At 35.1% G+C, this 72,089-nt stretch overlaps 2 pseudogenes; both read right to left on the reverse strand.

Moving 5' to 3' along the window:
* Nucleotides 1-17,145: 17,145 nt before the first annotated feature.
* On the reverse strand, nt 17,146-17,244 carry LOC132297823 (small nucleolar RNA R71; annotated as a pseudogene).
* A 21,688-nt stretch (nt 17,245-38,932) lies between these two features.
* Nucleotides 38,933-39,031, reverse strand: LOC132297736 (small nucleolar RNA R71; annotated as a pseudogene).
* Nucleotides 39,032-72,089: the final 33,058 nt, after the last annotated feature.

Raw genomic sequence — 72,089 nt, forward strand, 5'->3', positions numbered from 1 at the left:
TAATCTAAGTTATATAATTAACTACACGTATACGTAATTTTCCCCACATATAAACAAAAATCAAACCATAGTTACTTGGAGATGGCTACATTAACTCCCCAGTGAGAAGCTTAGTTGTTCATAGACAAGGTAGAAGCCTCTATGGTTGAAGACAACACCTTCTCCAAACTTGGATCCATTTTTGGTCTTCAAGCCTTAACTCAATATTTCTCTCTAGAACTACTCTTCCCAAATTTAAAATAAGATACATATGATGAAAAATATAAGTATATATCCACTAACATGTCGTCAAGAGACTTCAAATTCGTCCACCAAGGCAAGAAAACCAGATCCACATTCGGAGGGGTCAAAGTTGCTTTTCAACAACCTTGCCAACTAGGCAATTAAAAGCTAGATGACCGGTCGCCCATGGGCGATAACCAGTCATCGTGTGGCAAGGAAGGTGTTGGCACGCATCATGGCTTCCTCTATAGCAATGGGCGACCGATCATCCTTGGGGATGTCTGGTCATCGAGAAAGTAAAGTTCTATTTTGGGGACAACTTTTGAGGCCAATGAAGACGACCGGTCACAGTTTCTATGCTGTGAAAAGGTGACTAGTCATAGGTTGAAGGATGACCCAATTGCTCTTGGACTTGAATTGCTTTGACCAATGATCTTCAATTAGGCCCAGAAATAACCATGGTCTTGGTCCAAGTAACTTGAAGTCTTCATCGGAACTTGCTTGGAGAGAATCATTGTTTGAAGGCCCGAGGTTCCCGATTCTACTTGATTTTGAGGATAACTACCTGAAAATAGGGAAAACATGAAAACGACAAAAAAATGTAAGTAAAATTAATCTAACTAGATGGCTAACATATGCAAATAGAAGGTCGGGCTAGAATGTGCAACGTTGGCGCTTATCAGTGTAGCACAACTTGTCTTCCCTTAGCAAAAAATATCAAAACACTTATTTATTGGAAAAAAAAAAAAAAAACTATCAAAACACTTGTTTTTATATTCAATAAAAACCATTGCATGATCATTACTTTTATAATCACAAAAAATATAAGTAATTTAATTTCAATTAAAACAAAATCAATTTTAAGACAAGATCATGATTCTATTAAAGATTATGATAATCATTAAATCCCTAATTGCTTAGTACAACTAAGTCAATTATTTAAACCATGCAATCAGTATATATAACCAAAAAATTCCCCCAAAACAAATATAATTAGACTACGTTACTTGGCTAGTGTTACGTCAATTCCCTAAGTAATAATTTACTTACTCATGGAGAAGATAGAAGACTTCATCATTAAGGAGTACACCATCTCCATGGACTGCAAATTTTGACAGAAATCACATTCTTCAACCTTCAAAACTCAGCAACAATGGAGAGAAGACTTTAAGTGCCAAAATTCTTTTTCTCATTCTAACCTTGTGTCATCTTTCAATCGTGAGTAATTCTACCCTAAATCAACTCTAAATGGACCCTAAATATGTGCCATAAGCTTTTAATGAAATCCGACCCATAAATAGTAAGAAGAGAGAAAAGTTTAGAATTTTTGCAACTCCGAGGGTTCTAATCTGATGCAATTGCGATCGAGCTTAGTAAGTATGTGATCAATCTTAGCTCCCGTTGCGATCAATCCTAAAGGTTTGCAGTCGATTCTAAAGGTCTGTGATCAATCCTAATCAAAACAGATTGTGTAGAAACTTTTGCAATGCTTAGTGTTTGTGATCGATCTTAATATTGTGTTCTTCAAAGCTTGATTTTTGTGCTAACTACGATCGATCCTAATAAATTAGGATCGATCTTAACTTCATGCAAATTTGGCTTCTCATCCTTCTTCTGCTACATATATGAATCAACCTCAGACACTGCGGTGCCTTCCTTAGACCCTAAAACAAATCCCAAATTAAGTAGAAGTGTAGGAGAGTAACTAAAAATAACCGAAACCAATAAAATGGAATAAGTACTACTATAAAAATATTACTAAGGCTTTAGCATATGCAACTTTATGGGCTCGAATATGCAACGTTAACATTTAGCGCTTATCACAACTCTGATATCAAGTGTGAGTTGTGTTACGTGGAATGGTTGTGGAATATAATATGATAAATAACCTAGAAGGGGATGACTAGGTTCAACTTTCTCTTTTATATGATTTTTGTTCAATATTAAATTTACCAAAATAAAAGTCAATTAATTAACCCACAAAGCAAAAATATAGTGCAAGTAAAATAAAAGTAGGGTTTAGAGTGACACTGAATTTTTAGCATGGAAACCTAATTGGAGAAAATCATCTAATTTCGAAAAAACCTCGGAGACTATCACACGGTCTTGAGCGAAATGATCCAGTATAGATGAAGTAAAGTATAATAGTCTTTGACTCAGTCTCACACTCTTTCACTCTACTAAGAATCAATCGCTGAATGTTTTTGACTTTGTGATTCCCTCGTCCAACAAAAATTGACTTCAATTTTACTCTATTGATTCCTATAAAAGGATTGTTGGTAGATCAACAAGCACCCCACGAACGCCTTGATTCCTTCCAAGTGTGTCCTCTTCCTCCTTTTCTTCAAATCTGGAATTTTGAAGTAGAAGGATAAAAACTGCTTTTGATGACCAATAAAAAAAAGTATTTCGATGCGAATGAACTCCGATTAACAAGAGAAATACATCCTAAATCACTCGTGTGTGTAGTATGTGTGTTCTTAAACTGAAAAATAATCAATCTTTGAAAAATCTCTTAAAGGCTCTTTTAGGGTTTGGAAACTTGAATATCAAAAGCCGTAATGATTTTGATATTATAAGATACATTTATAGGTAGAGATGCCTAGAAACCTTTGGAAAAGTTAGCAATTTCGTGAAAAAGCTTCTCTCTAAAACTTGATTTAAAAATTAAAAAAAAAGTAATTAAATCGGACTTTAAAAAGAATTTTCTTTTTTGGTTCGAGCAAACACCAATGATTTTGTTTCATAACGCAACTAGTTGTGTTTTTTACTGAGTTATTTTTCCACCTCAAGAAACACTACCAATTGTGTTTATAGTGCAACTCGTTCTGTTTTTCCTAAAAACAAAAATGAACAAGTTTGGACCTAAAAAGACCAAGCTCTAATTGTAAAAACATAACATAATCAAGTGTATCATCATTCATCACTTCACTTACCCGTCTAAATGTTCTTTTGATGATCACAGAGCAAGTCTGCACTTGTTCTACTTTCGACCACAGAATTCAAAAATAAAACATAGATTAAGGCCAATCAAACTTGTTTTGACACCGAAAAATGTGAATTACATTTTTATACTTCCACACATTTGCCCTTTTAATTTATGAAATTATTTGTCTTGAGTTGTAATATATGGAGTCTCACTCTGGTGTATATATTATAGTTTAGTCGGGGACCAGAAAAGCACCACACGAGTGCAAACCTTACTTGTGTACCTCTCTTTGTGGACCATCTTCCCTGATTGCTTACAGTGAATGGATAAGAAATTCGTAACACCTGGCAAAAATCTATAAGGTCTGTAAAAATAAATAAATAAATAAATTCTTAATATATACAAAAATATATATATATTATCTATATATATATATATATATATAAGTTTACATATATGTATGTGTGTGTGTGTCTATATATATATATATATACATGTATGGCTTGGTTTGCATGTAGTCAACGGGACAGCTTGATGAGCACGTGCCTTTCGTGCATGAACAGCCGGTGGAAGAAAGATGGGTGAAAACTGTCGTGGCATGGAACTCTGAAGTCTTTTTCTGGGAGCAATAAAAGGTCGAACATGTAGTTGTTAACATAGAGTAGTATCAATCAAAGTCATTGAATTCAAAATAGAATATGAACATGGTTGTATAAAATTGAAGTTTAGAAATTAAAATTAGTGAAATTTTAAAAAAATAATTAAATAAATTAAATTAAATTTTTTAAAAATTTCATAAATTTCAATTTCAAGACTTATGCAATTTCATACTAACACACTTGTGTGTATTCACATCATTCTTAACGTTCATATTATCAATTTTAAATAGATAGTTAACTTGAAATCATGTGTCAAGTTGAAGTAGGGTGATCCCCAAGGCATGCAGCTTGAAACCATTATACTGTATAAAAACAATTGATATATTGGATATGGAGAAATTATTAAATAGTTTTGAATCATATTTAATCAAAACTAATCAACTAAAAAAATGTAAACACGTAATAGTTTAATAAGATATTACAAAGAGACCTTAAGATGGAACGGTTTATGATAGAGAATCATCAAACTATTTTTATTTGAAATGAGTTTCAAAGGTATTTAGGACATGCTTGATTTGTTATTCAAAAAATGGTTTTTAAGAATTCTGAAAAGAAAAAATTATTTTTAGAGAATTTTAACTGTTTTCAAGTATTTGAAAACGGAATCTTTTATAACTAAGTTTTCATATAACAGATCGAACCGAATTATAACTATTTTCAAGTATTTGAAAATAAGTCTATTTATAACTTTGTTTTCAAAAAACTGAACCAAATAGAATTTTTGTACAACTTTTTAATTTTCTTTTATCTTTTATTTTCTGATTGACAAACCAATCAGACCCTTTCTTAAACTATGATCCCCAGAAGAATAAGTCACCAATTAGTGGAACGATACTTTTTTTATTGTTATTTTTTATTTTTTTATCCTGGCAAGAGAAACAGTCATACAGAATTTACAAACAAATCCATAAACACCGTACAAATGCCAACAAATCAAGAAGCAATAAACGAAAAAAATTGAAGAACATGCCTCCGATTTGTTAAGAAACAAGTCAAAACACACTAGTGGACCACCCAAGGAGAAGAGCAGCAATGGGAGTGACTCAAAAGTCAGCCCATCATCAAGGCAACAGCTCTAAGGCTGCATCCACAAGGCACCGCCGACTGGGAGAAAACCACCCAAACCCTGAACAAAAAGGCGGGGACACCAAAACCCGACATAGATTAGAGATCTAGCCGGAGACAAAACAACAGATCCACCCTGGCGAACCAGAAGCAAGCCAAACAGGAACAAATCTAACAAAACAACAACAAAATGGCGCGAAACCCACCACCGAGCGAACTTATTATACCACGCCGAGTTTATTAAGTGATGAGAGGCAAGGACCGGTATCTCCCCACTCCCAGAAGAGAGAAAATGAAAGAGAGGCAGCTGAGAGTTAGAGAGAGACGAGAGAAAAAAGTAGAGAGACCTCTCTCGTCATAAAAATAATAACAATAATTGTTTTTTTTTTTTTTTTCCCAATGTAAAATGGGCTTGATTTGAATGCTTAGGAAAAAAAAATATATCATCATATATATCATTTACAATAGACAATGCATTTTGGAGATTTGAAACTTTGGTATATAAGTATAGGCTGTATAGCTACATGAATAAATATGAATAACAAAATGTCACAAGTAAAAAACAAATAAAGAAAACAAGACAACAACACCCAATATTGAAATTTTTGGGGAAGTCGAACAACTTGTTTCATTCCACTTTCACCACATATTATGAGCACTAAAATGAAAACGAAAGCAATATCAAAGTTGGTAGAAAAGTAATAGATCCTGATTTTAAAAAAATGGAAGTTGTCAAAATGAAATGATTCCACATCTCTTTTTGTTTTTATGTGCTTGGTGACATAATATTCATCATTTAACATCATTTTAGTCAAACAAATTTAAAAATATAAACTGTATTTTATTTTGTATAAATTATTCGATTAGAATATTTTTTAATTTTTTTAGGTAAATACTTGTACATACACACAAATATCCATTATAAATTATGATTCTCACATAAAGTTGAATGTTAAGAAATAATATGGGAGGGGAAAAGGGGATGATTTTAATTTGCAACCCATTTTTAAGGAACGAGAAAAAAAATAAATAAATAAAAAGTTTTAAAAAAATGGACAATTGAAAAATAAATATTTTATTTTATGACCACATGGTGGAGCCCGCACCTTTCCCTTATTTGGGAGACCCGAGGCCGAACGAATTTGTTCTTCAATTTTATCCCGAAAGACCTCATATCATCACCACATATAAGTACTTCGCATTTTTCTTATCCAAGCAATGTGCATAGAATTATGCAATGTAATAGTCGGCTCAGTATATCTATTTACATCCCCACATAAGTTGTCACATATAACCTAAGGGGTTGGATCCAGTGATGAAGTCCAGGGACTTAATGCCTCGTGAGATATTAAGTCTTAGGTTTGAATCTTCTCGAATTCAATCAATTCTTTAGGAATCACGGTTCGAGTGAAGGGATCGCTTTACACAAGCACGTGAATTAATCGGAGTAAAAGTCCAGACACCCGATTATCAAAGTCACAATATATATATATATTTCATGGTACTTTCACGGAAGATTGGACAATGACGATGACCCAAAAAGAAGATACATATCTTTTCGTACGTTGGTTTGCTGATGATGATCATCTTCCACTTATATGCAGCCAGTTGGATTTATCAACTTGTGTTTCATGACGGCATTGTCTTCATCAATGTGAAAAAACAATGGCTTAAACGAAAAGGAGTATTTGAGTATATCAGATATCTCAGACACTTTCTAAAGGTGTTTATAATTTAAAAATATTTTTTATTATTTTAAACACTTAATTGACATTTTTGACACTTAATCAACACATCCTAAATAATTGATCAATACATTTTATATTTCTTTTCTTATATATATAAAACAGATGTGTATCCTATATTTCTCTTTTTCCATATACAAAACAAATGTGTGACTTTTTAAAAATAACATTAAAGTGTCTATAATTTAAAAATATTTTTTTATTATTTTAAACACTTAATTGACATTTATGGAACACTTAATCAACACATCCTAAATAATTGATAAATACATTTTATATTTCTTTTCTTATATATTAAAACAGATGTGTATCCTATATTTCTCTTTTTACATATACAAAACAAATGTGTGACTTTTTAAAAATAACATTATAAACATAGGTCAAAGTGTCTGAACCTTTATTTTTAAAAATGTGACATCAAACATTTGTCATAATATGTAATCAACAATAATATAACTATAATGACAAAAAGGTGAATAATTTCATACATGATATAATATATATTTTTTGATATTCGTATAATTTTTTAACTTATGTAACTTTGGTATAAAAATGATGAATTAATTAAAATTGTGTAATTATTTATTTCAATTAATTTTATATTAGCCGAATCAACGCCGTATTTGTGTTCTACTACATTTTAAAATTTTGACTTGTCCAGATGTATTCCTGTCTCAAATAACTAATATCTTGTTAATTTTAACTACGTTTATGATTAGGATTTGAATATTATTAAGACTTAATTTGCTTGATGATACAAAATTTGTTTTTGCTGACTTTGACAGTCCTAACTGCTGTGGACCTAATTTCTTGTTGTACGTTTATTTATGGTCACGATTTTAATATGATTAATGCTTAATTTGGTTGATGGTATAAAATTTGTTTTTATTAACTTCCAAGGTCTTGACTGCAGTGGAATACCCACGTAAAATTGTAAATACTCCAGGACCTTTCTGTCACTTTTCTTTTCTGTTTTTTCTTCTCTTAAAATAAATAAAAAATGAGGCAATATGGCACCTTAAGTTCCAACAGCAGTACTTTTTGTGCAAACAACTGTTGTTGATCTTGACCCCGGCCCTGAACCCTCTCTTCTCATCTAATGTCGTGTCAACAAATTAATATATATATATATATATATATATATATATATTACTCGGGTGTCCACGCGTAAGTAATCTAGAAAGTCGAAATACTTCTGTTGAGGTGTTGTTGCGGCATATATAAGATACTTGGATATTTGTCAGATACATGATACAATTCGAACACGTTTCTGATATGATTAGACATATTCGGTTAGAAGTATGTTGAATAATAGGTATTTTATTTTTTGGTTAGATATGATTGGGACGCGGCATTGAGGCGACAAGATACGTTTTAAACACTTTATGATATTACGTTTAATTTTGAAATTGTTTTAAAAAAAAAAAATTAATGCAATTTAAAATATATGAATTAATTAAAAAATAAAATAAAACTTAAGAAAACAAAAATAACAAACTTCTAACTCTAAAACCATGTTTTATTGTGATGGTAATTGAATTGGATTTTAAAAGAACTTTTCTTTTTTGTTTGAGGAAACAAAACCAATTTTATTGTAGAATGCCCGAAGAGTTGTTTTTCTACATGAGAAAAATACAATCCATTGTATTTAAAGTGCAACTAGTTTTGTTTTTCTTGAGATTAAAAATGAACAAGTTTTGACCTAAAAACATCCAGCTCTCATTATAAAAACATAACCTAATTAAGTATATCATCACTTCACTTACTTGTCTAAGTGTTCTCTTGATGATCACAGAACCAGTTAACACTTGTTGTACAAATTTCAACCTCAAAAGTAAAACAAACATTACAACTCGACGAGACTCGTTTTGACACCAAAAAAAAAAATATCAATTACAATTTTATACCTACATACACTTGTGTAAACTATAATTATTCGTGAAAATTATTCATCACAAATAAACATGAATCCCATAATCTTAGAACTTCATTATTCTTACATTCTTATAATGCATAAATTAATATAGTTATATATAAATACCTCAATCTGTAATTGCAAATATCACAGATATCAAGGCAAACATCGAGATCATTTCTATGGAACGAATAACGTGATAAAACTGCAATAGTCAAAGCGTGGAAACTGATTTTTCTCTCTTGACCTTTTGCACATATAAATATTATACGTGTTGTTTTCATTAGCGTACATAACTGATGGGAATATGCACTTTTATAAAGGTAGAGAGATGACCAGTTTTCCTTTTAGTAACTTTAATTCCACTTCCCATCAAAGTAAGAAATAAATATGAAAACACTTCTCCAATAATTAATTATCTAAAAGATAATTTATAAGTTGACAAAATAATACAATATTAATCTGATATCTATTTTATTTAACCACCAAATAATAGAAGTAAATCACTTGTCTAAATCATGTGGACCACAAATATAAGAAAATATCTTACAGTCTCCCACTTGGCCCATATGATAACTTCTGTAGTGATTTAGTAAAATAGTCATTAGTGTGCACCATAAATCAGATTGACTCATTAAGTTGGTCATCATATATACCATGGTAAATAAACTACAAATGCGAATCATGGCGGTTATATGTCCCTAAATGATACAGTCCCTTCCATGTACCACAACACTAGTAACCTATTCAACATAGTCTATAATTAAGAAGTATCAATAATAAACTAACAATAATGTCTTTTCCAAGACTATTCCTATTACCATTTATTAAAACAATACATACATGTACATTAATTAATAAAAAATATCATAAACACATTTAATCAGCGCAAAATGTCAAATATATACAAGAACTTTTAAGCAATCCACAATTAAATAATAATAATCATTGACTACATTTAAGACCCATTCTTTCAACATGTTCCATAAATGTCTTGAGTGGTAGTCCATTCATTAATGAATTGCAATCATAAGTTGTGTGCTTATATATTCAATAAACATTCGTTGTTTCTAAACATCTTGTTTAATGATAAAGTATTTCAACTTTAGAATACCTATCATTTTTCATACAAGAAGATCAACAATTGCAACATAAATTTTTAGCAATCTGAAAATGGAACCCATATGTAATACCCCTAACTTTCAAAATGATATAATTAAAATTTATTTATTTATTGCATGTACATTTTTATTTGATTATGTAGCTATGTGCTTATGTGGTAAATTGTTTATTTATTAATTATTTATTGTAAATATGTGATTTAATTGTGTGGTAATTGTTTGTTAAATTGTGTGGTTTAATTGTAATTAAATTGTTAGGATTAAATAATATGTTGCTTTATGTTTTATTTTAATTTCTTTTTTTTTAAAAAAAAAGGAGTTGGATTTGAATAGTAGTAATGGACCAACTCAAAGGGTGACATGGATTACTTGGATAGGAGGTTTGATGGGTACGGATATTTACCCATATATGGATGGTGGTATATACATAGATATATTAGAGTTTATATGTATATAAGGATGAAGTAATATTATTATTTTTAATGGAACTGATAATATTATTAGGATGACTAATATTTCTATATAATTATAAATTGTTTTATATAGATATAATAAATCACATACATAGACTATGCCTTGTATATATTTATTTATCACGGCATTTTAATTATATGTTATTATATTTTATTTATCTTTTCGTCCGACTTAGTTTTCAATTAGGATTAGGGTTGGACTTTGTTTAACCTATATATATACATAGGATGGTCTGCACTAGGGTTTGAAAACCCTAATAGCAGCAGAGAGAGGGACGGGAGAATACAGAGAGTTTTAGAGAGAAACTGAGATAAGGGGATTAGGGTTTTGGGCCAAAGAATTAGGGTTTTAGGCCAAAGAATTAGGCTGGACCAAGGAGGAAGGTTGAGGGCTGTTCGAGGGTCAGAACCAGAGTAAAGGAGTCTTTGACGGCAGTCACGATAGCTGGAAAATCTAAAAAGAAGACGGTTAAAGGTTTCAAACCGAAACCTTAAGAGGCAAGTTTTATTCTTACTCTCTCCTCTTTGACTTGTGTTCTGTGCATGCCTAGGTAGTCTCTAGGATTTAAACAGACATTAAAATTAATCTTTTAATTATGTTTGAAGTGAATGGAATTGAACTGAATTGAATCGGATTAAAAACTGTTTTACGGTTAATTTATGTTCTTGTTTAAATCTTGATTTTTCTTGAATATAACCTTATTTTTATTCATATTGGTGATGCATAATAAATTTATATAATATATGGGACATGAATTGAACCCTAGAAACTGTATAAGACATCACAGTAGGTTCGGTAAAATCGTCAGAGGTGAAGAAGACGAACCAGAACGGGTAACGGCTCTCTGTGAGAGAGAGAGTCGGCTCCATGGATTGAGGGAGCCGGCTCCCTAGACCACAGAGCCTGCTCCCAAGGTGTGGGAGCTGGCTTCCAATGGTTGAGAGCAGGCTCTCAACTTATGAGAGCATGCTCTCATGCCAAACTTGCTACAGAACGTGGTTTGAGGGTCTGTTTTGGGTTTTTGATATTCCTGGACTGTTTTGGGTGATTTGTAGGGACTCTGAACATTATATTATACTGTATTAAAACCCTCATTGCATAACTAAAGTCTTTATGCTAACGGATTTAATAATAAGGAAGTTTAAATAATCTTGCATGCTGTTAACGGATAGAAATGATTAAACTGCTTAATTTTTCCTGAACTGTTTTGGGTGATTAGTAAGGACTCTAAACATTATATTATGTTGTATTAGAACCCACATTACATAATTAATGTCTTTATGCTAATGGATTTAACAGTAGGGATGTTTAAATAATTTTGCATGATGTTAACGGGTAAAAAAGATTAAATTGTTTAATTTTATTTTAACAATTTAACGTACTGTAGCATGGTTATAAACCTTGTTTTGGATATATAATAGGTTCATTAATTTATCAGACTTGATCTATGCGTACTCTGGATTCTAATCGTTAAAATAATAAACTCTGTTTTGCAATTATATGGATTTATGTGTTGGACTTTAATTGCTGAATTATTATATTAAATTCTGTCAATTATATGGATGGATTCTAGATTTTTAATTGATGAACTATTAAATTGTGTCTCGTTAATTACATGGATGGATTTTGGATTTTGGGTTGATGAATCATTAAATTTTGTTTCTATCAACTATATGGATTATGTGGATTTTATTTAATGTACTGTTTGAGTGTTGCATCATTTATGAATCATATGCATTATATGCACCGGTATGGGACGGTGGCATATTGGGGATGGATTAGATCAAAATGCTAATTCCTACCTATTCATACATACGGATGGATTAACTAAAACAGTTAAATCCTACATGGATTCATGTCTTGTCAACAAAAACAGTTGAATGACATATTGGATGTTTGTTTTATATTCTGTATTAAGAAGGACTTTAAATATATGATTATGGTACCACGATATGAGCTTGAGTTTCAGAGTCAATGGTAAGGGTGCATATATGCAGGGGATGAGTAACTGGAACACAGGTTGGTGTTCCCTGGTAGGTTTAGGTGTACATGCCCACCGTAATGTGCGATTTACATGTTACCTCCTATTTAGGTTGAGTCAAACTTATGGACTATTTAGCTATTGTTGAGATATCTATGATGTATCTGCGTATCAGGTCTTTGCTTGGACTGTAGTAGAGTAGAACTTGCATGTGGGCCTAACCCACCATCATTTTTTAGGTATTCGTCAATAGTAGGGATTGTTCGTGGTGAGCAAAGATCGGCCACTTCACTCTTCCGGATTTGTTACTTAGAAGTTTTCCTTATGTTTCAATTTTCTGATGTAGACAGTTATGTTTGTCATTTGTTTAGTTTTGATTTTTCAGGGGTCCACAGAGTATGGATTCCCGAGTTGTACAAGTTGGAGGATTGTTATATCAGATGAATTTAGTTATAAGAATCTATTATGAGGTTTTCGTTAATGGTTTATCATTTTAGTTTCTTTCAGCAATTTTATGTATTCTTATTTAATTGTATTCTGTGCTCGATTATTGCCGATTTGTTTTGATATCCTCGGGTATTCGGGCGTGGGTCTGGCCAACCTGCATCCGGAAATCCGGGGGTATCACACCATAACTCCAAGTCTTGAAATAAATTCTGCAATCATAAATTGTAGCCTCAAAGCATGCTACAAATTAAAAATTTGTAATAGACAAAGTAATAATAAATTACTTTACACTTTTTCATAATATTGTTCCTCCAGCCAAAAGGAACAAATAACCAATTATGAATTAATAATTATCCACATATACATAAAAATGTCTTCCTAAGTGTGAGCATATAATCTTTTATCCCCTACCAACTTATATATATATCAAACTCCACAATATATGCATAAGGAATATTTTTCGTTTCTTTACCTTCTAACTAACTCATTCTTTGGGATTGCATTAGGCTGAATTTATCCCCTTTTATGTATGGAGCAATACTGTTTGAACAATGTTCCATATCAAATCTTTCTAGAACTCTTTCAATACATGTTTTTTGAGACAATCCTAAAAATTCACGTAATCTATCATAGAACATTTATATTCCTATCACGTAGGATGCCTCATTCATATATTTCATTTTAAAGTTCTTAGAGATAACTTTTAGTTTCATATAATAAACTAAGATCACTACTAGCAAACAAAAAATTATCAATATATGGATTCAGAAGTATAAACTTACTCTCACTAACCTTCTAGTATATACACTCATCAACAGTATTTTCCTTAAAATCAAAAGAAATAATGGTATCATTGAACTTAAAATACCATTGTCAGGAAGTTTGTTTAAGTCCATATATTGATATCTTAAGTTTATAGACCATATATTCTTTACCCTCTGATGTGAAGCTTTCAAGTTGTTCCATACGGATTTCCACTTCTAAACTCCCATTCATAAAAGTTGTATTCACATCCATTTGATGTAACTCTAAATCATAATAAACTACTTATATCATGATATTTTTAAGAGAATCCTTCTTAAATACTGTAGAAAAAGTTTCTTTATAATCTCTTCATTTATGGCACTAATCCATTTAGTAAAATAATTACTGTCAATGGCTTGTGAATATGTAACCGGATCCTTATATATCTTTAATATCAAAATTAGATTCTGACAGATATACCACATAGTCATCCTGAATAGCATGTCTCCTTTTTGAGATCGTCTTAATGTTATTCCTTATGGTTCTTTTACAATCTATTTATTGGTTAAAATCTCATCAAGGAGTTGTTGATCATTCAATTATTCTTCGATGCTATACGGTTCAACAACTAAAGGAATAATTATTTCCTTAAAAGTTATGGGTAAAGAAATTTGTACCCTAACTTCTTGAATAATCACATTCTTATTTTTATCACTCCCACTAATTTCACCATTCTCAATGAATCTGACGTTTCCGATTTTGATGAGCGCTTAAAAGTGTGCATTTAAACCCCTTAAGCTTATGTATTCTAGAACCTTTATCTATCTTATTTTTCCGCTTTAGATTGATTTTGTATTATTTTCATTTTCAGGTACTTATCCCCAAAATAAGCTAACTCGGCTAAATAAGAGCATAATTGAAGCAATCTTGAGATAAATCAAAGAAAGGAGCAAAAGGAAGCAAGTGGTATAAATTCAGCAAGTTCGATCGATCTCATAAAATATTCGATCATTCGAAAGTTCATCGATCTCAGCATTCTAAGATAGATCCAAGCTCTCTTGTCCTTATCCAAAGATCCCAAAAAGTTCGATCGATCCAACTTTCTTCCGATCGATCGAAAAGATTCCATCGTATCCACTTGTACCACCCTACCTACCACACTTGTCTCTTTCCCAAAAATATCTCCAAAATATCTCAGATTTGTTTTTATCCAAAAAGGCACCGCCATAGGGGATCGATCCAGCTTAAATTCGATAGATCTCAGCCATGTTCGATCGATCTCACCCTAAGTTCGATCGATCAAACTTCCCAAAGCCCTAGAAAATCCAATTTCCAGCTCATTAAAAGTTGTCTCATATCCAATCATTGGAAGGAATATTGGTGTACGAGCCCAACTCATTTGGGGTGATATTTAACCTACTTATATAAGGAATATGAGCCATTCTTAAGAGCATATACTTGAGAGTAGATAGAGACATAATTTCCATATTCTTAGTGAGGAAGAAAAGAAAGGAGGAGGCTAGAGACACAAGCTTGGAGTTCTTCTATCAACCAAGAAGAGGAGCAATCTCTACCGTGGAGTTAGCCCTTGAGGGTTGGAGGACACCATCCATGAGTGGCTAGACATCCTCTTGGGGCTAGAGTTAGCCCTAAGCATGCTTTCTACATCTTAATTTATATATTTTTTAGGGGATTTGTATTGTGATACATGTTTTGACACTTTTATATATATAGATCTTGTTTATTCAATGATTTGTGTGGTTTAATGCTTTCAATTAATCATTTCATTATATCCATATGTCTATGTATGCTAGAATAGATGTTCATGTGTTTATCTCTATTTCTTCTGTTATTGATGCATGTCTATGTGTATTAATACTATAGATCTAGAGATTGTCAAGACATAGGGCTTAATGGAATAATCTTGTAGTTTATTTGATGGTTTATACTCATTTCTTGATGAATTGTGCCTCTCCCTTAGTTTAATTAGATTAATTTCATGTCATTAGCTTAATTATAGTGTAGTTGTAGTTTAGATGTTAAATGGGAGGACAATCCATGCTTGTTGTTTGATGTTCCATACTTATGAAAGCAAGTACCATATATCTCTAACCTTGTGATGTGTTTGGATTGTGAGCTTAAAGAAAGGATTAATGGCTTAGTTTGATATATTGTGTTATCCACCATGTTGCTTAGACAATATGTGCTTAATTTGTCATCCGCGCTTGTTGAAACAACCACACAAACACACTATGTTGCAATACTTGTTTTCTCCCTCATTAATCATTCACTAAGGGTGTAGAAAATCTATGCTTAGTGGTGACCTCTAAACCCCAAGATCTCTCTTTTATTTTCTCTCCATTACATTTAATTGTCTATTTTAGTTTAAATTGCATCTTAGTATAATTCAACCACCAACCAATCTTTTGATCACTCGACCTACTAACCCTAACTCGATTCCACAACTTAATACGACCCACCAATCCCTTGGGACGATCCCTACTCGCCCTAACTATATTTTTAGTGAAAGGTAGTAGTGGTAATTTCTAAATGTAAAACTTGGCCACATTCATCATAGCCCTACACCACTATCTTTTGGTGTACAAACTTTGGATTGGGTTAACGAAACACCAAGTTTTTGGCACCATTTCCGGGGATTGATTGAAGGCAACATCGTATTTGTGGAATCAATTAGGAATTAGTACTCTTTTGATCGTGTATTAACTTGTTTTCATTTTGGTTACTTATTGTGTTGGTTCTTGTTTGACTAAGTGCATTGAAAAGAAGGTGAGCAAAGGAGCATTTTAAGCAAGGAGCTAAGCAAAAGAAAGGAAAAGGCTAAAATCTAAAAAATTTGCAAGGCTAAAATTGAAAATTGAATTGAAGTGACTCTTTGTGAGCCCTTTCTTAACTCAATCTCTAGTTAAATCGTCGGCCCGCGTGGAGGCTTGTATTTCAATTCTTAGATAAATCGTGAGCCCACGTGGAGACTATTTATTTTTCTTTGCATATTATTGATAGCATGGGAGTATGGGAACATTGTATGTGGAGGAAGTTTGTTGATTGTTGATTTGTTGTGAAGGTGAAGTGTTTGTTCATTGCTTGTTGCTTGTTGTGTTTTGTTGTGCATGCATGGTCGTAGATCATTGAAACCTACTCTTGTCCCTCTAAATTTTCATCTTGAATCCGTTGTTCGAAACCCTAGGGGAAGAGGAAGTTCTAGTAAATCCATTTCATCAATGGAAGGACATAATGAGGACCATGTGGAGGACCTTGGTTACATAGACCAACAAGGCATCCTCCACCCAAATGTGCATCATGATAACATGCAAGTACCATTAGGCATGCCGAGGCCATTCATTCACCCACCACAACAACAAGGTCAAGTTCCATTGGGAATGCCAAGGCCAATCTATGCTCTACCACCTCATATCACAATCAAGGTGCCCATGTTACACCTCCAATTACTAATCCTCCCCTTGCTTTAAAAGATCACTATGTGTCTAATGAATACAATGCACCCACTTGCAATCAATTGCCACCATTTAGGGCACACCACTATGAGATCAAACCACAAACCATTCAAATGCTTCCTAACTATCATGGACTTCCAAGTGAAGAACCTTACAAGCATTTGGATGAGTTTCTTGAAGTATGTTCCATCGTGAGATACACGGACATGCCGAAAGAGGTCTTAAGGCTTAAACTTTTTCCATTCACCTTTAAAGACAAGGCAAAATATTGGTTTAACAATCTTAGACCTTTTTCAATAACTTCTTGGGTAGAAATGCAACAAGAGTTATTGAAGAAGTACTATCCGATTTCTAAGACCAATGCCATGAGAACCTCAATTCGAGGGTTTTCACACGGGGATGGGGAAATGTTCCATGAGGCATGGGAAAGATTCAATGAATTGCTTAGGATGTGTCCACATCATGACATGCCCAAATGGCAATTAGTTCAATATTTCTTTGAGAGCTTATCGGATAATTATAAGGGCATGGTTGATACTTCCATGGGTGGCTCTTACATTGATTGGCATGAGGATGACGTATGGCGTCTTTATGAGATCATGAGTGAAAATTCTTTGCATCGAACTTTATCTTCTAAGAATAGTAGGAATTCAAGTGGAAGGAAGAGTGTTGGCTTACATCAAGTCGACCATTCCAATGAAATAGCCGCCGAGATGAAGTCCTTATCTCAAAGGTTCAATCAATTCTTGATCAACCAAAACTCGGCAAATCAAGTATCTTCCGTCCCTAACCATTCCCATCATGCATCCAATGAGACATGTATGACTTGTTCAAGTGTTTTACATTCTACTTCCAATTGTCCTCATGGACATGTGCAAAATGAGCATCATGAACAAGCCAATGCAACTTTTGTTAATCAAGGGAACAATCCTTATGGCAATCATTATAATCCTAGTAGGAGGAATCACCCAAATTTCTCTTGGAGAAACCAAGGGGAAGGCTCAAACCCTCCCCAAGGTGGTTTCCAAGGGAAGTATGTTCCACCTCCGATGCAAAGCCAAGGTTTTAGATCATCATTTCAATCACAAGGAAATCAATTTTCTAATTCTCATTTTCCTAATAAACCATCATATTCTCAAGGAAATTTTAGGAGTCCTGTTTTTGAAGAGAAAGTTTTGACTGCTCTAGGCACTCTAGAGGCGAACACTCAATTACTTCATTCTCATTCTCAATCCATTGCTAAGTTAGAAACCCAAGTAGGGCAAATAGCTCGTACTTTAAATGCTAGAGAGAAAGGGAAAATGCCTTTGAATGCCCCACAAAAGAAACAATGTGTTATGGAGACTCATTCCTCATCGGAAGGTCACACAATAGAGCATGTCAACGCGGTGACTACCTTGAGAAGTAGGAAGATTGTGGACAACCAAGTGGGTATGTCCAATGAAGAGAGTGAACCGATACAACCACAAGTTGACACCCGTCTCGTTTTACATCTTATTCCTCATTCATTGCATATGCATGATCTTTCAAATGAGAATATCTTGAAAAGTGATTTAAAAAGTGATTTTGAAAAGAAAAATTTGCCAAATGATTTCAAAACTTCTTGTGTTGAAGAGACTTCAAAGAAAATTTCTGAAAAGGTTTTTGAGCCAAGAGCTCCATTTCCGGATGTCTTAAAAGGATCCATTTCAATTGACAAGCAAAAGGCCAAAACAAATGAAATTATGGATGTGTTTAGGCAAGTGAAAGTCAATCTTCTACTTTTGGATGCAATCAAGCAAATTTCGGCTTATGCCAAGTTCTTGAAAGACTTATGCACCCAAAAAATGAAGAACAAAAGTCGAGCACCTAGGAAAGTGGTCTTAACCGAGCAAGTAAGCTTAATTTTGCAGCATAACACTCTTCTGAAGTTTAAGGACCCTGGTTCACCTACCACTTCATGCATCATTGGAGATCATATCATTAATCGGGCTCTTCTTGACTTAGGAGCAAGTGTTAATCTTCTTCTATACTCGGTATATGTCAAATTAGGCTTTAGAGACTTGAAACCGACGTCGGTGGTTTTGCAACTTGCCGACCGATCCATCAAAAAGCCTAGGGCTATCATTGAGGACGTATTGATTAAGATTGATAAATTTTCTTCCCCGTTGATTTTGTTGTCATTGACACGGAACCAGTCCTAAATCTTAAGAGCCAAATTCCCGTTATCCTTGGTCGTCCACTCTTGGCAACCGCGAATGCCAACATTAATTGTAGGACGGGGATAATGAAGATATCATTTGGCCACATGAAGGTGAAGTTGAATATCTTCAATCCGACCCCCAATTCATTTGACAAGCATGAAGAAGTGAATGTTGTAGAGAAATATCATAACCTTGAATGTGAAGGAATAGTATTTGTGTGAAACCAAAAATCCAAAATGTCCATCTTCAACCTTGAATTCTAAGAAAGTTGTTTCAAAACCTTGTTTTGAAAAGGTATTGAAGCCCAAGGATCATGGACCAAGAACCAAAAATTTCTTTTGAGCCCAATCTAACAAGTTCTCTAGGAAACCATTTATTGGGTGGAGTTCAAAACATTTATCGCCCCATCAAGTAGGGGATGCAGTATAAGATGTTTGACTCGGGCTAAAAGAGTCCAACGTCTTGCTAGAAACGTTAAAGACTAGTACATTTTGTAGGGTGTCACAACCCTATTCCTCCCTCATTTCTATTTTAAATTTCATTTCTTGCGAAGTCTAGATATTTGTTTTAGGTTCATTTACATTGCTAGGAACTGTGATTAGGATTGCATGCACTTTCATGTTGGAAATAAGCATTTTACATAAGTTTGATCGATCTCCAAGGAGGTTTGATCGATCAAACTCCATACCTGCATCCACCTGCATCCACCTGCATCCAATCACCTCTCTGTCCAATCGTTCGAAGAAAACCTGCATATTTCAGCTCTCTGTCGCATCGTTTGAACTTGTTCCTAGATCGATCTTTAGTTCTTCAATCGATCCAACTTCATCTTGGATCGATCTGCAGTCTCAACACTTAGAAATTTTTTGAACCTGCATCAAAAAGCTCTCTGTCCCATCGATCAAACATGTCTGCAGGTTTTTGCATGTTCGATCGATCGGAGTCATTCTTCGATCGATCTTGGAAAGATCGATCTCTGTTCTTTGAATTACTATTTTGTTTTAAGTTTGATTATTTTTGTTTTGAATTTTAAATTTAAAATAACAAATTATATATATATATATTTTATTTTGTATATATATATATATATATATTCAAAACTTCAAAAACAATTTGTCTTTTAGTGAGGAGAGATCGATCACTGTTCGATCGATCTGAGATTTCAGTTTGATCAATCGAACTGGTAACGGAATATTTTTAAAAATCAAATCTAGGGTTGTTAGATCGATACCACAAATCGATCTAACACCCTCTCCTTCGTCCCTCGCCGCTGTAACTTACCTCCCCACCTCTGGCGAACCCTCCGGCGACTCCATCTCACCTCGAATCTCTCCACTTCATCTCGGATCTCAAATCTCATCTTTATCTTATCTCATCTCTCGATTTGAGGTAAGATTTGAACCCCCCTCTTTTGATTTCAAGCTCTAATTTCATGAATCCATGGTTTAAATGTTAGATCTAAGGTGTTTTGAAGATGAATCTTGCCATTGATGAAGCTTGAAGCTATGTGTATATATGTATATATAGGTTTTGTATTTTTTTTTTAATTTTAATTTCGATTTTGGGGGTCACGGGCCATAGAAAGTGACCAATTATGTTGATTTGTTGTGTAGAGGGGCCCACAAGCTTATTTGTGAGGCCCCCGTGCCATCCACGTCACAGATCTATGACTTTCGAGTTTCACCTCACAGTTCAATCAATCAAACTTTTTCTCAGATCGATTTGTAACAAATCGATCTCACTTTTTCCCGATTGATCGAACTTGCATTGGTCTCACATTTTTGTGATCGATCGAACTTCACAGATATGCATCACACATTTCACACACCATCTCTTGTGTTTCATGCTATCTCATACATGCCCAATGCCTGTGTATTCCACATTGGATGCATTCCATACTTATACTGTCTAGCATGCTTCACATCATGTCACTCGTTCCTTGTCATTTGCATAGATTCATGTTCCTTATCTATTTTATCTATCTTATTTGATATACATGATTTTATCAACTGTGCTTTAATTCTTTATATCGGCACTGACTTCCTTTTTGCAAGTTTTCCTTTTATTTTGCAAGCCATGGCTAGGGTAAAGACTGTTACCCGTGGACATTATCACCGCAGGGACAGGCGGAGATTGGACGACGAGGCAGGTCCATCTCATGCCCAAGACCCCATTCATGAGTCCGAGCTAGAGCCCTCTTATTTTCAGGAGGAGCCAGCAGAGCCCACTCCACCTCAGTCTCCATTCGATAGTAGACTATAGTCTTTGGTTGAGGCATCTTCTTCACAAGCTGACGCTGAGGCTGAGCACATACCATCTCCATCACCACCACCAGCTCAGCCAGCCCAGGATTTAGACCGGCTATTGCCGAGATACTCACGCCTTCGAGTGGTGCATGAGTCAGTCTTTGACATAGACTACTTCTCCCGATCTGTTCTTACTAGAACAGCATATGACGATATAGACCGGAGGGGCATCTCAGCCATACTAGCCCCTGTCACATACCCATTGTACCTGAGGTTGGTCCGGATGTTCTTCCAGAACCTCCGACCTGCCCCAAGTAACCTGGCGGAGCTACGGACTACCATTGATGGCCACCCTATCAGTATCACGGTGGATACTCTTTCCAGATCTTGCTGTTGTCCATAAGTCTGCCCTCCCGATCTCCAGGATACCTATCCTACTCTATGGAGGCCCTCATATGCAGACATGGCCGTTGCACTCACAGGTCACTATGCCGGTGGCGAGACTTTCGCCACCCGAACTTATCTGCCAGACGACCTGTGGTTCTTCGATTCGGTGCTATACTGAAATGTTTTCATCGCTAGCCACAAGATACAGAGGTGCGACGACTTTCTGACAGCTTTATACGCCTTCTATACAGGGCACTGGATATCCATTCCTGTACTCACCTGGAGCGTTATGATGAAGCTGTATGTTAACCATATCAGCAAGGCCAAGCCCAAAAGGGCTAAGTATCTCCCATTCGGCCATCTCATCACACAGATTCTGAGAGACTAACGCTATCCCTTCTAGCCACGGGAGCGTACTGAGTCTGGAGCCTGCTCATTCAAGAAGAAGGATTGGGATAAGAGCTACAAGGGTCTTATCAAGAGTCTACAGGACGACGCTATAGAGGCAACTGAGGAGCTAGAGAGAGAGGAGTTGGAGCAGGCAGTGGCAACAGCAGCAGAGCAGGCGGTAGACGATATACCAGTCGATCCGGCTGCTATGCACTTGGATATTGACTTGGAGCAGCCCGTAGAGGACCCGGAGCATCACTCTCCGGCTGGGTTGCCCGTTCATGGTGAGGAGCAGGCTCAGGATGCACATCATTTTCCTGACCCAGCGGTACCTGAGGCTGTAGCAAAGACACCCAGCTTTGGAGAGCGCATCCAGGCTTTGGAGGATGCCGTAGTCTCTATCCGAGCAGACACTGTCTCTATCCGAGCTGACATTACTTCATTTCGTATAGATGTCATGGCTGCGTTACGAGACCTATCCAGAGACATACGCGGATCACGCCCTGCCCGTCCTTCCTTCTCCCCTTGATCTTTCTATTCTTCTTAGTCCTCTTATATATCTGTGATATCTGCATATTTTTGATACTGCTATATTATTTTTGCGGCCAGTATGTTGGCCTTGATATCTCACTGGATATATTGTACTACATTCTATTTTTCTATTTTATCCATGATCTTTTGGATATCATATTCTTTTATTGATATATCTGTCTGTGACTGACTCCATTAGTTGCATCCCAGTGACTTTAGTGAGAGAGTACTGCCCAAAATTTTCAGGACCACTCTTATACCTCTCTCTATTTTCAGTTGCTATCCCATTTACACTTGCATGTCCACTGTGCACTGTTATTATCCTTTTTGTTATCTGATGAGTTTTATCCAAGTGCCAAATTTTCAGGACCACAGTCAATCCCAAGTTTGGGGGGGCTATGCCTCCTACTTTGGATACTTCTGTTCCGGCTATTCTTTGCTATAGTTGCACTGGTATACTCTTTCCTTTTGTTCTCTTCGCACATTGAGGACACTGTGCCATTTAAGTTTGGGGGTAATGGTGTTAATTGCAGTACTTACTCTTAATTCAAAAAATTTAGCATGACTTGTGTATTTGAGGAATTTTCTATGATTGGTCCATAACTAGTTATGATTTTGATCTTTTGAGGACTATATTGCTTAAAATTTAAAATTTCTTGACTTGAGAGTCCAATACTCCTTGTATGCCTTGTGGATGCCATTTAGGAGTAAATTTTTCGAAAGATTGATATCATGCTTGCACTTGTGGTCTACATTATCCTGATTTTGTGATTGTTTTGAGATTCACTCTAGTATTTTACACTAGCATAGGCGTACACTAGCATTCATTTGTGGGGTACATGCTTTGTTGATTATTGAATTGGTTATATCCCAATTGAGCTAGTAGTGCATTGAAAGTTTTCATTCTTGATAAAGGTGGATTACAACCCCTTTTCACTAAGTAGCTGGGATTCTAGCCTCATCAAGCACTGAACTTCTTGCGCCGAAAGGTGGAGGACCCGAACTCTAGGTTAATAATTGAACTTGTTTAAAAAAAAAAAAAAAAAAAGAAGAAGAAGAAGAAGAAGTTGCAAAAGTAATAAAAAGTGAGGACTTTTCCTAAAAGGTGAGAAGTGAGAAATGATTAGATGGAGGTTATTTCGATTTGTAGCCTAGTTGATTTGAGTTTGTAAGTCCTTAGGAGTGTTCGAACACTTAGTGCCCTAAAGCCATCTGGTTTGGGAGTTATTGACCTAACGCTCGACCTCATGGATCGCTAGAAAGCTTAATAGATCAACACATTGTACCATGCTTCTATCTTTGATCCTAAAAAAAAAAAAAAAAAAAAAAAAAAAAAAAAAAATCGAGTGAAAAAAATAAGCGCACCTAGAACAATAAAGTTTTAATAAAAGGTCAACTCTTTGTCTTGATGATCGGTACTAGATTTGTGTGCTAGTTTGAGGGTAAGGATGTGATCATTTCTTTAGTTAGCTAAGATAGTAATATACTTGATGCCGGTCCACTCAAAAAGGATTCTAGAATTGTTTTGATTTTTATAATCATTTTCTTAATGTGTGGAGGACCATACTTGCTTGCTTGATGTTGAAATTTTGGGAAATTACTTGGAAAGGGTTGAAAAATTACATACTTGAAGTAGTTTTCTCCCAATGCTTGTTTGTAATATTGGTGCCTCTTTAGAAAGAATGAGCTTAATGTTTGTGGGTATCATTTCTGGAAACCCTCACGAGACTTCACTTATCCACTAGGGGTTCAAAAGGCTTGTTGCATATGCTAAATGTAATCGTGTTTCCTACGAAAGTGGCGTTATCCATTTATTACTTTCTAGTTCATAGTTGTATAGTTGTTCATTTGATTCCTTTACTTTCTAGTTCATTGCTAGGGACTAGCAATATTTAAGTTTGGGGGTGTGATGAGCGTTAAAAAGTGCGCATTTAAACCCCTTAAGCTTAGGTATTTTAGGACCTTTATCTATCTTATTTTCCCGCTTTAGATTGATTTTGTATTATTTCTATTTTCAGGTACTAATCCCCAAAATAAGCTAACTCAGCTAAATAAGAGCATAATTGAAACAACTTTGAGATAAATCAAAGAAAGGAGCAAAATGAAGCAAGTGGTGGAAATTCAGCAAGTTTGATCGATCTCATAAAATATTCGATCGATCGAAAGTTCATCGATCTCAGCATTCTAAGATGGATCCAAGCTCTCTTGTCCTTATCCAAAGATCCCACAAAGTTCAATCGATCCAAATTTCTTTCAATCGATTAAAAAGATTCCATCTTATCCACTTGTACCACCCTACCTACCACACTTGTCTCTTTCCCAAAAATATCTCCAAAATGTCTCAGATTTATTTTTATCCAAAAAGGCGCCGCCATAGAGGATCGATTCAGCTTAAATTCGATAGATCTCAGCCATGTTCGATCGATCTTGCCACAAGTTCGATCGATCGAACTTCCCAAAGCCCGAGAAAATCCAATTTCCAGCTCATTAAAAGTTATCTCATATCCAATCATTGGAAGGAATATTAGTGTATGAGCCCAGCTCATTTAGGGTGATATTTAACCTACCTATATAAGGAATATGAGCCATTCTTGAGAGCATATACTTGAGAGTAGATAGAGACACAATTTTCATATTCTTAGTGAGGAAGAAAAGAAAAAAGGAAGCTAGAGACACAAGCTTGGAGTTCTTCCATTAACCAAGAAGAGGAGCAATTTCTACCATGGAGTTAGCCCTTGAGGGTTGGAGGACACCATCCATGAGTGGCTAGACATCCTCTTGGGGCTAGAGTTAGCCCTAAGCATGCTTTCTACATCTTGATTTATGTATTTTTTAGGGAATTTGTATTGTGATACATGTTTTGACACTTTTATATATATAGATCTTGTTTATTCAATGATTTGTGTGGTTTAATGCTTCCAATTGATAATTTCATTCTATCCATATGTCTATGTATGCTAGAATAGATGTTCATGTGTTTATCTCTATTTCTTGTGTTATTGATGCATGTCTATGTATATTAATGCTATAGATCTAGAGATTGTCAAGATATAGTGCTTAATAGAATGCTCTTGTGGTTTATTTGATGGTTCATACTCATTTCTTGATGGATTGTGCCTCTCCGTTAGTTTAATTAGTTTAATTTCATGTCATTAGTTTAATTGTAGTGTAATTGTAGTTTAGATGTTAAATGGGAGGACAATCCATACTTGTTGTTTGATGTTCCATACTTATGAAAGCAAGTAGCATATATCTCTAACCTTGTGATGTGTTTGGATTGTGAGCTTAAAGAAAAGATTAATGGTTTAGTTTGATATATATATTGTGCTATCCACCATGTTGCTTAGACAATATATGCTTAATTTGTCATTCATGCTTCTTTAAACAACCACACATACACACTATGTTGCAATACATGTTTCCCCGCTCGTTAATCATTCATTAAGGGTGTAGAAAAATTATGCTTAGTGGTGACCTCTAAACCCTAAGATCTCTCTCTTATTTTCTCTCCATTACATTTAATTGCCTACTTTAGTTTAAATTGTATCTTAGTATAATTTAACCACCAACCAATCTTTTGATTACTCATCCTACTAACCCTAATCTCGATTCCACAACTTAATATAACCCACCAATCCCTTGGGACGATCCCTACTCGCCCTAACTATATTTTTAGTGAAAGGTAGTAGTGGCAATTTCTAAATGTAAAACGTGGCCACATTCATCATAGCCCTACACCACTATCTTTTGGTGCACAAACTTTAGATTGGGTTGACGACACACCAGGTTTCAACAATTCTCGTACTATGTTTAGGGCACTAAAATATGTACCCTTTAGATTATGGGTAACAGGAAATTACTTAAACATACTGCTAACCATATTCATAAGAGTATGATTACGCCTTTCAGCTACACGCTTCTGCTGTGGCATGCCTAATATAGTGTATTGAGCACAATTGCCATACATTTCAAGGAGTATTGCAAACAATTAGAGTATCAACTCGTTTCATCATACTTTCCATAATATTCACCACCTCTATATAACCTTATGATTTTCACTTTTCTATCTAGTTATTTTTCAATCTCATTTATGTATACTTCAAGAATACCCACTACTTGAGATTTTTTATGCAACAAATAGATATATCCATAACGTGAAAAATCAACTATAAAGGTGATAAAATATTTTTTCTCCACCAAATGATAGAACATCAGAAGGTTTACAAATGTCTGTATGAATAATTTCAAGAAGCACTGTACTTATTGTAACTCATTTCTTTATGTGTTTGGTTTGTTTATCCTTAATACAATCTACACACACCCCAAAATCAGTAAAGTTTAGATACAGAAGAATCACATCCTTTACTAATTTTCTTAACGTTTCACTGAATATTATCCAGTATTTTATGTCTCAAGATAAATGAATTTCATTAATTGAGTTATGCGTAATTCTAATATTATGATGCAAGGTCAAAAGAATTTTAATAAATAAACTATTAAGTTTGAATTTCAAGAAATTATCAAAAAAATACCATAACTCACAAATTAGAATTTCTTCAATAAACATCATGATCAAATTTAAAGGAAAACCCATTAATGGGAAATTGAAGAAATATAAAGAATTTAAAACAATTTAAATAAAATTTATTGTCTAAGACTACGCAAAATGTCTTAATGGTTTTAACAAAACTTTTTCCCAATTCTCATAAATAAGAAATTCTTATTTGAATTTGTGGTTTAGGCCGTAAGAAATCCTTGCATCTATTAGAAAGATAAACATTAGTACTTAAGTCAACCTATCATGTATTAGAAGGAATATCAATAAGTGATTCGAAATATACAAAAGTCAAAAGACTTACCTTTCTTTTCGAATCATTTTTTATATTTCATGTAATCTTTCTAAAAGTGTTAAATACGTAAATGACACTTTTGCATTATTACATTCCTTTCTTTTAATAGATTGACCAAAGTCTTTTATTTATTTTTTTGTGTTACCCCTTTTAATAGATTGACCAAAGTCTTTTATTTATTTTTTTGTGTTACCCACTTAATGCCTTTTCAGACTTATTTCCAAATTTCTTTCTACCTTCTTGAGTCATCAGATGAATATAATGATTACCTTACTACTTAAGCCTTGTCTACTCCTAATTAAATTAACATAATGGTCAATTAATTCACTTTTCACTTGTATTAATGGCGTTAATTCAAAATGACCCATATTAAGTAGATAAAAAATTGAGAATAAATTGAATAAGAAAATTCTCATTTACAATCATCCATAAGGTTCTCAAATTTTGTAGCACGATTAATCATCTCAAAAATATGTTCACATGATACGAGTACCAACAAAAATGCATAGTAGTGATATTAATCAATAATTTTCATTTTAGATATTTATCTACAATATGAAAACATTCTTTTAGTCAAATATTCCTTAGCACTATCACTATGGGGAATAATAATTCGCATAACCATAATACTTAACTTGTTCGTTCTTTCCTAAATTTTAAACTTAATTTACTCATTCCATTATAAGAAGTTAGTCCTATTGAGAAGCAGAACAGTTGTAGCATGCGAATTAAGGGATGTAATAAAATAAATATAATAAGATAAAATGCTTACAATAATAATACTTTGAGTTTATAACACGTATATATAACTTAAAATATAAATACAATGTATAACTATAATACCCCTTTGGGTGACAATTATAAAATACTAATAATGATGCTTATTTGTATTTATATGTATACCTTTATTGGTGATGTATTATTTAATTAAACAGATAAGTTACCTTTAGATACCTTATATTTACCTAATTATACAATTCCTTAGTTTTCATTTAATCACTTGAAAATCAATTCCCTTTGGAGAATTATTTCTCATAATTAAATAAAGTCAATATTCATGAATACCATAAAAAATCATAAGTATCATAATTCATGGAATATTGCAATTATGTCTATTACTAAAATTAATATCCAACAACCATTATGGTTATGCCACTTTGGTAGCTACTAATCTTTACGTAATATGAATATTAAATTAGCTAATAATTAATTCATCTTTAATTATATTTACTACTAAAATTAATATTCATCAATCAGTATGGTTATGCTACTTTGATAGCTACTAACCCTTACATAATATGAATTTTAAATTAGATAGTGATTGATTCATCTTTAATTTACTCATTTAACATTATACACATATACTCATATTGATCGATCCAAATTTAGGTAGGTTCGATCCCAGAAAATTAATAGTCCAAAAATTTAATAAAAATATCATTTTACTTTATATATATTATAAAACATATTATTTTTATTTTCGAACTTGAAGATCATAATTGAATCAATTTAAAATTGATTCTTCAATATGTATGTATGTTTGGATATAAAATAATAAGTCATTTACATGTCCAATAAGATTAAATTACATTTCTAGATTCATACATTATTCTAAAAATTTAAATTTCTTTAATAAAATAAATAAATACACATACTTTATTTATTTAATAATTTATTATTTTTTTAAATAATTAATAAAATATAATTATAATAATTGATATGCAAATTGATTTCATGAAAACAGTAACAAAAGGAATAGCTACTAACAGTTTTCAAATTAAATTGCTATTCCTATCATGCAAGGAAATAAAAAGGCAAACACATGAATTGGCATATTGTTTGTCTTATTATACATATGTGTATACTTGTATAAGTAATTACTACAGTTATGTGACCATAAGTACCAATTGAATGATTGTTTTAAGATTCCATTAAAATAATAACACTAATAACAATGATCTCAATTTGATCATAACACTTGTCACTATGAGCACCCAAACAACTTATACGAAAAAATAATTCAATCAGATTTGGAAATCCAAGCACGCACACCAAAATTAACTGTTGTTGCACACAAATTGATCAAAATCACACACACGCACAAACAGTTCCATAAGACCAAATAAAAACGCATACGTACATGTCTATATATAAGTCAAATCCAACAAATTAAATTATTTAATTTTAATTTAAACTTATGTAACATTAATGAAAAATAATGAGTTCATAAACCGTAAGTTCTGATACCACATATAAACTATAATTATTCGTGAAAATTATTCATCATAAATAAATATGAATCCCATAATCTTAGAACTTCATTATTCTCACATTCCTATAATACATAAATAAATATAATTAAATATAAATATCTCGATCTGTAATTGCAAATATCGTAAATATCAAGACAAACGTCGAGATCCTTTCTACGGAATGAACAACGTGATAAATTGCAATAGCCAAAATGTGGAAACCGATTTCTCTCTTTTAACCTTTTGCACACATAAATATTATAAGTGACGTTTTCATTAGCATACATAACTGATGAGAATATGCACTTTTATAAAAGTAAAGAAAAGACCATTTTTTTTTTTAGTAATTTTAATTTCACTTTCCATCAAAGTAAGTAATAAATATGAAAACACTTCCTCAATAATTAATTATCAAAAAGATAATTTATAAGTTGATCAAATAATATAATATTAATTTGATATCAATTTTATTTAACTCCCAAATAATAAAAATAAATCACGTGTCCAAATCATGTAGGTCACAAATATAAAAAAAATATCTTACAATTTGTCCCTTTAATTTATAATATTATTTGTCTAGAGTGGTAATATAGGAATCTCTCTCTCTCTGATGCGTGTGTATATATATATATATTAGTCGGGGGAACCAGAAAGGACCACACGAGTGCAAACCTTGGCTGTGTACCAGTCTTTGTGGACTATCTTCACTGATTGCTTACGATAAATGGATAAGAAAATCTTCATACCTGGCAAAAATATGTAAGGTCTATAAGAAAAAATCTTTATAGAAACACACACACATATATATCTAAGTTTACATATATGTATGTTTGTATATACTATGCATGTAGTTAACGCGGACTGCTTGATGAGCACGTGCCCTTCGTGCATGAACAGCCGATGGAAGAAAGATGGGTGAAAACTGTCGGGGCATGGAACTATATATGGAAGCCTTTTTCTCGAACCAATCGAAGGTCAAAACATGTACTTGTTAACATATATCAATAGAAGTCATTGAGTTCAAAATATATCAATCGAAGTGACCAAGTTCAAAATAGAATACGTGTATTCACTTCATTGTTAACGTTCATGTTATCAATTTTAAACCGATAGTTTATTTGAAATTTTGTGTCAAGTTGAAGTAGAGTGACGCTTAAGGCATGCGGCTTGAAACCATAGTACTGTACGTGTATGGAGACAATTGATATATTAATGCTTTGCTTGGGTTCTAAGAAAATGGAAGAAAGAAAGCACTTTATTTTAGGAATCTAATAAGGTACGTAGAGCAGTTAGTAAAAAAATAAAGCAAGTGGGGGAGTTTTGGATATGTCTCTCTAAAAATTATTATATAGTTTTGAATCGTATTTAATCAAAACTCTCTAACTAAAAAAAAGTGAACACACTATAGTTTAATAAGATATTATAAAGAGACTGACCATAAGATGGAATGGTTTATTATCCAAGATCATCTAACTATTTCTATTTGGAATGAGTTTCAAGGTATTTAGGACCTGCTTGATTTGTCAGTCAAAAAATTTTGTCTAAAAATTCTGAAAAGATAAAACTCTTTTCAGAAAATTATTATTGTTTTCAGTTTATAATTAAATTTTCATAAAATAGAATCCTATTATAACTGTTTTCGAATATTTAAAAATAAATTTTTTTTATAATTGAATTTTTATTTATAATAGACATCCATGCCCATCAGAAAAGTGGGTGACACGCTTAATTCCTCACCCCCACAATGCATTTGGAGATTTGAAACTTTGGTACACAAGTATAGGTACATCAATAATAGCTAAATATGAATAACAAAATGTCACTAGTAAAAAACGAAGAAAGAAAAGAAGACAACAACACACCATATTGAAATCTTGGGGAAGTCAACAACTTGTTTCATTCCGCTTTCACAACGTATTATGAGCACTAAAATGAAAAAGAAAGAAATATCAAAGTTGGTAGAAAAGCAATATTAAAAAATGGAAGTTGTCAAAATGAAATGATTCCATATCTCTTTTTGTTTTTATGTGCTTGGTGGCATTAATATTCACCATTTAACATCACTTTAGTCTAACAAGTATCACGGTTGTTTTTTTTTTTTTTTTTTTTTTGGTCCCCGTCTTAAAATAAGTGTTTACTATTTTTTTTTTAAATAATATATTTCATATTTTTTCATATATGTTCTTTGAGTTTAAAATTTTAAACTTGAATATTCAAAACTTAAAAGTACAAGTTAGTAATTTTTTAAACAGACAATATATGTCTCACATGTCCCTTTAAAAATTATTACTTTTCATAAGTGACACTTAAATTGAGATACTGGAATATAAATTATTCAATTAGTAGATTTTTTTATTTTTTTAGGTAAATATTTGCCCACAAATATTCATTATAAATTATGATCCTCATGTAAAGATGAATGAGAAGAAATTAAATGGGAGGGGGAAAAGGGTGATTTTAATTTGTAACCCATTTTTAAGGAACTTAGAAAAAAAATTTAATAAAAAAATGATAATTGAAAATTAAATATTTTATTTTATGATCACATGATGGAACCTACACCTTTTCCTTATTTAGAAGACCCGAACTCGCACGATTTTATTCTTCAATTTTATCCCAAAAGACCTCATATCATTTGGAGATGACACCACCACATACAAGCACTTCACATTTTTCTTATCCAAGCAATATGTATGAAATTGTACAATGTGATAGTTTGTTGGATACCTTTTACATCCCTTACATAAGTCGTCACATATAACCTTAAGGGGTTGGCTTCAGCAATGAAGCCCTGAGATTTAGTACTTCATGAGATATTAAGTCTTAGGTTAGAATCATCTCAAGTGCAATTAATTCTTTAGAGACCACGATTGTTTACCCAATTTATATAGCGGAATTGCTTTACATAAATCTCGTGAATTAGGTGGGACAAAAGTCCCGGACCCCGGTTATCAGTTGGAAAGCATCGTACTTTCATGGTAGATTGGACAATATTGATGATGACCTCCGAAAGGAAGATATGGTTTAGTTGATAATGATCATCTTCCACTTATATGCAGCCACTTGGATTTATCAACATGTGTTTCATGATTGCATTGTCTTCATTGGAACATGTCAAACCCAATGTGAAAAACGTTGGCTTAAACGAAAGGAGTATTTGCGTGTGCAAGATATCTCACACACTTTCTGAACTAGTCAATAATTTAAAATAATATTTTATTAATTTAAACATTAATTTAATCGACATTTATCAGACACTTCAACACATCTTAACATTCGATCAATACATTCCATATTTCTATTCTTATATATATAAAACATATGCGAGACAGGTCTTAGAAGCAACATTATCAATATATAAAATAAATCTCAAGGGGTTGGTCTAATGGTAAAGTTATTGGGCTTGGTTACTTACTAGCACAAAAGTCTGGGGTTGAATTTCTACTATGAGCTTACAAAAACTTGGAACCACGCCTCTGTTGCCATACACAACGACTTACTTGACCCGAGGTGAGGAGGTGCCCTTTCTAGACCTTCGGAGATTAGTCAGGGTGAAGCCTCCAATACCCCGAGTTCAATATATATATATATATTATGAAAATATATCAAAGTGTTGAACCTCTATTTCTTTAAAATTTTGACATTAAACACATGCCATAATATATAATGAACAAAACATAACTATAATGACAAAAAGGATAATAATATACATCATGCATGATATAATATATTCTTTTTTAGATTCAAATAGCTTAATCTTCTAACTTATGTAACTTTAGTACAGAAATGATGAATTAATTAAAATTCTATAATTGTTTACTTCAATTGATTTATATTAGCTGAATCAACGCCATATATGTATTCTACATTTTAAAATTTTGATGGATTATTTAAAATACGACACCTTAACTTGGATATATTACTAATACGGCCAACTCCAAAAGAATGGATGAAAAGTACCAATTTTAGAAAAAAATTTTTTTTTTTTCACAAATATGACAACTCTATACAATTAATTGTGTACTTGGCAAGTCTGAAAATATTTAGGACAAAATTGCCCTTCCACATTATGCAAATTGACTTCCAAACCATTCTTCCCCAATTGTTCACTCTATTCAATTTCTCTCCTAAATCACCACCATGGCTACCACCCACCACCACCACCACATACAGCGTTGGCCGCTGCTACATCAACACACCTCAACCGCCATAACCATCACCCCATCATCATCATAAAACCTAGATCTTCAAATTCTCAAAAAAAAAAAAAAAAATAATAATAATAATAATTTGCAAAAACACAATATGCTGGTCTACTGATAGTTTGTGGGGATGGAGTTAAAATTGTGGTCGGTGGTCAGTGGTGGTGAATGGTGGTGATGGTTGTGAATTTTGGGTTGGGTGGGTTGTGCAATTAATGTCATTCGATTCGGCGTGGTCGGCTTGTGAGCACTGGCATTTTGTAAAGGGGATTGATTTGGGGGTTTCATAGAAGTGGTGCTGAACAGGTTGTCCAAGGCACCGAACATGACCGTCTTTGCCTCCTCTTTAGCGGCGGCTATCGACTGCTGAAGTGGAATGCAGTGCATCGCCGGCGAGTCAAAGTTCGGCCCAGTGCGCCGCCCGAATCTTCCAACTCATTTACAAACTCGGCCACCGCACCGAGGGCAACACCATTGACTGGCTCCTCCGCCATGTTCCACCTCCCTTCTTCCATTCTTCCACCGCGTTCCTCTTGCGATTTTGGGTTTGGGTGCAATTTTGGGTTACGATTGTAGGTTTTATAATGGCCGTCAGAAAGGGATGCTTCGAGAAGCTTAGGAGATTTGTACGAACATTGATTTCATGGTGGCGCCATTTCTGATCCTCTCGGCCTCTATATTGGTAGTGATAGTTGATATATTGGTGGAGAGAAAATGTAATGCTTCATATTTACCGGAATTTTCTAAAATTTTCATTTTTTTAATTTTTGACTCATCCCGATATGCGCACCATGTGGGTCCCGATACTCTCTTCTATTTTATTTTTTTTACCATTTCCGAATCACTAGGCTAGCCAAAGCCCCACCAGATTTCTAGTTTAAGACATTAACTATAATATTTTGTTGCCCGGATAATATAGCGAGTTTGTAATGACCGGTCATTTTTCTTCTTTTCATTTTTTTGGTAATTTCTTTTTTTCGTTTTTTTCTTATTTTGTTTTTTTTCCGTTTATCTTTTTTTCCTTACATAACCTCACTTTTTGTGCGCGGATTTAATTCCGATTTTGCAGACATTTATGACATTTAATTTTCATGATATCTACATTTTTACTTTCGTAAGAAAAACATACTAAATGCTTATTTTTCTTTTAAAGGGTATGGATGTATAACTTTTTGGTAATATTCTTGACTTTTGTGGTTTTAGTGTAATTATGCAAAGTAATTATTTTTTGTCTTAGAGACGATTTTACAATTTAATTTGGAAGATATTTTCAAAAAGGATCTTTTTGGAAAGTGTGACAAGTGTTACACTTTCATAGAGCCACTTGTTGGCATTTGGGTGGGGAGACTTGGAAGCATAATCTTGTGACATTTAGAGGGTGGAGATTCACCCACTTGTTGGCTTAGGATTGGTGCATTTGTTGGCTTTGATGGTTGACAAGTGTAAACTTAGGATTAAGCCTAGGAAAGAGCCTTGGATTTGTGACAAGTGTATGCTCACAATTAAGTCTTGCATTTTGTGTGTGTGAGAGATAGTGTAAGAGCACATAGTGAGTAGAGGAATACTAGATCCTCCACTCACCATTTTCATTTGATCTTTTTCATTACACTTGTTCTTCAAAACCCTAACCTAGCCACTAGTGGAGAAAAGCTTGGTTTATAGCTTATTTCTTTATTTTGGCCTCATTCCACTCACCTTAGACCATTAACCTTGGAAAGTAAAAGTTTCCTCTCACTCTCCTCTTCAAAACCTTAGACTTGTTTTCCATTTTGAGCTTGGTTGCTTGGGATTATAGAGATTCAATTCTCTATTAAGGTAGGGGTGGTTGTATGTTTATTCTCTTTGGGTTTTATATTTATTGGAACTTGATATATATTTATTACATACTTTTTAAATTCTTATATTTGCATATAAATAGAGATTTATTATGCTTGACTTGGGATTTTTGAATTAAAGCATGTATATGACTATTAAATGGAATATGTAAATTTTTATTTAATGACTTGCCTAATACTTGTAATGAGCGCTGAAAAGTGCGTATTTAAACCCCTTAAGCTTAGGTATTTTAGAACCTTTATCTATCTTATTTTCCCGCTTTAGATTGATTTTGTATTATTTCCATTTTCAAGTACTTATCCCCAAAATAAGCTAACTTAGCTAAATAAGAGCATAATTGAAGTAATCTTGAAATGAATCAAAGAAAGGAGCAAAGTGGGAGCAAAAAGAAGCAAGTGGTGGAAATTCAGCAAGTTCGATCGATCTCAGAAAACATTCAATCGATCAAAAGTTCATTGATCTCAGCATTTTAAGATGGATCCAATCTCTTTTGTCCTTATCCAAAGATCCCACAAAGTTCGATCGATCCAACTTTCTTCCAATCGATCGAAAAGATTCCATCTTATCCAGTTGTACCACCCTACCTACCACATTTGTCTCTTTCCTAAAAATATCTTCAAAATATCTCAGACTTGTCTTTATCCAAAAAGGCGCCGCCATAGATGATCGATCCAGCTTAAGTTTGATAGATCTCAGCCATGTTCGATCGATCTCACTACAAGTTCGATCGATCGAACTTCCCAAAGTGCAAAAAAATCCAATTTCCAGCTCATTAAAAGTTGTCTCATATCCAATCATTGGAAGGAATATTGGTGTACGAGCCCAACTCATTGGGGGTGACATTTAACGTACCTATATAAGGAATATGAGCCATTCTTGACATAGAGAAGATACATACACTAGAGACACAATTTCCATATTCTTGGTGAGGAAGAAAAGAAAGGAGGAGGATAGAGACACAAGCTTGGAGTTCTTCCATTAACCAAGAAGAGGAGCAATCTCTACCATGGAGGTTGGAGGACACCATCCATGAGTGGTTAGACATCCTCTTGGGGCTAGAGTTAGCCCTAAGCATGCTTTCTACATATTGATTTATGTATTTTTGAGGGGATTTGTATTGTGATAGATGTTTTGACACTTTTATATACGTAGATCTTGTTTATTCAATGATTTGTGTGGTTTAATACTTCCAATTGATCATTTCATTCTATCCATATGTCTATGTATGCTAGAATAGATGTTCATGTGTTTGTCTCTATTTCTTGTGTTATTGATGCATGTTTATGTGTATTAATGCTATAAATCTAGAGATTGTCAAGACATAGTGCTTAATAGAATGCTCTTGTGGTTTATTTGATGGTTCATACTCATTTCTTGATGGATTGTTCCTCTCCCTTAGTTTAATTAGTTTAATTTTATTTCATTAACTTAATTGTAGTGTAGTTGTAGTTTAGATGTTAAATGGGAGGACAATCCATGCTTGTTGTTTGATGTTCCATGCTTATGAAAGCAAGTAGCTTATATCTCTAAACTTGTGATGTGTTTGGATTGTGAGCTTAAAGAAAGGATTAATGGCTTAGTTTGATATATTGTGCTATCCACCATGTTGCTTAGACAATATATGCTTAATTTGTCATCCATGTTTGTTGAAACGACCACACACACACACATTATGTTGCAATGCATGTTTTCACCCTCATTAATCATTCATTTAGGGTGTAGAAAAGCTATACTTAGTGGTGATCTCTAAATCCCAAGATCTCTCTCTTATTTTCTCTCCATTACAATTAATTGTCTACTTTAGTTTAAATTGCATCTTAGTGTAATTCAACCAGCAACCAATCTTTTGATCACTCGACCTACTAACCCTAGTCTCGATTCCACAACCTAATATAACCCACCAATCCCTTGGGACGATCCCTACTCGCCCTAATTATAGTTTTAGTGAAAGGTAGTAGTGGCAATTTCTAAATGTAAAACTTGGCCACATTCATCATAGTCCAACACCACCACCTTTTGCATAAACTTTGGGTTGTTGACGACGACCACACCAAGTTTTTGGCACCGGTGCTGGGGATTGATTGAAGGCAACGTCATATTTGTGGAATCAATTAGGAATTAGTACTCTTTTGATCGTGTCTTTACTTTGTTTTCATTTTCATTTTGGTTACTTATTGTGTTGGTTCTTGTTTGACTAGGTGCATTGAGCTAGAAGGTGAGCAAATGAGCATTTTACGGAGCTAAGCAAAAGCAAGGAAAAAGCTAAAATCTAAAAAATTTGCAAGGTTAAAATTAAAAATTGAATTGAAGTGCTAAAGGACCCTTTGTGAGCTCGTTCTTAACTTAATCTCTAGTTAAATCATCGGCCCGCGTGGAGGCTTGTATTTCAATTCTTAGATAAATTGTGAGCCCACGTGAAGACGATTTTATTATTTTAGCATATTGTTGATAGCATGGGAGTATGGGATCATTGTATGTGGAGGAAGTTTATTGATTGTTAATTTGTTGCGAAGGTGAAATGTTTGTTTATTACTTGTTGCTTGTTGTGTTTTGTTGTGCATGCATAGTTGTAGATCATTGAAACATACTCTTGTCCCTCTTCATTTTCATCTTGAATCCATTGTTCGAAACCCTAGGGGAAGAGGTAGTTTTAGTCAATCCATTTCATCAATGGAAGGACATAATGAGGACCATGTGGAGGACCTTGGTTACATAGACCAACAAGGCATCCTCCACCCCAATGTACATCATGATAACATGCAAGTACCATTAGGCATGCCGAGGCCATTCATTCACCCACCACAACAACAAGGTCAAGTTCCATTGGGAATGCCAAGGCCAATCTATGCTCCACAACCTCCCATTATTCAAGGCAATCAAGGTGCCCATGTTGCACCTCCAATTGCTAATCCTCCATTTGCTTTAAGAGATCACTATGTACCTAATGAATACAATGCACCCACATGCATTCAATTGCCACTATTTAGAGCACACCACTATGAGATCAAACCATAAACCATTCAAATGCTTCCTAACTATCATGGACTTCCAAGTGAAGAACCTTATAGCATTTGGATGAGTTTCTTGAAGTATGTTCCACTGTGAGATACACGGACATGCCGGAAGAGGTCCTAAGGCTTAAACTTTTTCCATTCACCCTTAAAGACAAGGCAAAATATTGGTTTAACAATCTTAGGCCTTTTTCAATAACTTCTTGGGCAAAAATGCAACAAGAGTTCTTGAAGAAGTACTATCCGGTTTCTAAAACCAATGCCATGAGAACCTCAATTCGAGAGTTTTCACAGGGGGATGGGGAAACGTTCCATGAGGCATGGGAAAGATTCAATGAATTGCTTAAGAAGTGTCCACATCATGACATGCCCAAATGGCAATTAGTTTAATATTTTTTTGAGAGCTTATCCGACAATTATAAGGGCATGGTTGATGCTTCCATGAGTGGCTCTTACATTGATAGGCATGAGGATGACGTGTGGTGTCTTTATGACAGCATGAGTGAAAATTCTTTGCATCGAACTTTATCTTCTAAGAATAGTAGGAATTCAAGTGGAAGGAAGAGTGTTGGCTTACATCAAGTTGACCATTCCAATGAAATAGCTGCCGAGATGAAATCCTCATCTCAAAGGTTTGATCAATTCTTGATCAACCAAAACTCGGCAAATCAAGTATCTTCCATCCCTAACCATTCCCATCATGCATCCAATGAGACATGTATGACTTGTTCAAGTGTTTTACATTCTACTTCCAATTATCCTCATGGACATGTTCAAAGTGAGCATCATGAACAAGTCAATGCAGCTTTTGTTAATCAAGGGAACAATCCTTATGGCAATCATTGTAGTCATAGTTGGAGGAATCACCTAAATTTCTCTTGGAGAAACCAAGGGGAAGGCTCAAACCCTCCCCAAGGTGGTTTCCAAGGGAAGTATGTTCCACCTCCGATGCAAAGTCAAGGTTCCCAAGGTTTTAGATCATCATTTCAATCACAAGGAAATCAATTTTCTAATTCTCATTTTCCTAATCAACCATCATATTCTCAAGGAAATTCTAGAAGTCCTGTTTTTGAAGAGAAAGTTTTGACCGCTCTAGGCACTCTAGAGGCGAACACTCAATTGCTTCATTCTCATTCTCAATCCATTGCTAAGCTAGAAGCCTAAGTAGGGCAAATAGCTAGTACTTTAAATGCTAGAGAGAAAGGGAAAATGCCTTTGAATGCCCCACAAAAGCAACAATGTGTTGTGGAGACTTATTCCTCGTCGGAAGGTCACACAATAGAGCATGTCAATGCGGTGACAACCTTAAGAAGTTGGAAGATTGTGGACAACCAAGTGGGTATGTCCAATGAAGAGAGTGAACCGGTGCAACCCAAAGTTGACACCAGTCCCGTTTCTCATCCTATTCCTCATTCATTGCATATGCATGATCTTTCAAATGAGAATATCTTGAAAAGTGATTTGAAAAGTGATTTTGAAAAGAAAAATTTGCAAAATGATTTCAAAACTTCTTGTGTTGAAAAGACTTCAAAGAAAATTCCTGAAAAAGTTTTTGAGCCAAGAGCTCCATTTCTGGATGCCTTAAAAGGATCAATTTCAATTGACAAGCAAAAGGCCAAAATAAATGAAATTATGGATGTGTTTAGGTAAGTGAAAGTCAATCTTCCACTTTTGGATGCAATCAAGCAAATTCCGGCTTATGCCAAGTTTTTGAAAGACTTATGCACCCAAAAGAGGAAGAACAAAAGCCAAGTACCTCGGAAAGTGGTGTTAACCAAGCAAGTAAGCTCAATTTTGCAGCGTAACACTCTTCCAAAGTTTAAGGACCCCGGTTCACCTACCACTTCATGCATCATTAGAGATCATATCATTAATCGGGCTCTTTTTGGCTCAGGAGCAAGTATTAACCTTCTTCCATACTCGGTATATGTCAAATTAGGCTTAAGAGACTTGAAACCGACGTCGGTGGTTTTGCAACTTACCGACCGATCCATCAAAAAGCCTAGGGGTATCATTGAGTACGTATTGATTAAGATTGATAAATTCTTCTTCCCCGTTGATTTTGTTGTCATTGACACAGAACCGGTCCCGAATCCTAAGAGCCAAATTCCCATTATCCTTGGCCATCCTTTCTTGGCAACCGTAAATGCCAACATTAATTGTAGGATGGGGATAATGAAGATCTCATTTGGCCACATGAAGGTGAAGTTGAATATCTTCATTCTGACCCCCAATTCATTTGACAAACATGAAGAAGTAAATGTTGTAGAGAAATATCATGACCTTGAATGTGAAAGAATAGAGTCATTGTGTGAAACCAAAATTCCAAAAAGTTCATCTTCAACCCTGAATTCCAAGAAAGTTATTTCAAAAGCTTTATTTTAAAAGGGCATGTAAGCCCAAAGATCATTGTGACCAAGGACCAAAAATTTCTTTTGAGCCTAATCCAACAAGTTCTCTAGGGAACCAATTGTTGGGTGGGGTTCAAAGCACTTATCACCCCATCAAGGAAGGGATGCACTACAAGATGTTTGTCCCGGGCTAAAAGAGCCCAACGTCTTGCTAGAGGCGTTAAAGACAAGTACATTTCGTTTGGTGTCACAACCCTATTCCTCCCTCATTTCTATTTTAAATTTCATTTCTTGCGAAGTCTAGATATTTACTTTAGGTTCATATACATTGCTAGGAACCGTGATTAGGATTGCATGCACTTTCATGTTGGAAATGAGCATTTTACATCAGCTCGATCGATCTCCAAGGAGGTTCGATCGATCAAACTCCATACCTGCATCCAATCACCTCTCTGTCCAATCGTTCGAAGAAAACCTGCATATTTCAGCTCTTTGTCCCATCGTTCGAACTTGTTCCTAGATCGATCTTTAGTTCTTCGATCGATCCAACTTCATCTTGGATCGATTTGCAGTCTCAACACTTAGAAAATTTTTGAACCTATATCCAACCTGCATCAAAAGGCTCTCAATCCCATCGATCGAACATGTCTGCAGGTTTTCTTCGAATAATCGAACACTTTAGTTTACTTTGCTTCAAACATAGTGGATCGTTTTGTTTCGGACTGCACAGTCCATGAGATTTTTCCCATAACAACTGGTCTATTATACTAATTGGGGTTTCCTCGCTAAATTTTTTTGTGTTATCTCTTAAACTTTATGTACTTTACTTGTACTTTATTTTTGCTTTGTGGGTTTGATTTTTTTTTTTTTTTTTGGTAAAATTAAAATAAGTAAAAATTTGATAAAATAGCAAGTTAAATCTATTTACCATCCTTCTAGGTTAATTATCCATATTATATTCCACAACCATTCCACTACGTACAACTCACAAAGGATACTTGTTGCTGAAGGTGGCATGATTCAACTTTCAGTAATTAATGCACAACCTCAAAGAACAATCCTTCTTCTCGACAAATAGAATCGGTGGTCCCCATGGTGAAACACTCAGTCGGATGAAACCTTTCAGCTTTAAGTCATCAAGCTATTTCTTCAACTCTTTTAATTCTACCGGTACCATACGATACGGTGCCATAGAATTTAGAGTGGTACTAGGCATCAAATCAATGGCAAACTCAACCTCTTTTCTAAGAGGTAATTCTGTCAAGTCTTCTAAAAAAACGTCCAAGAAGCCACAAACAACTGCCAGATAAATCTCTTCCATAGCATCCTCTTCCTCGGCTAAAAAACTAGACAAGAAGTAATCACGATAGTCTCATCCACGAACTCCATAAAATGCTAAAGTGTGGGAATCACTCAAATCTCCCACAAAAAAGAAACAATCTCCCTCTGGAGTACAAACTGTGACTTTACCTTAGAAACAATCGATCGTGGTATGAAAAAAAGCTAACGAGTCCATCCTAAGATTGACATCAAAGCTAGTTATCTCAAAAAGGATAAGGTCAAACATAAGAGTCCGTCTGGCTATCACAATGGTGCAATCCCTTACAACTTTATTTAAGGACAACAAAACCCCAACAAACGTATCATTACATAACTCCCGGTCTAGGTCACTGATCTATAAATCCAATGCAAATGTAAATGAGGATGAAATGAAAGAATGGGATGAACCTGAATCAAACAACACATGGGCCCAAGAACCAAACACTGGAAATATACCTCGAAGAACTAATGGACACACGACCCAAGAACCAAACACTGGAAATATAATTCGAAGAATTATTGGACCAGATGATGTGTCGGCTGGAACACCTACATGGACATGACCCTGAGGTGCATGTGCCTGTGAATTGCCAACCTAAAAACTCAACTATTGTGCGGTCATAGTAGGAGTATCCCTTCTAGCTAGTTGTAAACCCTGAGAAAACATAACAGGTTGTGGTGGTGGCGGTGGTCTGAAACCTAAATGAACTGTAGCCGACTGTACTGGCCTCTCCTATGACCCTCTGCCACTACATGTGGCTCCTGTCTTACATGGACAATCCCTCGCCCTATGGCCCTACTGGCCATAACCAAAACAAGCTTCTGAACTAGCAGACATCTGTGGACACTCGATCTTGTAATGTCCCTGTTGATTACACCAATAATAGACGACATCACTCCTAACTGACCTAGCTGGAAAATGAGTAGTAGGAGCAGATCGTGTAGGCTGCTGCCCCTGAAACTAAGATAAACCACCCTTATGCCTCTTCCCTGAATGACCCTCTGAAGATGGCCCCATATTTCTCTTTTACTTCCATTGTTCCCTATTCGCGTTCTTGTCATTTGCTTCTACCTCTATCATCAAGGCTCTCTCCATTGCCTCCGTGTACACCTTAATATTCTGAGCTGTCAGAGTTGGCCTTAAGCTATAGTGAAGGCCAAAAACAAACTTACTAGTTTTGTCTGCATCATCTCTCACTAAGTCCGGAGCAAAGCGAGAAAGAGAGGTGAACTTGTTCTCGTATTCTGTCATCGTCATAGTGCCCTGAATAAGGAGATCAAACTCCCTCCTTAGCTCCCATCTCTTAGTCATATTTGTCATAGAACAACTCCTTAAATGTATCCCAATCTATTGCCTCCACATCATGTTGGTTAGAAACTGACTTCCACCATAGCTTTGCATCTTTAGAGAAATTATAAGTGGCAAAGAAAATCTTCAAATGAGCATTCGGCACACCTATAGTGAACAAATGCTTCTCCATTTGATCAAACCAATCATCCGCTACCAGAGGGTATGGACTACCCTCAAATATCACTAGCATCAACTTCACAAATCTAAAGCGTGAGATGTTTCTTCATCTCCGTCTCTTCCGAATGAACTATCGGTTGTGGAACAGTAACAACTGTAGCCCGCAAAATATCCTGTAACAATATGGTTAGGTTCTGCCTAACCGAACCTTGACCATCTTCGATGGTTGCCTTTACATCATCCCTTCTAGCAGGAACACCTTTAGGTGGAACTAAGTCCCTAAGAAGTGTACCCTCGTTAACTTGCTCTACGGGATTGGAGCTAGAATTTTCCCCAACATCACATTTGGTTGGCCTGGAGCCAACTTCTTGTGGATCTTTTCGTGGTGGCATAGAGCTATAAAACGAGAAAATGAGTCAATACATATGACACAAAAGTCTGCCCGAGAATGACGTGCTCACACGAATGACTTTACATGAAATGAAAACATTTAAACACTTAACACACATAGTGATACAACAAGTACAATAACTTAATCATATAAGCACATAAACAAGTAAGCATGCTTTTTAAATCATGAAAAACATTAAAACACAAGCATGTAAACAATGCACATCAACTCCCATACTACTCTAGGTAAATCTCTACCCATCGCTCTAATGGTTTTCAAATCATTGCTCTGATGCCAAATTTGTAACGACCCAAACCTAGGGGTCCGGTTCACTAACCATGTCCTAACCTGACCCAAAAAAAAAAGGCAAAATGGTCATTTCATGTAAAGATTATGGGATAGGACCAATACCTTTTGAAAAATGGCTCAAAAATATGCAAGTTAGGCTCAAGAACGACCCTATTCGGGTTTAAAACGAAGAGTTATGGGCGTTTGAAGTTTGAACTAACGTAAGGAGGGTTAGATCACATAATTTGTGCTCGAGCTCAACACTGTGCTCGAGCACAAAATTTTATGCTCCAGCTCTAAGACTATGCTTAAGCTCTAGGACCTACAAGGAAAAGTCTCGAGAACTGCCCACCTAAAACTACCCCAATGCTCGAGCACAAAAGTTTGTCCTCATGCTCAGGACCCCAGTGCTCCAGTACAGACCTCTTGTGCTCGAGCATAAGCCACCCTGCAGAAATTGGTTCCCGACCAAGTGGCCTGTGCTCGAGCACTGGCCCTAAAAAATGACTCTAAGGCCATAATTTGGCCTTGGCTTAGTTCCTACATTGCTCCTTAGGTTATAAAACAAACCCATACACCTCAACCCTATCCAAAACGTAAGCAATAATGGTCTAAAATGTACATGACAACCCAATTTATAAAATCAAATACATTGTGGCACAAAAGAGCTTGAATCTCATTTATTCATCTTTCATGCCTCACATTTAAACCATAGAAGTCCATTGTCATCATATACATATCCAAAATATACATAAACATGCCTAAAAGAATATATTTACATTGACAAGGTCACAATCTAAAAGGTAATTACATGTCATTTGCCAAAGTTTTACAAAAATGAAATTTGGTTACAAGGGATGTCAAAACACAATCTCTCTAGCCCCATCTAAGCTTATTGAGGAATATCATCCACCACTTTCTTTCCGTGACCTGAAAATGATAATAAAGGGATGAGCACAACGGCTCAATAGGAGGTGCCTAAAACACACTCCTTAATGATCCCGTGATTCGCATACGAAAAATAGAATATAGAAAATAGGATCATGCTTAATTTGAGGAAAATAATCACCTACTTATCATCATACCATCCAAACCAAATAAATGTAATGTTATGCAATGTCACACCCTATTCCTAAAACCTTTGCCAAGCACAACAACAGTCAAACCGTTAATGTAACCTGGCCCAAGGCAACTCCCCGGTGCCACGAGAGAAGGATTGGCTAACTATTCCTGACCTAAGGTAACTCCTTAGTGTTATTTAGTGCCTAGGTAGCTCAACCACATATAGGAAAATCTCCCCACGTTCCCACTAGGTTCCATTAACGCTATGGACACAAGGCGACTTCTTGCCGTCTGGCTTTCGCAAACTTTATTTCAAAACCTTTCCCAAAAGTAATTTTGTATTCAAAAATTAATTTCCCATTTCTCACCCCATGACAATGCATGAATATTACAAGCATTACTATGTCATACCAACATGACATTCCTCACATCATAACCACAACCATACTTGCATGTTTTGGAATTGAATTAACACAACAATGCTCATCTTATTAATTACACAACCATAACATCTTAAACATGTAAATCATGTAGTCATTTAATTCAAGCATACATCCTTGTAATAATTCATTTAACAAGCATATCAACACATTGGCCACAGAGAACACCATTATCATGCTTTACATAACCAAAAATAAGGTTCACAATTTAGCACGCTATAAACACAAAACAAGGAAGATAACTCACAAAAATAAAATGTTATAAGGTTTGGAGACCCCTACCTCAAGATTGAGATAAAAGCCCCAAACTTGCCCCAAAATTCAAAAATGCCAAAATCACCCAAACGAAAATTGGTTCCGATCACTTTATATCTCTCGTCGTGCTCGTTATCTTTACCTTATGGAAAAGTTCAATTCTTAGTAGAAATAGGTGAAATTAAGCCTTGAAGTATGTAAATTTAGAGAAAGAAAAATTCTAGAGAGAGATATTTTGGCTGAAAGAAGAAGAAAGAATGGGCCCAAAAAAATGGTCATATGGCCTTATATGTATGGCTTGGTCAACGTGGGGTCCACTTGACCCAATAATGTCAATTTTGCCCTTTATATGTATAACCACACTAAATATGCTACAATGATACAATTAAACACATAATCACATAAATACATTCCAAATAATATAATATGAATTGCAATGACTCCGAAAAATAATCCCGTGGATGAAAAATCCAGGTACGAGTCCCTGGCCTAAAAATCCAAAAAAATGACCAAATGACCCAAATACATTTCTAAGAGTCTTAAACTCAAAGAAATTTCCTAAACCACTCTCAAAACCTTCATGGCATGCTAACTGGTGCATGGCATGAGGTGAGAAAATAATAAAATCCAAAAAATTGAAAGAAAAAAATACCCAAAAAATGATAAACATTATATGCAATCTTTTGGAGAGTTTTAGGTGTGGAGTTCTTGGAGCTTGGGGTGCTATCTTGAGGTAGGGGAGTCTAAACTACAAATCCTTGGATTTTAGTGAGTTTTGTAGTTATTTTCTATGTGAAAGTTTGATTACATGTGACATGGTTGTTTTAGCATGTTTAGCCTTTATAATTGAGACGTTTTGAGTATGAAATGTTGTTCAATATACTTGATCCATAATGTGAGAAAAATGATTTGGGCTACTTGTTCAAAAGCATGCCAATTTCTTTATAAACATGTTTTTTTGATAACATGTGTTGTTGATTTCATGATTTGGATAATTATGATGAGAAATATGAAATAATGTTGCATGGCTACAATTGTGATGGATAAAAAGATGGCATGCATATCATGAGCATTTGGGATGAGGTTATGAATTGGCATTGATGTATGGATAAAGGTTGAGACTAATGGGTTGAGTATGGTCCTAAAGGTTTGGGAAGAAATGTTGGCTTGTAAATCGTGTTGGGTATTCTAGGCCCCAAATGGCGTTTGAGGATTCGATGCCAGACATAGATACCATGTTCTTTCTCGGTGTAGGCGGTTGCTTTCTCGAGTTGGGTTGATGTTTGTGACGAGCTCGATTGACGGATGTTTGGGTTGAAATTGGGAAAAGGGAGTATTGCATTTGCATGGCATTTGAATTATTTGCAAAGCTATGAAATTATGTGTGTATAATTCCTATTATCCCATATGTCATTCCCATTTCTTTGGTTGTGGCTCACAGGGTTTTAAGGAGTGTAGTTTAGGTTATTTCTACTAAGCTGTTGAGCTCATTCATTTATTTCAACATTTTTAGGAAAAAGGAAAGGAATTGATGGATGGTGTATCTTCATGGCCTTAGACAAGACTAGGAGTTTATTTTGATGCCTTGTATATTTCTAGTTCAAAGTTGATGACCATTTTATAAAAGTTATGTAATTGCGGCTATGGGGCCTCATCATTGTAATTAGACTCTTTATAATTGTATTAAACGGGTATGTATGATTGGATCTTCAAATGATATATAAACGGCTTATTATTGAAGATTTTATGTAAATCTTATAATATATAATGTCTATAATCTTGTGTTTAGCCTTACATCATCTTGAATTATGTTAAAAAAGGAAGTAGTGGGGTGATTTAGATGATTTTATTGAATTCACAAAAATCACAATTTCTAGCGTAAACCAAGTAACCTGTTGGATAATTCCATGTAATCGATTAGATGGGCTAAGTAAACCTTTAGTTGAATTTTTAGGTCACTGGCCTAAGCCAAGTAACCGGTTAGATGATTCCATGTATGCGGTTATATGAGACATCTAACGGATCAGTTGGTTTGGCAGATTGCATGCTCACTGGACTAGATCATGTAACTGGTTAGATGAAATCATATAACCGGTTAGATGAGCTGGTATTTGCACTTTGACCCAAACTTTAATATAATTACCTATTTACCCCTAGACTTCATCTTACGTTAAATGACCATAGAAAATGACAATCTTACCCTTTATGGGTTTTGAGGCCATAATAAACGTATTAAATAACTATTTTACCTTTTTAGGATCTCTAACCATGATTAACCATGCAGAATAACCGAAATACCCTGATGAACCTTAGAACTTTTATAATTGCACTAAATGACCATTTTTCACTTGTTGGGCCTTAAAGTATTATACTAATGTGAAATTACCATTATACCCTTATGTGTCATTGGGTTCAGGTAAGAACCCAGTTAACAATTCAGATTCCCTGGATTTGGGTCGTTACAGAATTGTATCAGAGCGTCTGGGTTTAAAAACCTAAGGACGATGAGTAAGGTTGACTTAGGCATGGTTGGAGTTTAACTTGACGGCGTAGCATGTTTGTATGTTTATTACTTATTGAACTTATTGTTTACTGAATTTGAAAACATGTCAAATTGTTATGTGTTTAACTGAATTTGAAAACATGTCAAATTGTTATGTGTTTACATACGAAATGATTAAATTACCAAAGCATGTTATATGTGATTATGTGATGGGTAGTTGAGTATGGTTTATGTAAGCGTGTGTTATATTAAAGGATGATGGTTAGAAAATGACATGATGTTTAATTTAATGTGACGGGACACAATTATGTGTCAATATATGTGTTATGATTGTTATATATGTGGACGAGCATGTGATACTCACGGTTATAGTTGGGTACTTGTTATGATGTTGTTTATTGTGTAGGTTATAACTTGAGTAGGTGGGGAATTTGACTGTCCTTAAGTTGTATGTGTTCTGGTTCATATCGACCAAGTAATGTGGGTACCCTAGCTTGTGGATTGAGTTATATAGTGTGATGTTTTATTGACCATCTTGTTGCTTTTATAGTACCACATTTAAGGACGGTGTGGACGGATGGATCCGAGTGGAGTTGAAGGGCGAATAGATGAAGGGTAGTCCCCACAGCGCAGGGTTTCTCTAGGAAAGGGACAAGGTAGAGACGAGGATGTTAATCCACAAGTGTCGACATATTAGGCTTTATTGATGAGGATTGTGATCTCAGTTTTTTAGGATTTGGCACGTACTACCATTCCATGGGTGGTACCACAGCCAGTTATTCAGCTACATGAGACGGGGGTCGAACAAAAGCTTTGGTACCTTATTCAGTTTAATAAGCTCATAAAGGTAACGTTTTAAGGAGGTCCAGACCCATTGGTTGTGGATGATTGGTTAGAGCAGGTTGAGAAGCATTTTTTAGCAATGGTTGTGCCCAATGACCAGTTAAAGATCACTTTAACCACATATAAGTTTGTTACTCATGCGGTGATATGGTGAAAAGACTATGACCAGTACTTACGATGTTGATAGTATGAGTTGGGATGCTTTTAAAGATCTTTTATTTTGTAAATATTTTTTGGCAACTAAGAAATGGGAGTTGAGGATGCAGTTTGATAATCTTGAGCAAGGTGATATGACAGTGATGAAGTATGAATGAAAATTTACTTCTCTTTCGCGTTTTGCCATGGACGTGATGAGGAATGAGGAGGAAAAGACTTGGCGGTTTGTGTATGGCCTAAATGATTCCATTAGGCTAGGTGTGGCACTATTGGGTTAAAGAAGTGTTCTGAGGCAGTGACGAGAGCACTTATAACTGAGGCTGAGGCCAAAGACAGGCAAGAAATGAGTGTAGGTACTTCTTTTAAGACATGAGTGTAGGTACTTCTTTTAAGAGTCAATGAAGGAAGAAGCATAGGGTGACTCTTCTTCCTTGCAGGGACAACAGATGGCACATTCTTCAACCACTACTTCCTTACCCTTAGGGTTTTCCAGGACTGAGAAGGTGTGTTATCGGTGCAAGTAGTCAGGGAATTTCAAGAATGAGTGTGTTCAGAATTTGCCTAATTCGAGGATTTATTTTGGTTGCGGCCAGTTGAGTCACATAACGAAGGATTGTCCACTGAGGGGTGGTAGTCGGTTAGGCAAATGACCTAAATTGCTAGTTATTACATTACTGTTCTAGACTTGAGTTTATGTGTAAACTTATTTCAAGTGCTTGTCACCTTATAATTTTAGGATGTGTTGTGTTGTGTCATATTTGGATCATTTCTATGTGGTGGATGAGCATGGAGCGTGTATATGGAGTGTCAGGTGGGATTATGGTAGGGCTTGAAATATCGTAGCATTGATTATCCTTTGCGTTGGGTGGCATAGTAGTGCTAGTAGTGTCCTTATGAGTGATGGTCGATGGTTCTATTGTCTTTCCTTAGCAACGAATGGGTAAGTTATGCTAATGCTAGTAGGCGATCTCAATCTGAGTTGAGATATATGGTGGACCTTGTGAAGTGGCTAAGTATTCGACGAGATGGTTGTGGATTATTATTTATTCTTAGGTCGGTTAGGATTGAGCTGCCTTAGGGGCATGTTGTTATTATAGTGAGTCAAAGGGCTTTATGGTAGGTGTTGTGGGTGTCATGTGCATTGTGAGTATGGTTATACCACCTTAGATATTTGAGGTGGGACTGAATTGAGTTGTGTCATTGTTTGCACATTAGATTCATTTCCTTTTTGTGTAGACATTTTTGTATTTGTGCATAAGGTGTTGGGCGTCGAGTTTTCATGGGATCTTTGGTAAACATTGACAGAGTGAGGTTGTTGTTTCAGGCAAGATCGCCTAGGGATGAGCCAGGGTTTCCCGTGGTTAAGAGTTCAACATACGTGGTCTTGAGTTGTTCATCCTCCTTGCATGTGAGAAGTTCGGCTGCACCTTATGAGAGTGTGGATGTCTACGGTTGGACGTTTGATGAGTAGTATGTAACGGGGTATTAGGTGCACCCATTTCCAGTTGTTAATCTTTTGGGAGAGCAAAGTCTTTTTCCTTTACTGTTTCATTTGGTCTAAGTAAGTGTGAGATACTATTTGGTAATTTGGCAAATTATCGAAAACAAAACAAGTCCTTGTCAAGTTGTAATTCGAAGTTACTATATCGGGATCGACAGCGACTATGGAATGGAAAGGTTGTTCAAAGTTACCACAATTGAGATCATTTGAAATAAGGTAAGAACAACACATTAGGAAGGATTCTAAACAGGGTAGGACACATTCTACACTTTTCATATTTTTCAGAACTTACCGTAGAATGTTTTTAGGCTGAATGAACCAAGGAATGCAAGTCTGCTAAACTTGAACTGATTCAGCCCTTCTGAACCGGTTCAAGATGCTTAAGATTGGCTTCGAATAACTTCTGCCAATTTTGAACCGGTTCAGCCCCTTTGAACCGGTTCAAGTCGTCTTAATCAGTTTTCAACTTTCAGTTTCCTGTTTCAAAAATTGTTTCCTAGTTGGTCTAGAATTGTACCAAGTCCTATGCATAATTTTTTTTATATTTTTAAAGGGACTAGGACATTCTAAACTCTATATAAACCTTTTTATGTACATAGGTTTATTCACAGCTTTTGCATTATCAGTTTATTATTTTAAAAAGCCTTAGGAAGATTTTTGTCTCAGAAAATCTTAGAGATTTTTCTATTTGTCTTTCTAGAACACACACATATTCACATAGTGATTTTAGTATTGTGTTTGTTCTAATCCTGATCGTGATCATATAGTTGCATCTACATCGATCATACAAAAACAGATCCACTTTTACATCAAATCCAGTGGTTGAAGAGCTGAAGTAAAAGCGATCACATTTTGAAAGGGTTGGAGCATTCGAGGAGTGTTGTCTGATCTACCTGCTACTCTTCTATAAAGATCAAACATAAGCCTGAGGTCAAGTTACTATTGGACGGGGAGTCGCAAAGCCAGGGGATTGTCTACAATTGGTGTTTGGTAGAATGATAGGGTGTGAGCCAGAGTCAAAATTCAGTGTACTTTGTTTCAAGCATAGTGGATCGGATTACTTTGGACTGCATAGTCCATGAGGTTTTCCCACACAAACAGTTGACATATTTTATCAATTGGGGTTTCCTCGCTAAAAATCCTAGTGTCATCTCTAACTTTACTTGGCTTTATTTTATATTGCATTATATTAATTTATTAATTGCTAAAATAAAGAAAGTTAGAAAAACACACGATCTGTTTTTAAAATTATCAAAACTTTCTAAATATTCCACTGCATACGACTCACAAATTGGTATAAAAGCCAATCTCTACACATTGAGTTGATCCTTGTTGGAAAGTTTTGTTTAGATTTCAAAAAATAATTTTTATTTATGTCTTATGCATTGAAAGAAGGCGGTTCTAATCAATGTTGTCCTTTGTTTGAAAGAGATAATTATAATTTTTGGAAATCAAAGATGAGAGCCTATTTGCAAAATTCAGGTGGTAAAACTTGGGCTATTGTTGAATCTGGCTATTCACCCTTACAAAAGATAAAAGTGTAGATGGTAAAGAAGTCAAGGTCTTAAAAGATGCTTTTGCTTTTACTGCTATTGAAACTAAGCGTAATGATGCTAATGGCAAAGCTTTATATGTAATTATTAATTCTGTTTTCCATCTGAATATGTTAGAATTTCTAATTGTAAAACTGCTAAAGAAGCTTGGGATATTTTGCAGGTTACTCATGAAGGAACTTCAAAAGTGAAGTTGTCCAAAATTCAGATGCTTTCTCATAACTTTGGGAACATCGTGATAAAAGAAGATGAATCTTTTTCTAATTTTTATTCTAGTCTTCTTGAAATAGTTTCTGAACTGCGTCACTTAGGAAAAAGGGTTAGTAATAAGAAAATCTGTGAGAAAATCTTAAGGTCGTTACCTAAAAGATTTCATATTAGGGTTGAAACCATCACTGAACATTAGGATTTAACTTCTTGTAAAGTTGACAAGGTTATAGGTTCATTCAAAACTTTTGAAATGTAGAACTTTAATTTAAATTAGAAGGAGAAAAATCTTTCTTTAAAATCAACATAGGTTGAGAATGTTGTGGATGATAACTCTGATGATGATTTTACTTTTTCTTTCAAAGCAATTTAATCAGATATTGCAAAGACAACAAAGGAAAAGGAATGGCAACATAGCCAATCCTCAAAATTTTGACAAGACATCAAAATTTAGGTTTAATGAAAAGAAAGTAGAAGAATCAAAAGAAACTGAATTCACTTGCTAGAATTGTGGTGGCAAAGGTCACGCATCCAATGTTTGTCCTAGTTCTAGGAAAGAACAAAAGGATAGGAATAAAGGAAAAACAATAAAAGTTTCTATGTTTGAAAATTCTACTTTAAATGATAATGATTCTCCTCATGATGATACTAACGATTTTTCTTATGTCATTTTTCTTGAAAGAGGTCCGCATGTCGTTACTTTATCTGACTCTTATATTTCAGATAATGAAGACAATGAAGTTCATGATGAACAAGTGCAAGAGGCTGAAAAGGACAATGAAAGATTGAAGAAGATGGTTAAAGAAACCATGGAAGTCAAACAAGCAATTAATAAGCTAACAAAGGAGCTTGTCCAAGCAAAAGGAGAGAATGAAAATCTAAAGAAACAAATTGATGAAGGCAAGAGGAAAGCTTTTGAAAGCAATTATGTTATCACTGAGCTTAAGAAGAAGATCATCATTCTTAAGGACAAGGTAAGCATTGCTAACTCATTGAAGGAATGTTTTGCTTTAAAAAATGATTACCTTGAAATTGAATTGAAATCTAAACAAGATAAACTGAAAGGATTCAATATGAGTCAAAACAGTTTGAATAAGATAATCAACATGGGAAAGGATGCAAATGATAAAACTGGGTTGGGATTTGTTAGAGGTTCATCTAATGGTCAAGGTAAAACAATTTTTGTTAAACCTGCTGATACGCCTAAACCATGTTTACATGATTCATTGCATTCTAATATGTCTTATATGCCTAAACTGTTGCATTGCACTTTCTGTAGTAAGACATGACATAAGTATCATTAATGTTTTCAAAGGCAAAAAAAAAAAAAAATCTTTGAAAATTCATTCTTAGAATTTTCAAGCTAAGAAAAAGGTGTTTTCTAAAAAGAAAAAGAATTTTGTGCCACCTAAGTTTTCTAAAGCTGAAAATTTGCCTAAGAAAGAGGTAAAGAATGAAAGAGAATATCAGGAAGTAAGAATAAAGACTGTGTGGATCAAAAAGTCTGATTTGATCAATTTTGTGCCTGTTAAGTCCATGGAACTAGATTCCAAAAGGACTTCACCTTTAAACTAAGTCCTATGAAATTTAATGATCATGGCTTGTGTTTAAAAGAAAATTTTGTTGCCATTGGATCACTTGTTAGGGTTTGGTTAGGGTTTTAAAATTCTGATCATAATCTTCATGATATACATGTGAAAATTCTTTTAAGGAATTTATGATCTATCTTTGAATGTAAATTAAGACACATGATAATTTGGATAAAAATAGATTCTTGGTCTGTAATCTATACAATGAAAAATGATTTGCGTTGATTAGGAGATTTTTAGATTTGAATCTCTTAAGTTGATAGACTTTTGTGCACTAGTCCATCTCTGACAAATTTGGTTGAAAATCTTTTGATCTATTGACTAGGGTTTATTATTCACAAAAACTATAAAGGTTATTGTTTGAAAAAATAGGAGCTTAAATAAAAATAGAAGGAAAAATATTCAGCTTGAAAAGAACAAAATTTTGAAAGCTGCTGAATACTTTGCTAAGGTTAAGGCTACCTATTGAGATTTGATCGAAAGCTCTCATTAGACTGTGAATTGAAGCTAAAAGCGGAGATAAGTTGAGTTGGGGAATTGCTGACTACTCTTTAGAGTAAAAGCCACCTTACTTAGAAAAATTGCTCAAAACAATTTTATCTTGATACTTTTCGATCAATAAGGTTTAGACAATGATTTGTTAAAATTCAACTGCAGATGGATTGGATTGGATTTCACACTCACATAAACTTGCTAGATTAATTTCTAAATTTTTCAGTAAAATTTGCAAGCTTGATTTCATGTTGTGATTACTTTATGAGATTTGAAATTATTTGAAAAGTCTGTGGAGTCAAATATTTACTCTCTGAGATATTTTTAAAATTATCTGAAAGTGGTTTGAATCGTGTGTTGACCGAATAATTTTAATGATTGCGGATTTGTCTTAATTTTTTTTTAAAAAAAAAAACAAAAAAAAATTTGAAAAGTTTGAAAAATTCAAAAAGATTTTTGATTTTTAGGTTTTTAGATTTTTTTCTTGATGTTTTAATCAACAATGTGTTAGAATTTTTTCTGGATATATTTGGAAAAAGTTTTTTAAAAAAATACACTGTAGATTCAAGACTAGGGGTCTTGAACCGGTTCAATAGGGGTGAACTAGTTCAAGTATGTCAATAGGCCAAGCCTAAAGTGACTGCCCATCTTAAACCGGTTCAATGAGCCTGAACCAGTTCAAGCTTTGTGCACCAAAGTGCTCTACCCTTCTTGAACCGGTTCAAGAGCGCGGAATTTGGGCTTCTTAACCTCTTGTGTGCTTATTTCTTTGCATACTCCTTCTATTTCTCTTGCTCTCTTCACTTCATAGCAGATATACATATGTATTTATACATCATCCATATAATTCATATCATATATTTTGTCATTCATTAATGGAATTCACTTGATCATTACATGATAAACTTGAGATTGAAGGCAAAAAATTTGAAGTTTGTGGAGACTGAAAATTGCAAAATGGGTTTGAATGAAAGTTATGGAGTTTGGGATTAAACTTAGAGGATTGGTTAATCTTTTGGGTTGATTGAAGAGATTGAAGCTTCTAAAGAGAAATTGGGGTAATAATCTTCGTTGTTGTTGATTTTTTTTTTTTTTGGGAGGATTGAAGATCAAAATAAAGTTTTATATAAACATTTTTGGGGTTGCACACCAAGTGTTTGATAGAATTCCCAAGAGAGTCTGCAAGCTTTAAAGTGAAAAAAATTGTGAAGAACATCGCTAAAGGCAAAATTGTCTAAGGAAGCTAAAGGCAAAGGTGTTGCACAACCTAGACCTCCCAAGAGACCCCGAACAAGCATAACTATTCAATAACCTCAAGGTGATACACATGCTTTGTAATGACCCGGTCATTTTTCTTCCTTTTCTTTTTCTCAGATTTTAACGGATATTTTTTTTCCATTGTCTTTTGCTTTTTGGGTTTGGTTTTTCATCACTTGATGTCGTCTCGAGTGTTCTGGAATGATTTTCGAGACTCTTTTTCTTAGATTGACAACTTCCTTTGGGGATTGTGTCATTTCCATATTTTATTTTTTCGAACACTATTCACATTTTGTCTTTTTCTCGTTTATTCTTTTTCCTTGCACAACCTCACTTTTTGTGCTTGGATTTGGTTCCATGATAGTGGTATTTTTACTTTTCTAGAAAAGCATGTTGATTGCTTATTTCTCTCATAAAAGGGTATTAATGCATACTTTAGTGTAATTATTCTTAACTTGTGTGGTTTTAGTGTAATTAAATAAAGTAATTATTTTTCATTTTGGGGACCATTTTGTAATTAAATTTGAAATATATTTTCAAAAAGGACTTTTTTGTAATTTTTGAAAAGTGTGACAAGTGTCACACTCTCATTGGTTCACTTGTTGACATTTGTGTGGAAATACTTTAATGCATTGGATGATGACATTTGGAGGGTGAGGATTCACCCACTTGTTGGCCTAGGATTGGTGCACTTGTTGGCTTGGATGGTTGACAAGTGTAGGTGTGGGATTAAGCCTAGGAAGAAGCCATGGATTGGTGACAAGTGTAGGTTCACAATTTAGTCTTGCAAATATCTTTGGGCCACTTTGGGATTATGGTTTTAAATGAGGGTTTTTATGCAATTGACCATAAATGTGTGTGTTGACCATGGTGTAAGAGCACATAGTGAGTGGAGAATTTCTATTTCCTCCACTCACACTTAATTATATTATTTCATTCTCTTCCTTACAAGAAAACCCTAGCCTCCATGGATGGAGTTTGAAGCCTTAGGCATTGACCTTGATCTTTGAGACCCTTCCACTTACTTTAGACCATAAAACTTGGAATACTTTTTGTTCCTCTCATCCTCCTCTTCAAAACCCTTGAAGGATCTAGCCTAACTCCTAGTTTTACTTTAGTATCTATAGATTCAATTCTCTAGTGAGGTATTGATCTATTATTTTGAAGTATTTTTATGTCATTATCGAGTGTTTTACATGCATAGAAAAGAAGGACTTGTATTTTGCCCTTAAACTGTTTTAACTTGAAATTAATCTTGTCAAATTAAATATAGACTATGAAAATATACTCAATTAGCTTTCATTTAGTTTTGGTTTCATGTAATTTGGATTTAAAATGAATTAGTTATGAAATTTTGAAATTGCAAGCTAGTTGTTGGAAATTTGAAGCTTTTCCTTTTCGGTTTGGAAATGAATTTTTATATGGAGCTATGGTGCTTCAATTGCCTTGAAAGTTTTTCTGGAACTTCTCCCATGGATTTTACACTACTCAGAATTTTTTCACTATTTTATAGCATTTCTAATTTTTTTTTTAAAAATCCGAAACTATCTGCTGTCCATGTTTTTATTGCAGCTGGAAAACATATTTTTAGATGATTTATTTCACTAACCTTTTGACATTGGATCATGGCTTAAATTTTCAGTTTTACACTCTCATATGTTTACTTCCGAAATAAATTAGGTTTGCCCAATTTGGATGTCAAATGAATTTTTCATGAATTTTCAAAGTTGGAAGCTACAGGCCGAAAATGTGTTTTCTGGGCAGAATTTGTTTCGAAGTTGTGGGTCAAAACTGTTTCAATTGGGAAAATATTTTGTTAAACTAAATTGATATTATCAAATTAAAGTGTTTAAGCTTTCATTGGGCTTTAGATTCATTCAATTTGGGTTAGAATTGAATTTTTTATAAATTTTACAAGTTGAAGGTAGCAAGCTGAAAAATCTGTTTTGCGGACTGAAAATTTGGGGCGATTTCATTTTGGTGGTAATTAAGATTTTCATTCCAATTGAGGTAGGGAATGTTTTAGGATTATTTTTGTGTTGTATTGTGTGTTTGCCATGATTATACAACATTTATGTATGCTTTGTATCAAATCTAGAAAGTTAGTAATTTTTATTTCTTTGTATAAGATTTAAAATTTATGATGATGTATAATTTTGATTTGAATTGTAACATGATAGGAAATTATGCTTAGATATGTTGGTTAACATATATTAAATTTGGATCATTTGATTAAGAATTACAACTTTTATTTAATATTTATTTTTAGTGAAAGTTTAATTCACATGGTTGTATCAAGCATTAAATCAAGTTGTAATATGGTATTTAAATAGGCCTTGGCATGTTCTCTAACATAGATTAAATTGAAGGCATTTGGAATTATTTAAAAATCTAGAGGAAATTAATTAATTAGCTTGATTAATTTTGTTTTAAGTGTTTTAATCACTTAACTTGTTATTTGATGTTATATATATGATGACCATGACATGTCTTTCAATATATATTAAATTGAGGTTATCTGGATTAACTTGGAATTTAGAGAATTTGACTGTTTATGTTTAATTAAATTCTACTTTATTACTTCATGGATTTAATTGCATTTTGAAAGTTGTTTCTATATTTAAATCATGGATTTGGATTTGATGTATGTTCACTTAATTACTTTTGAGCATTAGATAACATAGTTGTTACTTTTATATTCATGAGAATATGTTTTTCTTTATTGAATATATTGTTGTTATGTGTAAGGAATTGCACACTTTGTATTTGACATCTTACATGCCATAGTAGTTGTGAATTTTGAGCATGTATTGTATAAGTTTTCAAAGTTTGGATTGTGCTTGGTAAATAGTTGATATCTTGTATATACATGTTGATATATATACGTTGTTGCATAAATTGTTGATTTTGGAAACTTGGGGATGTCGTTGTTTGGCTACGGCTACGACTTGGTTCTAGTATGGGGGATTGTCCCTCTATATAGTCTAGTGCGCACATAGAGAGGTTACCCATGGGCTAGTAACCCTAAAGTAACTATGTTATCGGTCTGATCCGGCGTGACGTCCGAGTATCCACTTTGTTTGATTTTGTATTTTATTTCAAGTTGATAACTAGATGATATTGTAACTTGTTTTTCCTTATTTGATTTCCTATTTTGAACTTAAGATGTAGCTTTGTGAAAGCATGCTTCATGCGTTGTATTGGAAGTTCCATTGTTGGTTAAATTGTATCGATATCATAATTTGTGTTTTGATGTTCAAATGTAGTTTAGGAATGACTTTATAGATTCATTTTGAACATAGACGTTAGGTGGCATGACCCACACTTGTTGTTTTCGTATTTTGGATTTCAAGTTGAAGACTTTGAGAATCTATATCTTGTTGCCTTGTATAATATGTTTCTATATTGTTTGAATTGCATGAACAATGTGATTATGATATAAATGATCTAGGTAGCTTAGGATGCTCCCTGGGTCTCATCTTGACATAGACGTTAGATGGCATGAGCCCTTTTAACATGTTTCACCATAAGGTGATAAAATTGTAAAATGCTAGGTCGATGCATGCTCATCTCCTACGAGTAGCTTTATGTTACTCACCCCTACGATACTGGGGCATATTTCAGGTACAGGATTCAGGATTTGAAGATTCCATTACTCCTTGGATGGCTTACAGTTTCTAAGTTTCTATTTTATGCAAGTGTTAGCATAAGATGCCTCTTTGTAGCCCTATTTGTTTAAACTTGTATTCGTTGATTTGTATATGTAAAGTATACGTAAGTGCACTCATTTCAATGTATTTAACATGTATGAGATGAGGCTGGAGGCCAATTACATGTATCTCATTTTCTATGCACTTTTGTTTTCAAAGTTTATTATGAAAATATTGGAAAATGTTAAGTCATTGCTTCATAACTTTCGCATCGGGTGTTGGAATTTCATATCTTTTCTGCCCGGACTCAGAATTAGACAATTCTTGAGTCTAATTTTGTTCATTTTTCATTGTCCTTCCAATGGTGTGCACGGTGGCACCCTTTTCAGTGAGAAATGACCATTTTGCCCTTAGTTCATCTCTTTTCGGGTTAGGCAGTCTTGCTTCTTTTGCTTGGCTCATTTGAGTTCCGTGGCTTCATGGAGAGTCATTTTGGGGCCTTAGGGATGACGTACATCTCTTGAGGTCATTTGGCTTCTTTCGCTTCCGCATTTCGGGTCCGTTATCGGGTCAACTTCCGGTTCATCACTAACGCACCGGGTTGAGAAATCCGGGTCGTTACAGGTGGTATCAGAGCTCCTAGGTTTGAATACCTTGGACGACGGGTTTTGGGTGCATATCATGCTTATGTTACCATACTCTATGTGTTTATATGTTTCATGATAACATGTTTTGGTTTGATAACATGTTTATGTGCTTACGTACTACATGTGGTATGCCGTTTGTTTAGAATGCTTTAATTATTATGTAAAGAGCATGACATATGATGCATTCTAGTTCAGATTTGTATATGCATAACTGTGTTGCATATTTGGCATGACACGATATTAGTCATTGAGGCTCGAGTTGAGGTTGATGGTGATTGTAGTCACGGTTGTATTGTAGTTTAGGCTATTGTTGACCTAGAGTTGGTTTTGAGGTAGGTGGAGAGACATCTTTTGTTTAGGCTCTCGTGGGGTAAGCCTTTAGGCACAACCGTAGTACTGGATTTGTTGATTTTAGGCCATGGTTAGGTTTTGGACCTTTTGGGATCCTTGGTTGTTTTGGAAGGTTCCTCTGAGATTATAATTTTCGTGGGCGGGTGAATGGCACTATCATGTTACCGTACTGGCAAGCTACAAGTGTAGTTCGGATGGAATCAGCGTTGGGTTTTGTTCCGATAGGTGTAGTCTTTTTGATAGATAATAATGATGGTTGTTTTGGGGATCAGTCGTAGTGATTGATTTGGTTGTCTGATTGTATGGCTAGAGTTGCCATTTTCTTTGAGTTCTCCTTACGCGATGACACTTTTGGGGTTAAGTCGATTAATAGATGCTTGGGGTAGAGAGAGCATTGCATTGTTAGTGTCACTTGTAGTGTCACCCTTAGATTCAGAGATGGATTGTAAGAGTCTTACCATTGTGGTACGGGCTCACGTTTGTTTTGAGACAGGTTGTTGTTGCATTGGTTTTTGGAGTCAGTGTATGGCTAGGACTGGTCCTTCCTTTTTACCTAGGCACTCTAGGACACGATGCCCATAGGGTTCATTGTTGCATCACTTTTGTTTTCTGTAGTTTCATTTACTACCATGTTAGTAGTATGATTTATGATATTGTGATGCATGAGTAGGTGGAGGTCTATCCACGTTTGCCTTCTTGTTGTGTGGCAATAGCATGCCTTTCTTATATGCTTCGAGATGCCGTGTTGTTACTACTCTTTAATGACATGCTTTTGTGTTTATGTGGAGACGTGCAGCATGTGCTTTTGATTTTCATCTATGTAAGTAGATTTTCTTTCTGGTAGTTGCATTCCTTGTCATATGCATGACTTTCAGGTTTGGTTTTCCCATTCGTTTCCCTTGGTCGCACATAGTCTGTATGCGGGTTTCCACAATGGTTTTGTGCTGGTTCGTGTTAGGGACTTCATAAGGAGTGAGTCTCTTCCCTCCGTTGCATTGTGCATTGTTTTGGGGTTGGTTGGTCCATGAGGATCATCGTTGTTGTCTTGAGTCCTTGGTGAGGATTTGATAGATTTTGGTCGACTTACTTCCATGTAGGGGGTGAAGTCGTTGACTTTGTTGTCTTTCATTTCAGAGATGGGAGTCGTGGTGTTGTCTTTTTTAGGACTGGTGGTCCCCTTTCTTTCGTGTCTTCCCTTGGGGAGTTCCTGCCGTGGTTGTTGACGGTTGTGGTGCTCAAGTGAGTTGATTGGTGTGAGATCATTTTATGGAGACTTATGTCCATATCTTTGAGGATTGTTTGATTCGTGAGGTGAGCTCGATGCTCTTTTGAGAATGTCTTTTGGAGACTTGTTCCAATTTTGGAGCCCTAGATGTGGTTGATTCTTAAGAGGAGTTTTGGAGGATCGTTGTTGGATATGGCTTGTTTGTGGAGTTTTCTCGTCCTAGTTATGACTAAGCATGGCCTTGAAGAATCATAGTTCCAGTGGTTGTTTATAGATAGATTGAAATTGAGAAATCCGGGTCGTTTCATGCTTCAAGAGATGCTCATATGAGGTATCCGTCCGTTTCAAGCACTGAACGAATTGAATTTGAAGATTCACACTTCTACAATGCCAATGCTTGGCAAGCTTATCTCTCGGTCTACATAGATGGTCCTATCAAGTCTAAAAGGAACATTAATCTTCAAAAGCTTCAAGATACAGCAGGACAAAAGCTAGTGAATTATATCAAAGACAATATGTGGTTTTTCTTCACTAAGCTTAGAAAGAATACTTACTCTCCAGATATGGTACATTACTTTTATGCAAATATACGAGAGGTAAAAGATGCCTACTTTATTGTTTCTCTTTTCAGAAAAGATTACATGGTAGATGAAAAGGATATTGAAGCTATACTAGACCTTCCAAACAATCGTCAGTTGACAGGATAGACTCTACCTTTGACAATCTCGGGCCCAGATTTTTCCCATATTGTTCCAAAGATTTGTGTACCGAACTCTTCTCTGAATCAGGACAGTATTCCAGCTCGATTCCTAACAGATGAAGCAGTGTTTTTCAATTAGTTTGCAATAGCGAATCTTGGCTATTTCGGAAAGAAATATGAGATTAATCTTGAGCAAGCACAAGTTCTCTATTTTCTTGCTATTAATGAGACTATTCAGTTTGCACCATCTATTGTGCAGCTAATGATAGCACATGATGAGCGTTGAAAAGTGCGCATTTAAACCCCTTAAGCTTAGGTATTCTAGGACCTTTATCTATCTTACTTTCCTGTTTTAGACTAATTTCGTGTTATTGTCCTTTTTAGGTGCTTATCCCCAAAATAAGCTAATTCAGCTAAATAAGAGCTTAAAAGAAGCTAACTCAAGCTGGATGGAAGAAAAGAGTAAAGTGGAAGTAGAATGAAGCAAAGTGTGGAAATCAGCATGTTCGATCAATCTCAAGAATACTTCAATCGATCGAAAGTTCATCGATCTAGACATTTCAAGATGGATCCAAGCTCTTTTGTCCTTATCCAAAGATCCCACAAAGTTCAATCGATCCAACAATTCTCAGATCGATCAAAAAGATTCCATTTTATCCTGTTGTACCACCCCACCTACCACTTTTGTCTCTTTCCCCAAAATATCTCAGATCTGTCCTTATCCAAAAAGGCACAGTCATGGGAGGATCGATTCAGCCAAAGTTCAATCGATCTTAGCCAAGTTCGATCGATCTCAGCATAGGTTCAATTGATCGAACCCTCTCAAGTGCGAATTAAATCAATTTCCAGCTCATTAAAAGTTATCTCATGGTGCAATCATTGGAGGAGCCTTTGTGTACGAGCCTAGACCATTGGGTGTGACATTTGAGCTACCTATATAAGGATTATGAGCCACTTTTACACATATGCTTTTAGAAGTTGATAGATACAATATTTGATTATTCTTAGAGAGGAAGAAAAGAGAAGAGGAGGCTAGAGACACATTCTTGGGAGGTCTTGCATTTAACTTAAGAAGAATAACATTTCTACTATGGAGATAGCCCTTGAGGGTTGGAGGACACCATCTATGAGTGGCTAGACATCCTCTTGGGGTTAGAGTTAGCCCTAAGCATGCTTTCTTTACCTTGATTTATGTATTTTTTAGGGGATTTGTGTTGTAATACATGTTTTGACATCTTTATATACATAGATCTTGTTTATTCAATGATTTGTGTGGTTTAATTCTTCCAATTGATCATTTCATTCTATCCATATGTCTATGTATGCTAGAATAGATGTTCATGTGTTTATCTCTATCTCTTGTATTGTTGATGCATGTCTATGTGTGTTGATACTATAGATCTAGAGATTGTCAAGACATAGTGCTTAATAGAATGCTCTTATGGTTTATTTGATGGTTCATACTCATTTCTTGATGAATTGTGCCTCTCCCTTAGTTTAATTAGTTTAATTTTCAAGTCATTAACTTAGATGTAGTGTAGTTACCTTAGTTGTTAAATAGGAGGACAATCCATGCTTGTTGTTTGATGTTCTATACTTATGAATGCAAGTAGTATATTTCTCTAATTATGTGATGTGTTTGGATTGTGAGCTTAAAGAAGGATTAATAGCTTAGTTTGATATATTGTGCTATTCATTGTGTTGTTTAGACAATATATACTTAATTGGTCATCCATGCTTATTGAAATAACCACACACACTCACTATTGTTGCAACATATGTTTTCCCCTTCATTAATTGTGAATTAAGTGTATAGAAAGGTGATGCTTAGTGGTGATCTCTAAGTCCCAAGACCTCTCTCTCTTGTTTTCTCGATCCTTTATTTACTTGTTTTATATTGAATTTGTTTAATCTTAATTGTAGTTTAATCAACCAAACAATCTACCTTTGAGCACTCGGCCTACTTACCCTAAGCATTGTTTTCATTACTAATAGCCCTCTAATCCCTTGGGACGATCCCTACTCACCCTTACTACGTTAGTAGTAGTGGTACTAGTGGTTTTTTTAAATTTAAACTTTACCCAAAAAGCTTTTCTTGAACCGTGCATTTACTACATTATTTTGGCGTATAAGAACAGCCACCGTCAAATTTTGGCGCCGTTGCCGAGGATTTGAATTGGTAACGCCGTGTTCTGGATACATTTAGGAATTAGTAATCTTTTGATCATGTCTTCACTTTATTTTTATTTTTGGTTACTTATTGTGTTTGTTCTTATTTAGCTAGGTGAATTGATTGAAGGAAGTTGAGCAAAGGAGAATTCAAAGTAAAGAGCTAAGCTAAGCACAAAAGGACTAAAAATCTAAAAAAAATTGCAAAGCAAAGCAAGACTAGAAAGTTGAAAGTTAAATTGAAGTTGCTTAAGGACCCTTTGTGAGATCTTTCTAACTCAAGCTCTAGTTAAATCATCGGCCCTCGTGGAGGCTTGTTTTTCATTTCTTAGATAAATCGTGAGCCTGCATGGAGGAAATTTACTTTTCCTTGCATGTTGTTCAAGCATGGGAGCATGGGATCATTGTATGTGGAGATTTGTTGATTGATTTGTTGTGGGGGTGAAGTGTTTGTTACCTACTTATTTGCTTGTTATTTGTCTTTGCTAGTGCATGCATGGTCGTGGGTAGTTAAATCCTACTCTTGTCCCTCTTAATTTTCATCTTGAATCGGTTATTCGTAATCCTAGGGGAAGAGGTAGTTCTCATCACTCCATTTCATCAATGGAAGAACAAAATAATGACCATATGGAGGACCTTGGTCACATAGACCAACAAGGCATCCTCCACCCTAATGTGCATCATGAAAACATACAAGTACCATTAGGCATGCCTAGACCATTTATTCCACCACAACAATAAGGCCAAATTCCATTGGGAATGCCTCAACCAATATTTGCTCCACAACCTCCCATGGTTCAAGCTAACCACGGTGTTCGAGTAGCACCACCGGTTGTAAATCCCCCTCTTACTTTAAGAGACCATTATGTGCCTAATGAATATAATGCACCCACTTACATTTAACTACCTCCATTTAGAGCACATCACTATGAAATCAAACCATAAACCATTCAAATGCTTCCTAACTATCATGGACTTCCAAGTGAAGAACCTTATAAGCATTTGGATGAGTTTCTTGAAGTGTGTTCCTCTGTGAAATACACGGACATGCCAGAAGAAGTTTTAAGACATTAACTTTTTCCTTTCACCCTTAAAGATAAGGCAAAATATTGGTTCAATAATCTTAGGACTTTTTCGATAACCTCTTGGGCGGAAATGCAACAAGAGTTCTTGAAAAAGTACTATCCGGTTTCTAAGACCAATGCCATGAGAACTTCAATTAGAGAATTTTCTTAAGGGGATGGGGAAATGTTTCATGAGGCATGGGAAAGATTCAATGACTTGCGTAGGAAGTGCCCAGATCATGACATACCTAAGTGGCAATTAATTCAATATTTATTTGAAAGTTTACCGGATAATCACAAGGGTATAGTTGATGCATCTTTGGGTGGTTTTTATCTTGATAAGCATGAAAATGATGTGTGGCAATTGTATGACAGTATGAGTGAGAATTCAATGCATAGGTCCTTATCTTTTAAAAATAGTAGAAACCTAGGGGGAAGGAAGAATGTCGGCTTATATCAAGTTGACAACTCCAAGGACAGAGCCGCCGAGATGAAATCCTTACCTCAAAGGTTTAATCAATTTTTGATCAACCAAAATTCAGCGAATCAAGTATCTTCCTCCCTTACTCATATTCATCATCGTGCATCTAATGAATCTTATATGACTTGTTCAAGTGTCTTGCATTCTACTTCCAATTGTCCACATGGACATGTGCAAAGTAAGCCCCATGAGCAAGTTAATGCCACATTTGTTAATCAAGTGAATAATCCGTATGGCACTCATTACAATTCAAGTTGGAAGAACCATCCGAACTTTTCTTGGAAAAGCCAAGGGGAAGGCTCAAACCCTCCCTAAGGTGGTTTTCAAATAAAGTATGTTCCGCCTCCAATGCAAAGCCAATGTTCCTAAGATTTTAGATCATCATCATTTCAATCACATGGAAACCAATTCTCTAATTCTCATTTCCCTAATCAACCATCATATTCTCAAGGAAATTCTAGGAGTCCCGCTTTTGAAGAGAAAGTTTTGACCTCTCTAGGCACTTTAGAGGCGAACACTCAATTGCTTCATTCCTATTCTCAATCCATTGCTAAGATAGAAACCCAAGTCGGGCAAATAGCTAGTACCTTAAATGCTAGAGAGAAAGGGAAAATGTCGTTGAATGCACCACCCAAGCAACAATGTGTTGTGGAGACTCATTCCTTATCGGAAGGTTCCACAATTGAGCATGTCAATGTGGTGACAACCTTGAGAAATGGGAAGATTGTGAACAACCAAGTAGGTGTGTCCAATGAAGAGAGTGAACCGGTGCAACCAAAAGTTGACACCCGTCCCGTTTCATATCCTATTTCTCCTTCATTGTATATGCATGATCATTCAAATGAGAAAGTGTTAGAAAGTGATTTGAAAAGTGAATCCAAAATTGATTTGAAAGATGAATTGAATAAAGCTTTGAAAAAGGATTTTAAAAATTCTTGTATTAAAGATTCTTTAAAGAAATTTTTTGAAAAAGCTTTTGAGCCAAGAGCTCCATTTCCGGATGTCTTGAAAGGATCCATTTATCTTGATAAACAAAAGACCAAGACCAATGAAATCATTAAAATGTTTAGGCAAGTGAAGATTAATCTTCCACTTTTGGATACAATTAAGCAAATTCTGGCTTATGCCAAGTTCTTGAAAGATCTTTGCACCCAAAAGAGAAAGAACAAGAGCTAAGCACCTAGGAAAGTGGTCTTGACCGAGCAAGTGAGCTCTATTTTGCAACATAATACCCTTCCACCATTCAAGGACCTCGGTTCACATACTACTTCTTGCGTCATTGGTGACCATGTCATTAATTAGGCTCTCTTAGACTCAGGAGCAAGTGTTAACCTTATTTCATATTCGGTATATGTTAAATTAGGCTTAAGAGACTTGAAACCGACGTCGGTAGTTTTACAATTTGCCGACCGATCAATCAAAAAGCCTAGGGATATCATTGAGGATGTCTTGATTAAAATTGATAAATTCTTCTTCCCGGTCGATTTCGTTGTCATTGACACAAAATCGGCTCCAAATCCCAAGAGCCAAATTCCCATTATCCTTGGCTGTCCTTTCTTGGCAACAACAAATGCCAACATCAATTGTAGGACGGGGGTAATGAAAATATCATTTGGACATATAAAAGTGAAGTTGAATATCTTCAATCCGACCCTAAATTCATTGGATAAGCATGAAGAAGTAAATGTTGTAGAAAAATGTCTAGACAATGAATGTGAAATAATGGAGTCTTTGCTTGAAACCAAAACTTCAAAAAGTTCATCTTTGAACTTGAAACTAAAGAATGATGTTTCAAAAACTTGCTTTAAGAAGGCGTGGAAGCCCAAAGATCACATTGACAAAGGACCAACAATCTCTTTTGAACCTAATCCAACAACTTCTTTAGGGAACCGTTTGTTGGGTGGAATTCAAATTACCTATCACCCCATTAAGGAGGGGTTGCATAACAAGATATTTGATCCGGGCTAAAAGAGCCCAACGTCTTGCTAGAGACATTAAAGACTGGTAAATGTTTCGTAGGGTTTACAACCTTATTCCTCCCTCATTTCTATTTTATCTTTCATTTCTTGCGTCGTCTAGATATGTTTTGGAATTCATACACATGGCTAGGATTTTGATTGAGTATGCATGCACTTTAATTCTAAAAATAGGCATTTTGTCTCTGTTCAATCAATCTCAAATGAGGTTCGATCGATTGAACACCCATCTCTGCATCCAATCATTGCTCTGTTCCATCGATCTGAAATTTCTTGCATAAATCAACCCTCTGTGTTTCGTTCAAAAATTTCTTTCGATCGATTTGAGTACTCCAAGATCGATCAAAATTATCCTTGGATCGATCTTCACTCCACACTTAGAAAATTTTTGAGATCCATGAAAAAGGCCTCTTTGTGCATCGTTCGAACTTGTCTGCTGTTTTTTACCTATTCGATCGATCGAACCATTTTCTTGATCGATCTCAACTTGATCGATCTGTACCCTTTGTTGACTTTTGTTTTGATTGCATTTTAAATTCAAATTCAAAATTAAAAAAAAAGAAAAAAAAAATAAAGAGAGTTTTCAAAATTTTCAAAAATACAAAAATATTTTTGGTTTATTTTATTTTATCTTCAAAAACTCCAAAAATATTTTCATTTTATTTTCAATTACTTGTTTTATTTTATTTTATTTTCATTTTAAAATTTTCAAAAATCCCAAAACCAATTTTCTTTTGTTTTATTTCCAAAAATCCAAAAATATTTTGAATTTTAATTTTTACTTTTTAATTTGTAAATATTCAAAATATTCAAAATTTTCAAAACAAAAAAAAAAAAAAAAATTATTTGTCGTTTAGTGAGGTGAGATCGATCTCAACATTTTTCAGATCGATCTATATTCGATCGATCAGAAATTTTCCCTAATCGATCGAACTTGTCGGGACCAGTTTTTAACATAAAACCCTAGGGTCATTTTGATTGATTTGTACATCGATATCAGACCCTCATCTCATCTCCCTCATCGCTACAAACCTCTCTCACCTCCGGCGAGCTCTTCGACAAGCTTCCCGAGCCTCAAATCTCTCTCCCTCATCTTAAATCTCATCTCTTTCTCCTTCGAACCACTTCTCTCGCTAGACTTGGTAAGTTGGGTTTTTAATCTCCATTTTCGAGCCTCAATCTATATGATTTTGATGTTTCCTTGTTAGATCTTGAGATGCCATGATTATTTCTTACCATATTTGAAGTTGTCAAGCTTTTGTATATATGTGTGTGTACATATATATATATATGGTTTTCTATATATATTTCATTTTTGAATTGATTTTGGGGGTCACGAGCCAAACATGTGACTAATCTTGTTGTGTTGTTGTGTGAGAGGGCCCCATAAGCTTGCTTGGGTGCCCCCGTGCCATACACATCACAGATTGGTGACTTTTCAAATTTTTCGTAGCAGTTCGATCGATCGAAGTTTTCTTTGATCGATCATGCAAAGAACGATCGAACTTATCTCAAATCGATCTCACATTTTTGTGATCGATCGAACTTTAGAAATTTGCCTCCCACACTTCACACACCCTCTTTTGTGATTCCATGCTATCTTATCCATGCCCAATGCCTATGTTTTCCACATTGGATGCATTCCATACTTATATTGTTTAGCATGCTTCACTTAATGTCGCTGTTTATTTAGCTCCATCATCACTTGCGTAGATTCATGTTCTGTGTTGTCTATCTTATTTGACATACATGTTTCTATATACTATGCTTAAATCTTTATTATCTATTACTGATTTTGCAAGTGTTTCGTTCTTTTGCAGGACATGGCCTAAGTAAAGACTGTCGCCAAACGACAGTATGAGTGGAGAGTCAGGCCCAGGATAGAGGGACCAGGCAAGCCCTCTTATGTTCAGGAGCAGCCCGAGCATTAGGCAGATCCCTCCCATGTCTAGGATTTAGAGCAGCCTGTTGAGGCTGAGCAGCCAGAGCAGTTAGAGGATTATATTGAGGCAAATCCAGCTCAGTCCCCCTCAGCTGACTCTAGACTATAGTCTTCAGCCTCTGCATCTTCATCATCCCATGATGAGGCTGAGCATATACCATCACCTTCTCCATCTCTGCCTCATGTATAGACCAGAGGGGCATTTCAGCTATTCTAGCCCCTGTCACATACTTAGTTTACCCGAGGCTTGTTCGGATGTTCTTCCAGAACCTTCGGCCTGCCCCGAGTAATCTGGCAGAGCCGCGTACTACGGTAAATGGCCATCTTATCAACATTACAGCGGAGACGCTGGCCAGGTCTTGCCGATGCCCACATGTTTACCCTCTTAATCTTGAGCTTGATTATCCCATTCTGGAGAAAAGGTCTTCTTATGCAGACATGGCTGTGGCACTTACAGGCCATTACAGTGAGGGCGAGGCATTTGCTACTCAGACCTATTTGCCCGATGATCTGTGGTTCTTCGATTCGGTTTTGTACCGAAATATGTTTTATGGCAGGCCACAAGATTCAGAGGCGAAGCGACTATTTGACTACCCTGTATACTTTCTACACAGGGTACTGAGTTTCTATTCCAGCCTTATATTGGAGCATCATGATGAAGCTCTATGCGGACTACATCAGCAAGGCCAAGCCCAAGCAGGCTAAGTACCTTCCTTTTGGCCACCTTATTACTCAGATCTTGTGAGATTATCACTATCCATTCTGTTCAGATGAGCGCCCGGAGATAGGAGCTTGCCACTTTGGCAAGAAGGACTAGAATAAGAGTTATAATGCTCTTATCAAGAGTCTTCTGGAGGACACTGTGATAGCAGCTGAGGAGGAGGAGATGGCAGCAGTAGCAGTAGCTGTAGCAGCGGCAGCTGCAGTAGCACCAGTAGTAGCGGACGACCCAGCAGTCGATCCGGCTGCCATACATCTAGACATAGACTTGGAGCAGTATCCTCCAGAGGATCTACAGCATCACTCTCCAGCGGGGTCACCATTATATTTCCCGGAGTAGGCTCAGGATGTACATCATTTTCCTGATCCAGTGGTACCTGAGGCTCCAGCACAGACACCAGGCTTTGGAGGATGCCGTAGTCTCTATCCAAGTGGACACTGTCTCTATACGAGTTGACATTTCTTCCCTGCGTACGAATATCATGGCTGCGCTGCGAGACATATCCCGAGATATCCGCGGAGCGCGCCCTGCCTGTCCTACCTCATCAGCATGATATTCCTGATCTCTCTATCTCTATACCTTCATTTCATATATCTATGATACATTGTTACTGTTATGATATTTTTGCGGCCAGTCTATTGGCCCAGACATTATGATGTACATTATTTTTATCTTTCTTTACATGCCATATTTTGGATGTTATATCTTTGTATTGATATATTTGTCTCTGATTAACTCCATCAGGTGTATCCCAGTGACTTTAGTGAGAGAGAGTGCTGCCCAAATTTTCAGGACCACCTTTTTTCCTCTCTTTTTACTTCAAT

The sequence above is a fragment of the Cornus florida genome, unplaced genomic scaffold, assembly GCF_030987335.1.
Source record: "Cornus florida cultivar Cherokee Brave unplaced genomic scaffold, ASM3098733v1 CherokeeBrave_3.0.0_Hap2_Chr02, whole genome shotgun sequence".
In the NCBI taxonomy this organism is placed as follows: Eukaryota; Viridiplantae; Streptophyta; class Magnoliopsida; order Cornales; family Cornaceae; genus Cornus; species Cornus florida.